Consider the following 52,998-nt stretch of genomic DNA (forward strand, 5'->3'; position numbering starts at 1 on the left):
GACCTAACAGATTCTGAGCCACTCACCGCTGAATGACTCTCTGCACTGAATGCATCAGAGTGGTTCAGAAAAGCACGACAGGTCGGAATTGTGTTCACCTTCTCGGTGCAGTCCGGTCCAGACGGGGAAGTCCTGCTCATCGACAGCTGAGTCCACGTCGTTGTTGTGTGGGAGAGATGCCAGATCAGTGAACCGACTCTGGCAGTACTGCCGGGCTTCAGTCCACGTCTTCGACTGAGGCAGGAACTTGAATTCATCAACGCCGCTCCCGGACGTTTGACAAAAGAAGAAGGCATGTTCCTCACAATCAGCGCTATAAAACCTTTCAAGAGAAATATTAAACACAATTACAAAGAGGAAGAATGTGATGCAGAAATACAATTAAAAGTAAAATATTTCAGTGTTACCAGTTGACTGCATTTGTCATTTTAGGACCATTCTATTGTTTTTGATTATTTAACTACAAATCAGAACATTGAGAGGAATATAAAATTGTAAAGCATTGGTATTGTTGTCTCCTTAAAACGGGCAGGTCACTCTAACATCTAAGATAAGTTCCTCTTACCTGTAGTGTATTTATAAGAGCAGGTTGTTCTGGTGTGTTGGAGATATTGGCTGTTAAAGAGGTCTTCCTTCTCTCCACAATGGGACTATACGTCTACACCTACATTTAGAAAAGCTCAACAGAAATGTCTCTTATTATATTGGAGAGAAGGCCGACGTCTCTGCGGCCGATACGTCCAACACTCTGCAACTCACAGCTAAACTATTTAGATGGATAAATAGTACTACAGGTCAAACATCTCCATGTCAATCTAACCGCTTCAACGTTATCCTGACCCGTCGCTGGTAATCAGGTGGTGGTTGAGAAACGCTCGAGGCGTAATCTACGCTCTCTCCACAGACTCTGCTGCATCTACTGTAACACACCGACGATGGACAACTGTAAAACATCCACACTATCCCTTTACGTGTCACTGAGCTCTCATTCACTGTATGCATTCACTTCTGCACCTCCTCCGCTGCCACACATCAAAAACAGCAGATCAAAATGTTTTAACTTTAAAGAATTGAGTTAGGCGGCTGCTTGAGAAAATTGATGAATATAAAACACAATATACGAGATATAAGAACGGTCTCTCATTACTTTCTCTTGCTGTAAGAGATGTCAGCTCTGCTGCTGTAAGAGATGGCAACACATTCTTTGCTTTTGTCTCGCTGGGTGTTTGCCCAGTGTCCGCTTTCGATGCGTCCATTAGTCCACTTCCAGTGGTTCGGCATTGTTCTGCGCAGACCGATCCAAGCGTCATAATCGTCCAGTTTTATTTGGTCTTCATCGGACGTCTTAAAGATGGTGGCCAAGTCAGTGTAGTTGTGAGGCGAGCTATTCGGATAAAAGATAATAATAATTCAAACAGCTTTATATGCAAAGTGATCCGTCAGAATACAAGTGATAGAAGCTGGAGTGCAGATATTCTGCCCCCCCCCCCCCCCCGCTGGCAGTGAGCTTCTTTCAGTTATTGTATTCTACCAGGACGGACAACGAGAGGTGCAGGAAAGTCACCTCAGACACCTCAACTCTGTCATGTATACAGCATATTAAATACTACTGAGCGCTTTCCCCGACAGCGACGGCCTCAATCTGCACTGCGAGAACCCGTTTGGCTCGAATGTAACAGACATTCATTTATATGATAAAAACTAAATCATACAAACAGTCGAGGACGTCTCCGTGTCTCAAACAAAGTATTGGACAAATTTAAACTCTGACCTGATGATGGCGCTGAATTAAAAGTTATGAGAATGTTGAAGAGTTCATTCTGTTGCCGTCATTACGCCTCATGTGCGATCAGATTAGTTTCTTAAATCTCATTTGAGCTCATTTCTCTGATCCACATCTTAAACTGTTACGTATGAACTTATTTCTTTTATGAGCACTTTAACCCTGCTGTTAATGTGCAGGCTCAGTGCTGCTCGATAGATCTGCTCACATGTGTTGTAGTTTACATGAGATTCTTTTTATTCTGTAAAGCACTTTGTGCTTAAACGTAAAAAGTGCTAAATAAATACAATTATTAAAAAGACCTTATTACGAGACGCGTGATGTTTCTGTTCATCTACGCACCGCTGTCATTCTCTATAATTACTTCTTATGATCCCGTCAACACATTCTGATGAAGAGAGAAGCCCACCTCCTGCAGAAGCTCTGAGCGTTGTGCCAGTTGTAGTGACCGTGTTTGTGAAAGTATTCTTTAACCACCACTGATCCCAGTCCACACACAGCACCGCAGAGGAGGAGGAAGCAGCTCTTCATCGTCATCGTCACAAATCTGTTGAACAAAGAGTATAAAACCTCAGGCAGATTAAACACTGAAGCAGATTTGTGAGTATTTGTGCTCATTTTTCACAAAAACATGATTCAGGAAGAGCTTAAACGACAGTAAACTTTGTGTCGCCGTGTTGTTACCGGTCCCGATGCTCGTCTCCTCGTGCTCAGTGAGAATGAGCCGGTGCTGCAGCTGAACATCTCACCGCTCTGAGTTCCACGTATCAGAGCAGTCATTTGACTATTTGACTAGCAGACACACTTAAAACAACTTTCTCCACAAACCATTTGACTGTTGGCAAATGAAGCAGAGATTTACCGACAGACCTGCAAATATATGGATATGGTTAGTGCAAGAGACGCAGAGACGCTGGAGAAAAAAGAAAGACAACTAAACTGCTGCGTCACGGTGTTTGGAGTCACATGACGTCTTTAATGTGAGGACGTCCTCAACAATCAGGATATCCTCAACCAAGACGTCGGGAAGTCTTAACGATAGTTAAAACAGTTCAAGCACTGTAAATAAAATGAAATAAAAACACTGAATATGTTTTTATGAACACAAAACACTAAATGAGACGATAACATAACATCCACCGGAGTGGTTAAAAGCACAAGAAGACGGAGTTTTACTCTGGATCGTCATCACGTTGAAACTTTTTATTTATTTATGTTTTAATCGTGCGTCTTCACAATCACCAGGTGAGGCCGGATAGATCTCAGCCAATATGAGCTCATTGCAGATGCATTGATATCGACGAATACGTCAGCCGGCAAATGACAACAAATTAAAGCACAAAAATGAATGTGTGTGTGTGTGTGGGGGGGGTATTGTAAACCGTGTGGCCATAGTTCTGTAGTTTCAAGACGCGTCATTAGAATCCATTGTTCTTTGGTACGATGTGCGTTTTAGACGCGTTTAGACGAAATATCCTCAACTTTTCAGCATCAGATAATGTCAAATGTCACACTTGACCAAGGCAGCCAATCAAATCAGGTAAGAGGCGGGCTTAACTACTTAACTACTTCCTTCCTGTTTTGATGCCAGTAGCTGCGGTAGGAACGGACAATAGCAGATAAAAAGGTTGACATCAGTTAATTCATTACGATGAACTTTATATCTATTGTTTGCCTCCTCAAACTTAGGACGTAGTTCTTGACATGTTTTAAGTGTTTATTTTTATAACCTTGGTTTTAAACAAAATATAAATGAATAAATAATATTCATCAATAACGGAGAACAAACTTTGGGCGCATAAAGTTTTATTACGCATTGATTTGAACTCTTTGATGCCTTTTTACACCTGCAATCACAGAGCGAATAAACTCTGAATTTCATCTGAAACAAGAAGAAAACAGTATTTAGTAAGAAATATCTTCACATGAAGCAACTCACTGAATACAGAGCACTGTAACTAAAACCTTCAGATTAAAACAGTTACTGAGGTTTACGTATTTTAAGCGTGTTGCTGGTGAAAATGTTTCATATTTACAAACGCAGCAGGAATCAACGCATCTGTAGTCTTTTGTTTACTTGAACTCATGAAGAATTACTAAATTAACTCCCTCAAATCAGGCTGAGAGCTCTTATTGACACATTACGTGTATGCTGACGGTGCAGGTTGTTGTGGTTCGTCTGGTTCATTTAAGAATAAATGTACTCGTGTTCACCTGGGCGGGACATGCTCCTCTCCAGCTGCGTGAAGGATTCCCCCGTCAGCGTGCCGATCTCGTCCTTCAGCCGGCGGTGGCCGTCCAGCGTCAGGTGCCAGAAACACGACTTCCTCTTGCCGTCTCTGCACAGCTGGTTGCAGGTCTTGCGGAAGCTGCTGTTGAAGCACAGGTTGTGTCGGATGGTGTTCTTCCAGCCATCTGGAGCCGTCTGGAAGAAGGGGAAGTGCTCTCTGGGGGATTGGATATATTCCCGATTATTACCCAGAGATTGGAGCTTTAATCTTCACAGAAACCTGTTGACTGTGTGTTTGACCAGACTGTCAACACTCTGACCTGGTGAAGTTGTAAATCTGCTGGACTTTGAGGCTCCCAGTGTGGCTGCTCTTGAGCGCCAAGGCGATGAGGATGCAGTAGTTCACAGGTGGACGAGGCCAGCATCCCGGCTTCAGGGTCTTACTGTCCTGGAAGCAGACAGAAATGAATTAAAAACCCATTTCACAGAGCACCCTGAGAAAGCATGCAAACTGCACACTTTAGCTTAAATTAACAGAAAAAAATATTCACTTCAAAGGATATTTAAGGATCTTTAAATATCCTTTAGATCTTATTTATAACATGGACTAAATAAGCAACAATCAAAGTTAAAGTTACTACAAAGAACTGTCATTTAGTGTTGATTTTGTCGTCCGGTGGACCGGTCTGCTAGAGGATCTGGGTCCGTCCACGGTGGACCGGTCTCTGTTAGAGGATCTGGGTCCGTCCACGGTGGACCGGTCTCTGCTTGAGGATCTGGGTCTGTCCACGGTGGACCGGTCTCTGCTGGAGGATCTGGGTCTGTCCACAGTGGACCGGTCTCTGCTGGAGGATCTGGGTCTGTCCACGGTGGACCGGTCTCTGCTGGAGGATCTGAGTCTGTCCACAGTGGACCGGTCTCTGCTGGAGGATCTGGGTCTGTCCACGGTGGACCGGTCTCTGCTGGAGGATCTGGGTCTGTCCACGGTGGACCAGTCTCTGCTGGAGGATCTGGGTCTGTCCACGGTGGACCGGTCTCTGCTGGAGTCTGAGCTGAAGGAGTTTCTGGTGAACCTGCATGATTTCATCTGGTTTCACCAGAATCCGACCCGGTGGCTCCGATGACGAGCATCAAGAATAACTCTATAGAAACAGACCATCTTCTCTCTGATGGTCTCTCTACTGATGGAGGTCTGATAGAGGATCAGGACTACACTGAGACTGGTTCAGGACTAGGTAAAGGTTCCTCACAGTAACTTTAAAGTTAAAGTTTAGTTTTAAGTGTAACTCTCAAAAAGATGAACTTCTTCATCAGATTTCATTGACAGAGTTGAAAACATCAAACCAGGAAGAAGAGAACAGATAAACAGGAAGATAACTTTGTGATATAATTTGGAAAATAGGTTTTTATAGCCTTTCAAAAACAGGTTCCCGACACCAAATAGAGTTCCCGACACCACACCGAAGTTCTCACCCGGAAATTCGGGGTTCTTCCCTTTCGTCTGTTCTTCGCTGGTCGACGACAGACATCTTCATTCTTGATCCCAGTCAAAGACATTCATAACACACAAAACACAAACTGTGAGTGCAATGCATCCTGGGTTAATATTAGTGGTATAATCCTGGAGTTTGTAAAAGCATGTTGTTACTTTACATTTTGAAAATGGAGATTAAATCCAGCTAAACTTTTTGAACTAGTATTAGACCCGGTATCATTATATGTGCTCTGTATTAGGAGCTTACATCTGAAGAAGAAACAACATAATGCATTACTATGGGAAGGCTTGCTTTGTGATTGGATGTCAGGCAGGTGACCTACTTCACCTCAACCAATGAGCCCAAAAAGCATCGCTGAGATCGCCCGCAAGAGGTCTCGGACCGAAGGTCTCGAAGTGAACCCCGAGCGCGATTTGATTGCAGTGACCGACCCAGTTGCAGGGAGAGAACCAAAACACAAGTAAACGACAGGTTAACACGAGTGGGAGAGGAATTAACTCGGGACTTCTGCTAGACGTGCAGAATATGTCTAAATAAACAAGACATTGATAAAGTCATCCGGGATAAACTAGAGGAGAAGGGACTGGTGTGCTCAGAAGATCGAGGCATCTTCTTACACAAATAGATCAGTGGAATAGTCTTCCACATAAACCAAACGGAGACCCATCCATAGAAAAATTACGGAAAGCCGAAAGGGACAATAAATGCGTCGATTTTCAAACATGCTTTTTTTCAGTGAATGAAGACAATTACAAAGCCCAAGTGTCCACCTCTTGCACTGACAGAGCCCAATAGCTATATCTACACTACGATGATTTAAAAGAGGTCGTTTTAAAAAGACAATGAAGGCAAGCAAGGGGATTAAATTATCAGGCAAAATACTCTTTTAATTCTCTGAACATCACAGATCACATCTTAACACTTGCAGACACTTCCATTGCTTTGGTCTGGCTTAACTCTTGACCGATTGGTTTCAGAACATTTGAGCTTACTGGCTTTATAAAAACAGAACAGTAAAAAAAACTGCTTTTAAAACGGCATAGAAAGCGTTGTTAAAGTCCCCAAGTAGAGCGGTAGAAAAGCAGAACTTTCTTGGTTGACAATGCAACTAAATGCTAAAACAATGCAATTAAAATGTCCATAAAAACATTTTTTTTAAAAAATATAAAATAGCTCTATAACGCTACAAGAGGTCTAACATTAAGGGGACCTTCAAGACAGGTTGCAATACTGTGAACGTGGCCCTGATGTCTGCAGAGAAGACTATACCATGTAGTCAGTGGAGCAGAGTGATTCTGATGTCTCCAGAGAAGACTGTACCATGTCGTCAGAAAACTGTACCATGTCGTCAGAAAACTGTACCATGTCGTCAGAAAACTGTACCATGTCGTCAGAAGACTGTACCATGTCGTCAGAAAACTGTACCATGTCGTCAGAAAACTGTACCATGTCGTCAGAAAACTGTACCATGTCGTCAGTAGAGCAGAGTGATGCTGATGTTTGCAGAAAAGACTGTACCATGTAGTCAGTGGAGGGTCTCTGGGTCTCTGCAGGGTTCAGCTGAGCCGTCTGGATTTCCTCATCAGGTTTGCTGACTTCCTGCTGATCTGGTGTGTTTTTTCTGGACGGGATCGGGCAGACGATGTTGGGATCCACCAGCAGCCACAGGCTTGGCGTCACAAAGGTGTCTGAAGGACGGGAGTGTATCCAAAGCAGACATTCAAGGTGCTGCAACAAGTAGATCCATGTAATTTGTTTGGCAATAAAAGACGGGGAAAGTGCCGTGACATTTGGGTTAAAAGCTCAGGAAAAAGCAAAAAAAAAGTGCACCTCGATTCGTCAAAATGAAAAATTTGATCGACCCAACTAGAACTACTACGTCATGGTTGTATGTCTCCACCAACCAGTACAGTTGCAGTTTATATCCATGTCTGTCCAAAATGTCATCACTTCAGCATTTTATCTTGTTAGACATTTGTATAAAATTGTCAACAAACAAAGAAATCGACAGTTTGATTTTGTGTGATTTCCCAAAATGTCAAACTATTAAGTAAAGTAAGCTAACTAGTAAATGAGACGACTAAACGTCCTCACTAGAACACTAGTCCTTTAGCTTAGTGGTGGCGACATGAAGTCATGTGACCGTGGTGGAGTTCCTTTATAGACTACAGTGTTTCCCCTACCATTATATTGGGAGCACCCCGCCCCCCCCTGCCCCCCCTTGAAGGTCGAGTTAATTTTGTTTAATTTTATTTTCTATATAGCGCCAGATCACAACAGAAGTCATTTAAGGTTTGCTTTTTATGCTACACTACGCTAACATAAAAGTAGAGTTCATTAGTTAAGATTATCTTGATGAACAAAACGTGTAAGAACCATAAACGTTTGTTTGTCAGAGAATATTTTCTGTAATAATCACAAAATCCACTGGTAGAATCCTATTGGCTGTTTGTGGAGGGAACCAGTGACGATAACTTCCTGTTGGACTACAAAAACACGCAATTCCTGCAGCATGAAAACAAGGTAAATCCTGGATCAGCTCACCTGAGGTTTCATCATAAAAAGTGGTTTCCTCTTTTCCTCTTGAGGCTCCGTCAGAAGGCCTCTGGACCAAGTATTGTTCGTCATCTGTCATCAGTGATAGATTGAAACACACACAACATTGTTCACTTTTAAATCAGTTGATTCCATCGGTAATCTGTGTTTTAACTTTAACATCAACTACATCCACAGTGGTTTTAATGGGAGTGAATAACAATCATCTTTTGACCTCCAGTGAAGCCAGAACAAAGAGCAACCAGTCACCGTGGTAGAACTGGTCGGTGGAAGTGGCCAGTTTCAGCTCCTTGTCCATGTCCCAGTCCGTCAGGCCCACAGTGCCGTGCAGGTGGGACAGTAGGCCTTTGGTTTTCAGATGGAAGGTCATCGTTGGATTCTCTCCGGTTGACTGAAAAGCAGCCTGATTGAACTCAATCACACCTAAAGAGTGTCATCCTGCAGCTGTGTTTGAATCAAATAAATCCGACTGAGTTTAAAACACTTAATGTGACAATTACTCTGAATTTGAACCAACTGGAGCAAAATTGCACCCGATTGATTAAATTAATTCACCTGCTGTGAACAATGTTTCCTCTTTTATTTAAAAACGCTATTAACAAGCTTTTAATCGCGATCACGATTTTGGCTGCCACGATTAAATGAGCATGATCGTCAGCGATATTGACGTTTAAAATACGTGCTCTGCTACATATCAAATCAAGCGCTTCCTCAACGAACAGTCAGCCGACCACCAGGGGGCGAACGAGTTGGGAGGTGTCATGCGCGCACCCTGCAGCGGCAGCCTCAAAGAAAGTTCTGTCTGCAGTCGAGTAGAAGAATAGAGACAGACAACAGAGCAGACGGTCACGGGTGTCGTGTGAAAGGTAAATCTAATGTCAGGAGCAGAAGGGGAGGAGCTAGCCCCTCAAAGGATCATCATCCATTGTCTGGAAGTTTTTTGGATTTAGGCCAAGTGATGTTAACCAAGAACAAATCATATGACAGAGTGCGTTAGAGTTGTGTCTGCGCCGCATAGCAATACAACTAACTTGTTCAACCACCTGAAAAATCACCACAAACCACAGTACGATGAATGCATTAAGGCCAAAACTAACGTTACCTCACTGAATCTCCGTCCATGTCCAACGTTAACCCAGAAACCCATAACAGCGACCCTGCACAGCGGGACAGCGTATCCATCCACCTCCCAAAGACACGCTGAAATAACGGATGCAATCGCATTTCATTTGGCCAAAGACATGTCCAATAAATACTGTGAGCAACAGACATATTTATTTTTAGTTAGCCCTTTATTTTGGGTAAACATTTTATTTATATTTTGCTTCAGGTGATCAGTACCATATACGTTGTATTTTGATGCAGAGGCGTGTACATTAGCTGGAATGTAGCACAACAATGGAAGTGGAAGCAGTGCTCTTGTTCATTTAAACGTGAAAGTGCAATAAAAAGATGTTGTCCCTAAAATTAATGAATAATCGTGATAAATAATCGTGATCTCAATATTGATCAAAATAATCGCGATTACGATTTTGGCCATAATCGTGCAGCCTACTGAGATGTAGTATAGTAAAATGTACTATATTTACCTCTGAGATATAGTACAGTAAAAGTACAATATTTACCTCTGAGATGTAGTGGAGTATAACCACCTCTATACCGCCCCTAGCGTCTGTGTCAGAGTGATATCTGGCCAATCCAAAGACGAAGATTATAACCGCCCATTTACTGTCAAAATTTAAAAAAAACTACTAGCAAGGAGCAGGTGAAAGACTCGCGAGCAGAATAGCAGTCCCTCACTAAGGGAGGAACCCTCGCGCTCAAAGCATGGTTTTCTGCTCACAGGCTGCAATTTAGCCTGCGCAAGCTGAGATATTCTGATTTTTAACTGGCTTGCTAAAGTAATATACATGCGCTGCTGTTTGATTTACACCGCTGGACCTCTACACAAGCGTGCTTCATATTCCCGCTTTTAATAACCGTCACGGTCTCTGAACATATGAGACATATACTGGTTTTAAACTGCCCGTGTGAAGAATTAACATATAAGAGTCGGTTCATACTTAGTTAAACGACATGTGTGAAATAACTTCTAACTCACGTAATTCTCCTACTCTTCCTTGTCTTTCTCTCAGGTGAATAAAAACTGTTCGGAATACACAAATGTGATTGGTTGAGCCGCATCACGTGAGGGAATTACAATGCATGCAATTGATCGGCGTTTTTCCGGGACCGCGAAACGAGTACCGTAAAGGCTGGAAAAGCTGTGCAGGTTAAAACAGAAACGCTCCGTCAAAAGATGAAAACATGGACGCCGGTTTCAGAATATTGAAGAAACAAAAAAAAAGGTTGTGAGGGAGGAAATAAATAAAACATATTTGTTAAAGGGATAGTTTAAGATTTGGGAAATACATCAACACTTGTTCACTTTCTTGAGTTAGATGAGAAGATAAATAATAAATAAATATAGTAATAATTCAGCTAACATGCGTCTCAGAATAACTCGTTATATCTGGTTTGGTTCTGGTACAGAAACAAGAAAAAAATAATTAAAAACCTTTTTGCCTCAGGATGAATTATATTTAATTTAGGGCCATCGGGGTCAAAATTTAAATTTGTCCAAAACTAATGACCTCACCTTTATTTTATGTTTAGTGCAAATGGAAACTTTTAGTATGCTAACATGCTAAACTAAGATGGTGAACAATAAACCTGCTAAACATCAGCATTGTCGCTGTTAGCATTCTGACATTAGCATTAGCTAAGAGCCCCACTGAACACAGCCTCATTTAACATTCACAACACACAGTTTCTGAAACACCATCAGAGACATGTCGTCATATTTGTTTGTACTTTTTGCAATATGTTTTACCCGATATAAGTGTTCCGCTCACTCTTTCCTATCAACAATCAATTAATAAACCTCACTCTGACGTCTTACTCGTGTGGTGTATGTAGCAAGGCGGATAAAACATGAGTATTGACTTCAGTATTTGTTGTTATTTGATAACTGACACTAATAAATAAAACTATTTGTTTAGAGGAAAGTGAAAGTAGACATCTGACCCACTTGGCCGGTCAGAAGAATCCACGTTGAACTCTTTCCTCCTGAAGCATCTTTGACTTTCATCGGTCACAAACACATCAAACTTTTTAAATTCTTCCAGACCTGCATTAGTGCAGTTTAGTCTTATTTATTTTTTTCATCACATTTACAGAACACATTCCACAAGTAAGAAACAGATCAAAACAGAAACAGATCAATTCTTCTTTTTTTTTTTTACAGCATGAGTAAAACAAAATCATAGAGTCATATCTTTAAATATCTATATATCTTTGTATAGTTTAAACATTAAGTCGGTCGTATACTCATTCCAGCACGTTCATTTACACAAACTCAGGGACGGGGAGCTGCTGCTTTTATTAATATCCAACAACGATCTAGTTAAGACAGCAAATCAGGTGGGGGCTCACTTCACTCGCTAGTTTTTTGTCTATTTATTTTGGGGACCACAGTAATGACCAGACATGCTGACAAAAAGGAGCACTAAAACAGAAATAAATACAGGTTATACAGAAGCTGGTGGAGACTGAAGATGAGCAGCGGAATGTTGTCATGCGGTCGTGTTAAGTTTCTGATTTGGGGCGTTTCTTTTTACTGATTTTGGTCCAAAAAAAAACATAAGAGCACGCTGCAGCTTTACGTGTTGCAGAAAGATGGTAGTTTGTTTGCTGCGCTGGGAGTAAATTGCAAATTCTTCTTCTTGTGTTTTGTCAGCCAACGTGTCGAGTAAACACGGCGAGCGTCAGAGTTTAGACAATCACAGGTGAGCGTTTGGAAGTCAAATGAGTCGCCTTCTGATTAAAACAAGCAGCAACCACCTCTGTGTTGGACTGAACTCATCTCGACTCTTTTTCCAGCTTAAAAACTCCGTATTTAAGTTGATTATATGTTTTGCTTTGTAAACAATAACGAGCCTGAATGGAACTCACGTCGCAGCAGGAAATTCGGGGGCTAACAAAAAACCCTAATTTACACCTGCGAGTGAAGAATGCTGATGATTTAGCATGAAACCGTCACAATGTTTAACATCGAGGCGAGACTGGAGACACAGCTCAAGACATGAATGAAATGTCGGGAGGAAGAAGAGGAGGAGGAAGAGGAGGCTCAAAAGATGGGGATGTAGTTGTCGATCTTGGCGCGGTGCCGCTGGGCGATGCACTCGGCGATCCACACGATGTTCCTGCACTCCTGCTCCTTCAGCTTGACGTAGGCGTAGAAGACGCTGAAGTGGAACTGGTTGAGGAAGGCCAGCTTGTTCAGCTTCACCTGTGAGGAGGAAGAGGAGGGAGGAGGAGGATGAGTGTGCAAACACGACAAAGCTGCACTCCTAACGTCAGACTACATTAACTTATTGCAGATTATGGACTCTCTAAATACAAAGCAACAATATCACAAACAAACAAGTTAAATACTGTTGAAACCTGAAGTGAGACTGTGATCATTACAAGAGAAACAACAGTGTGCATCGGATATATGAATGCCTTCCCTGGAGCTCCTTAAATCTATCTTTCAATGATGAATTGAACTCTGACTTTGTCTCCTTCATGTCTCTAGCTTTGTGTAGAGAGCAAAGGAAAGAGAGCAAAGTTTAACCCTCCGTTCATTCTCCTCATCACGAGGAGAAACAAACACTGCTGTGAGATCAGTTATATCGACATTTTAAGCCTGAAGTACCAGGATGTTCTACTGCATCCGGTCCCATTTTACAGCACACTTTTCTGGCTATTCTGACCCACAATCCTTTGCACAGCAGATATATCTATATATATATATATCTATATATATATATAGATATATATATATATATATATATATATATATATCTATATATATATATATATATATATCTATATATATATATAGATATATATATATAGATATATATATATATAGATATATATATAGAGATATATATATATATATATATATATATAGAGATATATATATATAGAGATATATATATATAGAGATATATATATATATATATATATCTCTATATATATATATATCTCTATATATATATATAGAGATATATATATATATATATATATATATATATATATATATCTATATATCTATATATATATATATATATATATATATATATCTATATATATCTATATATATCTATATATATCTATATATATATATATATATATATATATATATATATATATATATATATATATATATATATATATATATATATATATATATATATATATATATATATATATATATATATATATATCTAGATAGATCTATAGATCTATAGATCGATAGATAGAGAGAACATCCTGGTACTTCAGGCATGCTGCGTTTGACGTACTATGTATGAGGACATCCTAAGTCTTTTTGTGGCTAGGATGTGTGTTGATACGCACAGCTACAGTGGGCGAGGACAGAGAAGGTTACAAAGCAACACAAACGTTGCATATTCAAGGACAGTCCGTTAACACAAACAGCTGCTAACGTGGAATTAAACTTGATCACACAACACACTAAGTGATGCTTTTGGAAACGTTTCCAGAGGAAACTGAAGCTATGAAGCAGCCGTGTTCATCAGGTGTAAGAGTGTGTGTCACCTCGTGCTCAAAGAAACGGTCCTCCAGTGTTTTGTCGCCCGGGTTGCTGCCGGCTCCTTCAAACAGCAGCTTGTACTCCTGAAGAACACGAGACAAGGTTCAGACACATTGACAGTGATGGTGATGGTGATCAGTACCGAGACAGACTTTAAAAACTCCACATAAACATCTGAGAACTTACTGGATAGAAATCAGCGACGATCTTGACCTGATCGTAGTCATCCGCCCGGGCCAGCTGAGCAAGGCCTTCTGGGTAAAGCTTGCCGCAGTGGGGGAAGAGCTTGGCTCGGTCCTCCTTGGACAGCTCGGTGCCAAACGAGTTGATGGTGATGATGAAGGCTCTCCTGTCGGCCTCGAACTGCAGCGGAGACGGCAAGGTGAGCGGAGGAAGTACAAGAGACCGACTTCCACCCGCAGACAGGAACACTGAGCGTGTTCATACGATGTTAATTATTTACTGTTTAACCCACCGTAAGAGTTCTGACGGATTTATGCCCAGTTAAAAGAAATTCTGTAAAAAACATTAAGTTGTGAGCGCCTCAGTGAAACTATGAAGTCATGATTGATTCATCTGAGACCAACAGTCATGTGACAACAAACCAGAGAAACTTTGACTGAACTACAGGAAGTGAACACAGAGCAGAGAGGAGAGGAGAGGAGAGGAGAGAAGAGTTTGTTGTTTGTTTCTATGATTGATGTCATCATAACTGTGTTATTCTGCACTGAAGACATGTTCTCGTTCTCTCTACTTCTAGTCATGATGGTTCTGTAGAGGAGCAGGACTTTATGTTACAGTGAAGATCAAGACCACGGAGAGGAACATGTGACGGGAAACTGCTTGGGGTTCCCGTTTAGAGCTTTGAGGGGTGTACCTACAGATCTGCTCCGTAGCTTCTATGAATTTCACAGATTGTGAATCGTCCACCAGCTGAGTGCGTTTACCTGCATTGTGTTTTAAACAGAGACTCACCTCCAGAATAGGACACATGGTGTCAGCCGTGGTTCCTCCGAGGTTGGAGCAGAACTTGTAGAAACCCTCCAGGTAAGCCTGAGAGGAGACGGTTCAAATGTTCATTTAGTCAAACAATAAATACACAAATTCACTGCAGCTCTTTAAAATGTATTATCAAAGTAGAACATAAAATGTATTTCAATGTATGTTGTCTCACAATTTATATAACTGTCAATGAATGAATCTTGTATTATGTATAGATGTCTTATAATCTTAATCTTCTGCCTATCGTCTTAGTTTCTCTTCATTAAATGTATCCTGTTTCTTCTCTTGCCCATTAATCATTAATATGATCATAACTATAAAATGCTTTACCTTGTAAAGTGTGTTACGAATTATTTCAATGTTCATCTCGTCCAAGTCCTGTTCAGATATGCAGTCCTGGAAGAACGCAGCTGAGAAGAAAAGAAAGTCAAAACTTAAAGCTTTGGCGCCAGCTGCTGTTCTGCAGGAGATATTACCAGATATCAATATTTCAGTGTTCACACACACCAGACTCCATTCACATAAACAGCAATTCTACCTGGCAACACACCGGAGTACACATACGATACAAACCCACTTCAAAAAATCTGTTATTTCCAAACTCAGCACAGCTAACGCTGACTCAGCAAGCGCTAACCGTCACATTATTCATAACCGTATTATCATAACCATATGCTTTTTGCTAACGACAGAGTACACACCCAGGGGCGTGTCCACCAGGATGGCGTTGTAGAGCTCGGCGGGGGTCTGGGCGATGTTGACCGCCTCCATCTGCTCGAAGCTGCCCAGTGGATGACACTTGGGCACCAGCTCGGAGATGGCCCGCTGGTGGAGGGTGCCGGTGATCAGCAGGATGACGTTATCGATCATATAGCTGTACCTGAACACACAACGTGGGAGGAGAAAAAAAAAAGAGAAGCCACGTTCATCTCGGTGGTATTTATCTGGTAGCAGATTCTCCATAAACGGCTGTCAAGTCTGGAACTTTACCAACAGAAATACAGATATAAAGTCCTTCACACAGAGGTTTGGTGCTGGATGAAAGCAAAGCAGAGCTGAACCCATTCGTCCACAAGTTGTACTGTAAACCAAGGAGTATTGGTGTATATGTATTTCTGTATTGTGGTATGTTTGTTGTGTATTTTTATTGTATTTCAACATTTGTAGTGTATTGTTGTTTTATGATACAGAAGGCTGTATATCTGATTTACACTTTACATGGACACAAGTTAGAAATCAGCAACAGCTATAAACTCTGTTTATAATGTCCATTAAATTCAATATTTAAAATGATCAGATAGGGTTATAAATAGCTCATACAATATAGTGTACTTTACTACCAACTGTTTAAGCTTAAATAAACATTTGGCATTTACAGCCAGTCCATTTTAGTACAGAAATAAAACAGACAACCCACCAAGACATCTAAAGCCTTCAAATATGAAAGATGTACGAACCCTAAAACCTTAGTGTGTGAAAAATATGACTAAATGTGCTAAAATGATTTTAATACAGCCCATTTATTCATAGTTCAGTCAGTGAAGGGCCCCGAGTTTATCATAACTTAATTCACAATAAGGAATACTTAAAGTAACGTTGTCTTGAGTCCTTATTTTAACCTTAAATGAATTATAACAACCCTCAACCCTTCTATCAAATCTGTACCCTGAACAGTTAGCTGACATTTATATTACAATGTGAGGTTTTAACCTACTAAGAACATTTAGTCACCTTTATTTCAGCGTCATTGTAACGGATTTAGAGACAGGGACCACTTTGTCCCTGCTGGTGCATTCAAGGACAACAGCATTTGAATGGTGTTTGTTTGCTTTATTTCCCCCCCCCAACGTCAGAACTCATCAACGGATTGCTTTACAGCATCAGTACACAGATGTCAGAGCACACTTGAATGCACCATTGAGTTTCTAAAGCAGCAGGTGTAGTACCACAAGACAACACAAAGATGAGAACAGTGACTGAATAATCATTCTTATGAAAACCAACTGGGAAATGAATGTGTTTTATAAAATAACATAATAGTCAGTAATGATTTGCACTTTATTGACGCTTTATTCAAAGACAGTCAAAGGTTGTTGTGTGGAAAACTCTCAGGATGAATTTTAGGGAAATGTATTTAAAGTGTAAGACATTAGTTTTATGATGTAATGGTGCGGTCTTAAAGATGATAACACCTACACATGCAAACATCACTGACAAGCAGCTTACAACCCAACCGAATATTTTAAAATCTATTTACTGCAACTTAGCTACGTAAGAGAATGTTAACTTGTAATGTTATAGTTCAATAAGTTGTTTTAACACGACGGCTTTTTGCTTACGTGATGAAGTCCATGAAGCTGGCCAGCGGCTCGTACGACTGGTTCCTCATGTGGCGAAACTCCACCACCATCTTCTCCTTCAGCTTGTCGTCGATGACGGACACGGTGAGAGGAGACGCCTCGTTGGCCAGGAAGCTGCCATAGTCTGTGCTCTGCAGGTGGAGCTTCAGATCTGCATGAGAGACGCACGCCGATCAGAACAGTGCGGGAGGAACCTAAAACCAAGCTGCAAGACGAGCAGTGAATCCTGGAACGTTCCTAATCATCAACAAACTCTGGTGTCTCACAACATGACTCAGCAGAACCATGCCACTATATCGACAGCTGATTTCATACAAATGATGCACACTTTATATTGCTGCTGACATTCTCCAAAGCATTGCAATCTTTTGAAGGATGATTTTAATCTCTTTCCACCGGATTTTTGACGTCCACTTCTATGCACAGCAGTCCATTTCACTGCTAACACCACGGTTAGCCTGGTGAGGACATGACAGACACGCGCTAGCTCCAAGTCTACTTCATTCTCATTTTAAAACGCTAACTTCTTTGCTACCGTTTACCGTCTAGAAACCACACTGGGGCCGAGCCAGCGTTTTAGAGGCGCTATAACAGAGACAGTTCAAACTAAAACGGCTTCAGCAGCTCTATTCAAAACTCCAGGGTTATGTTTTAGTCCAAGCAGAAACAGAGACCGCTGAAAACGCTTCTTGATTGTTTATATCGGTTTTGCAGCGTCCAACATCATCAGCCTCAACTACAAGTCGTTCATTTCAACATCGATAACAAATTATGAGTATTGATGACTTTGTTGTCTATGCGAGCAGCTGTTAAAATAAGACAAAGATCAGAGACCTCGTCAGCTTTCCTCATGAGTTTGAGTTGTTTTCCTCTAACCTCCAGGCAGCCAATGCTTTTAAATTCACCACGATATGAGATGCAATGTGTAGACTTGTCAGTGCATGAAATGCACAAACTGTCACAGTGAACATTATTGTTTTGTGGTACAGCATAATGTTTGTATGAATCTGCACGATAACCGTAACAATACTATAAATACCTGCAGAACATATGACTGCTGAACTCTTGAGCTCATCACATGGCTCTTTACTGGCACCACTCTGGTCCACTTTACCTTTATACTTCCTCTACTTCCTGTTTACACCGGCACACACTGCTGTTCACAGATCTACTTTATCCAGTCTGTAGTACAGTTTATTCATTATCACTACTGTACACCACTTTACCACAGTATTACAGTTGACATTTCATGTTTTTTAAAAGTGCTTTAACAACGAAGCAGCAAAAACAAGACAGTAATAACAATAACAGAAAGCTCAGTGAGACAGTCAATACAAATAAACTAATATATATATATATATATATATATATTAATGACCATAATAAACTGCGCTGGGTGTCAGTGCTATACAGCTAGCTGAAGCTAATGTTACATACTATTTGGTAACAAACTGCAGTATTTAACGTAATTGTGAAAATCTCTTCCTACGTTGATTTCACTTCCTCTGAAAAAAGCCCACGAATGCATTTAGCTTATGTTAGCATTACGTTAGCTACCTAGCTAGCTGGGATTTAGAGGATATCAAGCTTTAAAAAACAGATCTCGTGTACTATTTAACATTTAGTCACTTACTGTCGATGTGAAGCTTAATGACTAGCACTTAGTGACAATAATACCAAGTAGAATGTTGATTAATGTGTGATTATAAGCAGCTAACTAGCTCTCAGACTGACAGCTAACGGTTAGCTTGAATTAGCCCTGAGCAGGCTAGCTGTTAGCCGTTAGCTAACATCTGTTTTTAACTCACCTTCCAGAGTCTCACACTGAACGAGGTTTAAATAATCCGCCTGGGACAATATTCCCGCTTTGAACCCTCTGACCAGCCCCTCCAGGTAGCCGTTATCAACGTTGAAGTATAGCTCGGAGAAAGGCATCCTGGCTGACCTCAGATCCGTCTCTGCTACTAGAACCGTCCGTCCGGCTGTTTAGCGTTAGCATCAGCTGACTGTTAGTATCAGCTGACTGAACCACGTGACCACCATCTGACCTGTCATTTGCTCGTGTGCGCGCGCGTGCACGTGTATGTACGTGTCTGGGCGTTTGAGCACAGTTATTAGCTTTTTAGCCACTTCTGTTTCTTATTACTAGGACACACACGTGTATATATATATATATATATATATATATATATATATATATATATATATATATAACATATAACATGTTTATATAACATATATATAAACATGTTTATTACTGTAGGTACACCTAGCTTGATTTAATGTAGTCTAATACAACAGTCCTGCAATAAATCCTTCCTTCATGAAGGTTTTAATGTGCAGATTTTGCTGTTGAATTGTTTTTTATTAAACTAAAAGATGTCTAGTATGTTTTCTTCCCCATTTCTATCAATGACTAATATAGACAATGTGTTCTGCGTCTACAAAGTTCATTGTTTAGCCAATTTAAGGCTACGACTTGGTTAAGGTTGAGTCAGGGCTAAAACTTTATACAGATAACTGTAACTTTATAAGCAACAATCAAAGTTAAAGTTTTGGGGAAAAGAAACACCTTTAGTTACCTGAGGATTGTGTGGGTGTGGTTTAACTAGATTTACAGAAACGTTGCATCACCTTTTTTCAACGAAGCCCCATCTTCATTCCAGTAAGAATTAAAAAAAGATAAATGACCAAATCTGTTGTAACTTTTGAAATTGCGTCTTCTTGAAGGACTCCATTGCGTATATGTTTTCAGAGCCTTTGAGACAAAGTCAAAGGTTGGGGTTTGGTAAGTAACAGTTAATAACCATTTGATTACCATCATCTACGTCAGCGACACATTTAGCCTGCAAACAGGTTGGACTGGTTAGAGAATGTTATGAATGAAGTAAGGAGGCTGTGACAGTAAATCAGACACACACTCTCAGGAACAGACGGAGAGAATGAAGAGTGTTTTCTATTTGTTTACTTTTCTTCAGTGTTTTGAAAAATATGATATGGATGTGAGTGAAGCAGGTAAGAATCTTTACCCACAAATTAAATGTAATTATTGTGACATACTGCACTGTAAAAAGGTAAAATACTGGCAGCTGTGGTTGCCAGTACTTCAATGTGAAAAATTAACAATGTATAAAGCATCACGGTATGGTGGTTTCTTTGCAACCGTAGATTTCACAGTTGAGAACTGTTTTTTGACAGTGACAAACAGTTTTTGTTGTTTTTTACAAATTTTGAATGAAAAAAATACAGGGCTGGCTCTTAAATGTATAATAAGTTATATTTCCGTTGCCAGCACAATGGTCCGTATATTTAACAGTAACCAAATGTATTTTTCTTAAATTATAAATGCAAAAATGATGGTATTGATTGTTGTTCATATTACAGTGTATTTCTGTAATCAGTACAATGTTTAGTACAATTAACAATGACTAAATGTATTTTTTTCCAAGAAATAAATGCAGAAATTATTGTTTGGGCTGATACACATTTACGGTGTTTCACTGTCATAGAAACTGAATTTAACCTGTTTAGAATTAACGATCTCTTACTGTAGTGATTTGCAGACATTTGTTACAGTGTGGTTGGAGTTCTCACCGGGCTTGTGTTTGTAAAGGTTTACCCTAAAACATGAATGTGTCTGAGGAGAAAGAGCACGGCGTCTCTGCCTCTGAGCAACATGACAGCCGGACTAGAGACAGGAGGTGAGATGCACTTTTCTCTCTGTTTATGACTGTTTGTCTTCTCAGGGCTGTAAAATGTAACTTGTACTCTCTATGTTGTGTTGAAGCCCAGTGAAGCAGGAGAGACCAGAGTCATATGGACCCAGCTGTTTGTCCATGAAGAGTGGCCGGTCTATTAGTGAACCTCCAGAATTCAAGAATGGAGGGCCGATTGTTGAGCCAAGGTAAGAATTTAAAGTTTGTTATCGCAGTTGACCTGTATTATAGCTGATTTAAAGTGAGCACAGAGAAACTTTCTGCTTCTGCAGATTCATGTGAACAGCCTCTTAGTGTTAAACTGTGCTCATTTATCATTCTGCACAGTGAAGCTTTTTGTAAATTTTGGTCTATTTTGTTTCCATAACTCGTCTTCTTTCAGACTAGTGGAAAGAAAACATCCATAATACACATTCAGTTAATTTTACCACATTCACCTGTAGTCCTAAATTTGACTGTATTAAATTCAAACCTGACTTTATCCAATGTTCACTTTTCTGTTCTGGAAATTAGCAAATTAGCACAAATTTGATGAGATAAATCCTCATTTGTACATTATAACATACATTTTCAGACAGCTTTAATACAAACAAATCTACTGGGGAAGCTTCATGGTGATCCATCTATTAGTTCAAATGTTTTAATAACTTATAATAAGCACTTCATCCTGCTGGTAACAACATACCTAATTGTTAAGTAGGCAGTGTGCAGTACATACAGTACGAGGATGTAACATGAAGTACGATTTCGAACACAACATCTGCATTCCTACCTGAGGTGACTTCAACAAAGCCGTATTATTTTAGTCGTCAGTTACTGGAAGGTACCTGCTGTCGGTCAACATTCTTCAGAAAAAACGAACGTTCATTTCCTCCAACAATTCAAAGTACGGGTTAATCGTCTTTTGCAAAGGTTGAGTGGGGGGAGATAATGGATGGATTTGTCAGGTGGACTGAAGATTGCAGACTTTAAAAAATTGAAATCAAATGTTTTTCACTCAAGACATCCACAAATACACAGCAGAATACAACACATCTGTGTGTGTGTGTGTGTGTGTGTGTGTGTGTGTGTGTGTGTGTGTGTGTGTATGTGTGTGCATGTGCGTGTGTATGTGTGTGAAATGACCTCATGTTTTCTGGGTCTGCAGACCTCACCGGAAGAGGTCAGAGGTTCTCAGTGAACGGCCTGACCTGAAGCACCATCAAAACCTGGTCTCTGTTTTCATGGTATGGAAAAGCACAAAAGCACTTTTTACTTTTACTTTTCAAACATTGAACCTTTGTGTTCGGAAATTGTACGCTCTGATTTTATATGAACATTTCTGTGTTTCTGTCGGATTTAAATACACACTTTCAACATTTTCAAGATCAACTAAAGAAGACTGAACTTCTTTTGTTCGTCTTTCTTTAGCACTGTCACTCAAAGGCATCCTCTGCCTGGAAAGCACCATGCAATCCAACCTGTTAAATCACATCGTGACAATCAGATACTGGTCACAAATTGGCTGAGCTGCAAGTTGATTATGTGCTAATGTGATACGGTTCATAGCGGTTGTGAAAAGCAGGTGTCACATGATGTGGCAGCTGTATTCATTCTCTATCAGCTGATAAACAACAGTAGGTATTTGGGCTGCAGTCAGTGCAGCAGTTGCAATAATAAAAACATTTATATTTATTTAATAATATTTTTTGCTCACTTGGGCCTGAGGAACAAGCTTTGAGAAGGTGATGATGGTGAACTTGTTCGCAAACATTTGCTTTTTTACGGAGCATCATGATCTTTCATTTTTGAGTTGAGTTTATTTCCACCTGGTGAATGTAAGTTCAATCATCACTCTCTTTTAGCTCTGTTTTTGGTCTCAACCTATCTTATACAGCTGCCTCCTACAGCCAGAAGACAAAGCTATAATAGCAGTGAAAGTGAACTAAAGCAGTTCATTTGTGTTGTAAAACCAAAACAATGAAATGAAGGACACTGTGAAAGTTCTGCATGGTACCAAAGAAATCCAGGGCTGAATTTAGATTTGCATTAATTGACCCTTTGCTAAATCCCGCCCCTAAAACAAATACTGGCCAATCATAGCGTAGCATCGTCCAGCTCTGACAACTATCCGTCTCTGCTCCATTAACTCTCATCAATGGTTTCAGATGTTCTTCATGTTCAGGCTGGTTTGGTGGATTTGGAGCTCTTCGTGGTTAAACGTTGTGTAATAGTGATACTCGTTACCTGGAGAGGTTGGGAGGAGATACACGTTTATAAAACGTTACGTTTCTACGTAAAAACCTGTGGAGCTAACATAGTATGGTAGCACATCAATAACTAGCATTAGCACTTCTAAGCTTATTTTCTGTGATCAGTGTAGCATTACAGCAGGCTAACTAGAGAGCTATCCGCTTTAGCTAGCTAGCAGGCTAGCTTGTTAATTCCAACATGCTTTAATGCTATATTGATGGTCTTCATGTTATAGTTTTTAGATGAGTCGGCTATCAGCAGAGCCAGGTGGATATGATGTTTATTTCCATCATTGTGAGAACATTTTAAATGGTACTTTTTACTCTTTCAGCTTCTTGAAGAAAACATTGTGACTTTTGTCAAGGACGAGCTCAAGAAGTTCAAGAAAGTTCTGGGTCCAGAAGAGGGGCTGAAAGAAGATGATGACGTTATGGGTGGTGAAGATGACGAGCAAAGAAACAGCAACAGACATGCAGTTCTGAAACTCGCACTGAACTTCCTGAGGAACATGAAGCAGAAGCAGCTGGCTGACTCTCTGCAGAGCAGTAAGATGCTTTTATAGAATTACATACCGCTTCTGGAAATATGTACTTTTTCTATTAGATCTATTGAACTCCAGATCTGAACCAACATTAGCCTAATGTCTGAATAATTTGTTCAAAATGTGAGGTTGGTGAGTAGTTTTCACTATGCATAATTATTGCAGATTAAGGTAATTTGTGTGTTGAGAAATGTATGCATTCGTCAAAAGGTGTAATTTTACATATGTACTGCAACATCCATTGACCATCTTTCCTGTTACTTCCTCAGAAACTCATGCTGCGATTTGCCAACGTAAACTAAAGTCTAAACTGAAGAACAAGTTTCAGTGTTTGTTTGAAGGAATTGCCAAAGCAGGAAACCCAACACTTCTAAATCAGATCTACACCAAACTCTACATCACAGAGGGAGGGAGTGGAGAGGTCAACGATCAACATGAGGTCAGACAGATAGAAGCAGCATCCCGAAAAACGGCAGGTTCAGAAAGAACAATCGGATGTGGGGATATATTTAAACCTTTACCCGGAAGAGATGAACCAGTCAGAACTCTGGTGACAAAGGGAGTGGCCGGCATTGGGAAAACAGTCCTAACGCAGAAGTACATCCTGGACTGGGCTGAAGACAAAGACAACAACAGTATACAGTTCATCTTTCCATTCTCTTTCCGAGAGCTAAACCTGCTGAAAGCAAAAGAATACAGTTTGGTGGAACTTCTTCATCAACTCTTTACTGAAACCAAAGAAGCAGGAATCTGCAGATTTGAAAAGTTCCAGGTTCTGTTCATCTTTGACGGTCTGGACGAGTGTCGACCTCCTCTGGACTTCCACAGCAACAAGATCCTAACTGACGTTACAGAGTCAACTTCAGTCGCAGTGCTGCTGACAAACCTCATTAGAGGTAAACTGCTTCCCTCTGCTCGCCTCTGGATAACCACAAGACCTGCAGCAGCCAATCAGATCCCTCCTGAATGCATTGATATGGTGACAGAGGTGAGAGGGTTCAGTGACCCACAGAAGGAGGAGTACTTCAGAAAGAGATTCAGAGACAATGAGCACGGCGGCAGAATCATCTCCCACATCGAGGAGTCACGAAGCCTCCACATCATGTGCCACATCCCGGTCTTCTGCTGGATCACTGCTACAGTCCTGGACCATGTGTTGAGAATCAGAGAGAGAGCGGAGCTGCCCAAGACCCTGACTGAGATGTACATCCACTTCCTGGTGGTTCAGACCAAACAAGGGAATGCAAAGTATCACAGCAGTGTGTCGACAGATCCAGTCTGGAACACAGAGACCAAGAAGACCATTCTCACTCTGGGAAAACTGGCTTTTGAGCAGCTAGAGAAAGGAAACCTCATCTTTTATGAAGCCGACCTGAAAGAGTGTGGCGTTGACATGGAAGCTGCCTGCATCCACTCTGGACTATTCTCAGAGATCTTCAAAGAGGAGCATGGGCTGAGCCAGGACAAGGTATTCTGCTTTGTCCATCTGAGCGTTCAGGAGTTTCTGGCTGCACTTTATGTCTTCGTGACGTTCATCAACACCGGCATCGATCTCCTGAGAAGAAGAAGCCGGTTCTCCTCAGTACAGCTTGTGCCATTACAACTCGATATCAAATTCAAACACCTCTACCAGATTGCAGTGGACAAGGCTTTCGAGAGTCCAAATGGACACTTGGACTTGTTTGTCCGCTTCCTCCTGGGCCTTTCACAGGAGACCAATCAGACTCTCCTACGAGGCCTGCTGAAAACCACAGGAAGTAAACAAGAAGTCAAAGAGATCTTAGTGCAGTATATCAAAAAGAAGATCAAGGCCAATCCGTCTCCAGAGAAGAGCATCAACCTGTTCCACTGTCTGAATGAGCTGGATGAATGAGCTGGATGACCATTCTTTAGTGGATGAGATCCAACAGTACCTGAGATCAGGACGTCTCCTTGGAAACAAACTCTCTCCCTCTCAGTGGTCAGCGCTCGTCTTCATCTTACTGTCATCACAAAAGGATCTAGACGTGTTTGATCTGAGGAAATTCTCAGCTTCAGAGGAAGGTTTTCTGAGGCTTCTGCCAGTGGTCAAAGCATCCAAAACAGCTCGGTAGGTGTTCATATACATGAAAGCATAAAATGTGTTGAAAATGCTCATTTCTGTGGCAGAGTTCAAACTACTTTTTCTTCTTCAGGCTGAGAGGCTGTAACCTCTCACGGGAAAGCTGTGAAGCTCTGGCCACAGTTTTCATCACCAAGAAATCTAGTCTGAGAGAGCTGGACCTGAGTAACAATGACCTGCAGGATTTAGGTGTAAAGATGCTGTCAGCTGGACTCAGGAGTCCGCACTGTAGACTGGAGATTCTCAGGTCAGTCTTTGTTAAATAGTTTATCATTTGAATGGATTAATAACCATTCAGATTCACGTTATTTTTGAAGATTACTGATCTCTTGGGGAGGCTCATGGTGCTAAATCCAAAAATATTACAAAAAGTTTCTGACCAGCTGACCCTTTGCTGAGTCCCGTCCTCAAATGCAGACTGGCCGACCATAGCGTAGCATCGTCCAGCAACTATCCGTCTCTGCTCCACAGACTCTCATCAATGGTTTAAGATGTTCTTCATGTTCAGGCTGGTTTAGTGGATTTGGAGCTCGTCATAGTTAAACGTTGTGTAGTAGTGATAATTGTTACCTGCAGAGGTTAGAAGGAGATATACACGTTTATGAAACGTTACGTTTCTACGTAAAAGCCTGTGGAGCTAACGTTAGCAGAGTACATTAACACATCATTAACTAGCATTAGCGCTTCTATGCTACACTAGCTACTGAAGGTATACTGAACGTTTACACACGCTGCTTTTGATTTTTATGTGAATAAAGACATACCCGGCTTTACAGGAATAGTATGGTTTCTTAATTTCATTGTCTTCTGTCTGGATCTCCAGGTGATGTGCTGGTTCACTTTTACACTCATCTGTAGCTTTAGCTTCTATCTTTATCTTTTTTACCTGTTTTCACTGCGGAATCATTTTGACATCCTGGAAATATCAATCAAAACCATATTTTAGACCCTTCTGTCTTGCTTCTCTCTGAAATTGCCTTTTCTGGTTTTACAAAAATGTGATATTTATTCTGGGGTTGCAGTTAGTGACAGTGTGGGCTCCACGGTAACGTAGCTCTAACTGCTCGGTGGAGTGGCGGGGCCTAATCAAGGGTCAGTTGAGCTGAGCACAGTTTGACAGAAAGTCATACATTTTGTTAAAATGAGGGTAAGAGGAAGCATGAAATTTCCAAGCAGATTGTTGCAGGGTCGGAATTAATAATTAATGAAGGTGTGAATCTATTATGAAGCTTTTGATGTGTTTACAGGCTTTCGGAGTGTCAGGTCACAGAGATAGGCTGCACTTTTCTGGCTTCAGCTCTCATGTCCAACACCTCCCATCTGAGAGAGCTGGACCTGAGCTTCAACCATCCTGGAGACTCAGGATTGACGCTGCTGCGTGCTGGACTGGTTGACCCCCGCTGGAAACTGGAAACTCTCAAGTAGCATAGATTATATACTTGTGCAAATACATTATGGTTGTTGTATATATGTGCATGTGTTAGAGTGCTTTCACACCTAAACTGCTTGGTAAGTACGGTTCATTTGGACTGTCAATTAAACCAAGATGCGGCACAAGTAGCCGAACCGAGGCCGCCTAAAAAGGTGGATCTCGATCCGCTTCTTAGCTGAATCTGCTGAGTTTGTGGTGAGAAAACCAACAAACCAACAACAAGACTTTATGATAGCAGATATGTGATTTTAGCACGATTTCAAAAGTGTCATAACCCGGCTCCTAGGCCATGACAAATACGGCAGAGACACAACAAATGATGTTAACGTAAAATGTTTATTTGACTAAATAAAGAAATAGTTAAGTTTATGAAGTGTGTCAATCAATAACATCAGTAGTGTCAACGTGAATGCGTGTGGAATGAAGTGTGGGTGTTGTCAGCGAAACCAAAGGAAACCAAAACCAAAATAACCGGCAGCAACTGGCTGGGATCACTCCACGTACGCCGGAGAGTAAACCTGCCCCGAGCAACGCTAGAGCAGGGTTTTTATGCCCTCCCTGTTCCCGGACCAGGTGCTCTGCATCAGGTAATCTGCTCTCTAGGGACAGAGGGACAAAAGCATACTTGCAGTGATTAGAGACAGGGGCCGTCACAAAAGCTTAACAACAAATAAATTATTCGCACTATGCGTTCGCACCAGTCATCTTGGAGCATGTAAAGGGGCTTTTGTACAGTTCTACCTGTTAGTCACTATTCATTTATAACATGCAGTTGATTTTCACTCTAAGGATATTGATAATGCTTATATCTATTTTTTGTGAGCTATTTGTGACACCAAAGAACATAAATATACAAATCAGAAGCATTAAAGTGCTGCATAAACTTCCGCCAGTCACCAGAATTTGATTTCCCGTTGTGGGTCCTGATGACGCAAGATGAAAATTGCCATAACTGTCCGATCCACGAGTTACCTGTCAACTTCATGTTTTTTCCCTTGGTCCAAACCAAATGAACCCAACTACAGGTGTGAAAGCAAACTTAGTGTCTGTTTTGATTCGTCTTTCTCTGCCATTCACAAGTCTCTACCTTTTCCCACAGGATTGATCATTGTGGAAAGTGTCGGCTGAACCCACCACCTCTTAGGTGTAAGTTAAACCTTTCTAGCGTCACTGATCTGGTTGACTAAAACCTCATGTGATAAAGATCACTTTCTTGCAGAGAATAAGATGAGGTTTAAATTGACCTCTAATGTGTGTACGGTAATTATAAAGCTACAACAAGAAGAATTAGCTTAGCATGAAGACTGGTTTCGTCCAAAGGTAATAAAGACGTTATATTTCTACCCATACTAATTAGAAGCGAATGACATATAATGTACATCTAACCAACGTCATTTTCAATCAACATGGAAGCTGCGTTGGTGATTTCAAAGGGCAGTCAACTTAACGCTGTGTTTTTGTGTCTTATGTCCTCCATCAGATTTCTGTGAGCTTTCACTGGACCCAACCACAGCAGACCGAAACCTCTCACTCTCCGACGACAACAGAGGAGTGATGGTGGTGAAAGAGAAGCAGCCGTATCCCGATCATCCGGAGAGATTTGACAGCTGGAGACAGCTGCTGTGTAGAGAAGGTCTGACTGGGCGTTGTTACTGGGAGGTCCAGTGGAGAGGAAGGGTTCATATCGGAGTGACATACAGAGGAATCAACAGGAGAGGAGACGGTGATGACTGCTGTATCGGATGGAACGATCAGTCCTGGAGTCTGTTCTGCTCGGCTCAGGGTTACACGGCCTGGCACGATAACAAACCAGAAGACATAGCTACTGGCCCGCCGTCTGACTCCAACAGAGTAGCAGTGTATCTGGACTGGCCTGCCGGCACCGTGTCCTTCTACTGTCTCCCCTCCGTTGTCTCTTCGATCAAACAGATCCACCTCCACACCTTCCGCTGCACTTTCACTGGAGCCCTCTACCCTGCGTTTGGGTTTGGACGAATGGACCTCGGCACTGACTCGAGATTGTCACCATCCTCAGTTTATCTGTCACAGATTGAAGACTAAATGTGTCTTCCTGTGAAGAACAGTGGTTCCCAAACTGGGGGGCCTTAAGACAGACTAAAGCCCTGATCAGACAGGAGTGCGTTTTAGCAGCCTAAAACTTTTTGTGATTGTTCTCAATGAGAGTGAAGCGTTTTGCGTATTACTTCTGCGTAGCTGAGCGCCTCACGTTTTTCCGCTCTCTGCTCCTTGTATTTTTGCAAGAGAGCCCCTAACAACACCTCTAACGGAAAAAAATTAACCGGGTTTTTATTTTTATCATTGTGGCGATGATACCCGGAGCTAAATGACTTTACCCGCCGTGGTTACTGTAACCAATGATTCACAGCAATTGGAAATAACTATGTTTTCATTCGAGTATAATCACCTGAACCTAAGAATCGTTGTACTATATATATTATGAGCTACATAAGGAGCAGGTCCGTTGCCGCTACGTTTCTACAGTAGCCCAGAACGGACAAACCAAACACTGAATCAAGAGAAAAGCTTTCACGCTTTTACGTTACCGTAAGGTCACTTTAGTTCTCCAACGTGCTTTGAAAGGCAGGAGTGAGCAGAGGAGTATTCAGATTCCACTAAATCTTACTAACAGCTCCTTTAAAATGTCATTGTGGTAATTACCTAACAACAACAACAACAACAACAACAAAAGACGCAGCAAATTGCAAAAACATTCTGTCTGATCGGGCAACTAAAAGGCAGTGCGGTGCGCCTCAAATCTTTCAACTGCAAAACGCTCTCTGTCTGATTATCACCATGGGGTGCAAATAAAGGTGCACCTCATTAAAACGTCAAAATCACTGTATGCATGTATATATATATATATATAGATATGTGTGTTATATGTATGTATATGGGTTTCCAGGGGCACAGTAGTTAGAAATTGTGACTGTAAGAACAAGTGATAGATCAAAGAAATGGGATACCAACAAAGAAGTCCGATACAACAGACCTGAGCACGTTAAAAGAACTAAAATCCGACTGTGTGAATCACCAAAATGCCACATCTGCAGGTGAAAACTGATGCACCAATAAGCTCAATAGACATCTCAGTATCACTCTTTAGCAGAGCTACTGAACACTACACAGAAGCAGTTGTCTGCTGTCTGTTGGGAGTGATTGATGCAGGCCTCAGACCAATGTTTTTCTAAGCCATTGGAGCATAATCAATGGCTGATTTTAGAAATGGATTGATAAAAAAATGCAATGGGAATTTGTGAAAGGACGTCACAGAGTGTCTTGTTGTAACTGCGTAGTCAACTGCTCCGCCCTGAGGTTGGATTGGGTGAGACAGTCAGAAACAACAACAGCTGGAGTTGTGTGCCGGCTGCAGGTTTTATATTACGTTGCATTATCGACTAAAATAGTAGCGACACATAATCTGATGTCTTCATTTAACAACTTGCAACAAAGAACGCCTTGAAAGACGTCTGGCATGTGTGGGAGCAGGGTTTACGCTGGACCTTTCTTTCACATCATGTCTAACGAAATGTTCTTTTTCAACCCAGATCTGTTGGCGTTTAGCCTTTCAAAAACAATGTTTGCACTGTCGTCACAAAAATGTCATAAACTATGCTTCATTCTGAAAAAACCCACATTCGGTAAAATCTAAAATGTAATCTCATTTTATATAAAAGCATTGAATCATTTAACCTTACATCATACTTTTTATTCATTGTTTAATATCCGTATTTATCTGCACAGCATTATAATCTGAAACTGCTGACTGAGTGATTATTTCTCCTTTTATTGATATTAGTTATACTGATACAAGAACTCTCAACTCTGTGAGGAAATGCTGACATGAGCACAAACAGTAACGGACGGATAGAAGGATTCATTTAAACTAACTATAGAAATGTGTTTATTTGCTACAACATGATTTAATGTCATGAATGTGTTGCTATTTCATTTGAAAAACTAACACGAATTAAAGATTCAACCAAACTGAAATATGTTGTTAGTGACGTTTAATTTGTACATTAAATTGAGTCTAACAAAGTGTGATAGTCTCAGTGTAGTTTAGTTTAAAACCATCCATCAGCTCTTTCCTACGCTCGGGGTTAATGATGTCCCAAACTAACATCATTATGAAATGTTATTGACTGATGTTCTCACTTCTAGCGTGGTGTATATACTATTGTATTGATCTAATGTATAATGATCAAGAGGGAGGAATGTAATGCTATTTTTACTTAGTATATGTTTCTACTTAGTATAGATATTTCTACATAGTATAGTATACGTAGTATAGTATATATACTTAGTTTACTCTGAACTCAGCTGAACTTCACAGTGTTAGCGTACAGGCCCAGATGTATCTTTCTTATTGTTGCAAAGAAGAGTTCCCTGTTGATAACAGAGATAACTGTAACTGTGTTGTACGGGAATGTTCCAGCCCCAAGGCCGTCGGGCCGCTTCTTCTGGTTGCTGGCCTTTTGTTTCTCATTGTTGTTTCCATCCGTCTGAGACCAAAATGTCTGCAACATCGGCCCCCACCGTCGCTCCTTCTGTATAAAGAAAGCGCGTTCACTCTACACCTGGTTCTTCCTCACTGAGACGTACGCACTCTGCTGTGATGACTGAACCTTCTCTGTGCAGAGAATAAATAAAAGACAACCTCTATAAAGGTAGGTAAAGTATTTACTTTATTTATTCATATAAAATAGTTATTATATTATATAATATTTGTATTATACATTATTGTTATTATCTGACCTCAGCATCCCTACCCCTCGTTATCCTACTTCAGGGTGGACTCTTCAAATTTTATGAATTATTGTTAAATTCTAATGAAGTCTCTCCTGATTGAAATATGGATCAAGCTCCGAAAATGCACTTCCTACGATGCAACGACAAAGAATTGTTCTCGAGACCCTCTGTGTCCGGCAAACATCGACATCTTTCAAACGCCCTGCCCCTTATAATGCAGGTTTCCATTCATATTCTGAGCCAATAGTCACGCAAGTCATTTTCTCAAGTCAGGCCACTTTGTTAAACAGCTATTATTCTGCTTTCTTGTAATCTTTTGTAGATCCCATTGTGTATGGTGTTATTTCGTGTTTTTGTACGGCTGCTACCTGAGGCAGGCTTCCTGGTAGGACAAAGGTCAAATAAAATAAATGATTATAAAAGCTTAGAAAAGGCAGTTTTTCCCTGGTACTACCAGGTTATCTGTATATTACCCAGCTGTTGGCTGCTGAGCTTGTCAGTGTCGTACAGCTCCTCACGCTGTTCAGACTTATCTTTAAGAGGTGGAACTGTAGAAAAACGTATTCAAACCACTGACTGCACCTCACGTTATGGGGCAGCGAGTCATCCGTGTCCTCCACACAGAGCTACTGTTTCATTTTGCTTCTTTACAGTTTAAAAAGGTTTTGATCACTTTTGGTTCTTTAGTTTGTTGTAGTTTTGGTATCTTAGTTCAAATGTGTCCATTCGGATGTCTGAGAGGATGACGTATGTTTGAACGGTCTTTCATGCTTGAGGTTGCAGAAAGTCCTCTTTACAAACAGATATAGTTTGTTTAAAGGGTTTGTTTAGAAGACGGAGAAGTTGGTGGTTTTAGGTGCACCGTCCTCATAATGAATCATAACACACATTGATGTTACACCTGATCAGAAATACTCCACATGTGTATTTAACTGTGCGGTAACAAGGGTCGCATGGACTCATTCATCATTTCATACACCCTCATTTAATGTGGCTGTTGGAACTTTGACGCAGTGTGACTGGAGGTGAGAGGCACATATGATTCCTGTCATTCATAAACACGTTGTGTTTTCAGTTACGCACGAGGCATGAATGACTAGTTTTAAAATTTCAAGTCACGCAAGTAAAAAATGGGAATCTAAGAAATTAAATAGTGCAAAGTTTAAATATCGGGATGATGTCTCAACACAATGTGGGTGGAATACATATAAAATGTATACAAATGTATATTCACAAGTTTGCTATTCTGCATGCCTCTGCCTCAGCCTTATCGAAATCATTACAATCTTACTCTTTGTTTTTAATTGGACTTCATAACCTTTCATGCAATGCGGCTACATTTGTGATATTTGACCAAGTAAAGTATTTTGATCACAGTTGTGATACATAAAGCATCCTGAATGGCAGCATCTCTTATGACTGATGATTGTGTTGAAATGAGTAATGAGTAAGCTTCAAACACACAATAACCGTAATGTCGTTACACTGTTACACAGCAGAATGAGATACATGTTGATGCTGTTAAAAGTATTTGGTTATTAGACTTAAAGCAATGTGAAATAGTGACGCTGCAGTTTGTTTCCCTACAGGACAAAATGAAGAAAGACTTTTCTCTGGAGAGGAGCGACAGTCGAGGAGTTTCTTTTGTAAGTTATGAACAAACACCAGCTCACTGCTGGCCTCTTCATGTGGCGTTCACTGCCTGAGATCTTTTCCTCTTCTACTGTTTCTCCTGCAGCCTGTGTTGATGCAAACTTGTTTGATCCACTTTTGGAGACTCTCTTTAGTTGGAATATTGACAAAAGGCGCTCTCTCTCTCTCTCTCTCTCTCTCTCTCTCTCGCTCTCGCTCTCTCTCTCTCTCTCTCTCTCGCTCTCTCTCTCTCTCTCTCTCTCTCTTCTCTCTCCTCTCTCTCTCTCTCTCTCTCTCTCTCTCTCTCTCTCTGTCTCTCTCTCTCTCTCTCTCTCTCTCTGTCTCTCTCTCTCTCTCTCTCTCTCTCTCTCTCTGTCTTTCTCTCTCTCTCTCTGTCTCTCTCTCTCTCTCTCTCTCTCTGTCTTTCTCTCTCTCTCTCTCTCTCTCTCTCTCTCTCTCTCTCTCTCTCTCTCTCTCTCTGTCTCTCTCTCTCTCTCTCTCTCTCTCTGTCTTTCCTCTCTCTCTCTCTCTCTCTCTCTCTCTCTCTGTCTCTCTCTCTCTCTCTCTCTCTCTCTCTCTCTTCTTTCTCTCTCTCTCTCTCTCTCTCTCTCTCTCTGTCTCTCTCTCTCTCTCTCTCTCTCTCTGTCTCTCTCTCTCTCTCTCTCTCTCTCTCTCTCTCTCTCTCTCTCTCTCTCTCTCTCTCTCTCTCTGTCTTTCTCTCTGTCTCTCTCTCTCTCTCTCTCTCTCTCTGTCTCTCTCTCTCTCTCTCTCTCTCTCTCTCTCTCTCTCTCTCTTTGTGTCTATGACTCTTCAGCAGGAAGATGTTTTCCGATGGAGAACTGGATCTGTGGCCTCCGTACCAGAACATACTGATTTGGACAGCAGAGTAGAATCCTACCCGACCCTGTTTGGAAAATACAGCCAGAGCCTTCAGACCCTCAAACCCTTCCGCCGGTCCTCATCTCAGTCAGTGTCATCGATGACATCATTTCTCTTGTTTTGATGCTCTTATATTCCACTTGATAAATACATGTAAGGTGACATGTTAGCAGACAGATACTGTACCAATGTCTCCATGTCCAGGTCCCACCCTATGGACAGTGCAGGTTTCCTGTCCTTTGCAACCTTTGCCTGGATGACCCCCATGATGTGGGCCTTCTTCAAGAATAAGCTGGATGTGAGCTCTCCCGAACTGTCTCCTTTGGATGTAGCCGACACCAGCGGAGAAAGGTTGGACACTCTTGTTGATTCATGCCCCCCCCCCCATGTCTCTACTGTCATTTGATGCAATGAAGTACAGGACAGTATATTTACAGATTTATAGATATTTAAGTATAGCTGCTGAAATTCTTATCTGGAAAATGACTCGTGAAATTGCGAGGAAGTTATGAATTAAGAGGTCATGTGTGTGTGTCACTGTTTTACTCGAGTAATAATTGAATAAGGCTCACATTGTGTGTTGTGCACAGACTCCACAGACTGTGGGAGGAAGAGGTGGCCAAGGTGGGCCTGCAGAAGGCCTCTCTGGTCCGAGTATTCCTTCGCTTTCAAAGAACCAGGCTGATTCTCTCCGTCACTGTTGGTGTCCTTGTCATGGTGACACTGTTTCTGGGCCCGGTAATTACATTAGAAGCTGCATATCAGTGCCAGTACCAGTGCTTCCTCTATTGGATACCAGATCCAGGAGCCTTTTCTGAGGTTGTCGCTAATGTCACATTCAATGTAAATGTGCACAAAGGTTTTATGACACAAATGTAAAGGTTGTTTAATATTGAATGCTCTTTTGTGTGTCACAAACGTCTCTGTCCTCTCAGGCTGTTCTGGTCTATGAGATCCTGAACTATACTGCGGACCCAGAGAAGTCCACAGTATCCTACGGTGTTGGTCTGTCCTTCGCTTTGTTCGCCTCTGAGTTCTCCAAAGCCTTCCTGGTATCCTTGATGTGGACGTTGAACCTGCGCACTGCAGTCAGACTGAAGGGAGCCTTCTCTTCAGTGGCCTTTCAGAAAGTCATCTCTCTGCGGGTGCACAGCGACATCTCAATGGGAGAGGTAGGGTGCCTGCATTTCTCTAGGAAACCGATCTCACACACCAAAATCGCTTTGTCCATCGTCAGAGAGATCTTCTTACTCTTGGTGAACTGTACAAAGTAGTCTAAAGAAAATATATTTTCAATATACCTCGTGTCTGTTAGATTTGTGGAGTTTAACATGTAGACTGGGGTCAGTCCAAGTCTTCAGCAGCTGAAGTGAAGGCAGGAATTAAATGTTGATGGTGTGGTTATTTGTAATGTGGACATACATCAAGTGCACATCTAGTTGGAGTGACAGGGGACGACTGCATAATGCCTTTCTTCAATATATAGATTTATTTTATCAAACATTTTGGTCGACAGTTTTGCATTTTTAGGGTTCTAGCTCCGAAGGGATAACCCGTGAGCTGGAAACAGCAAGAAATAGAAACTTGGCCCAATAACTGGACACGATGTGCTTACAAGAAATCTGACTTCAATCGGCCAAAGGATGGCGCTGGAACGTGCCAACACACAAAAACACATTTTGGGAGATTCAGTCAGATTGAATTGAAATTTGACAAATTTGAAAGTTCACCCACTACATTTATCTCCATTTGGATTTTTTAAAACATACATTTGTGTCATCTTCTCCTTAAATGTAGATCTAATTGTTACCAAACTTTCTGTGGATCATTATTGGACCAAAGTAAACAAACAGATCAAAACCTTCTTGATATCTTATAATGTTTTCAAGATATTGACGAATGAACTTCAAGGGGGCCTGCCTCAGCATAATAATAGACCTAACTCAACAATCATCCTGCAGGGTATGTCTACAAGAGCAGCTGAAACACCCTGAAAGTTCCAGTCGAATCGACCACTAGGTGGCGCTTCTACTACAATAGATGAGCGTGGCACAACCCAAATTGGACAATAGATCAGAAACCGTTGATCCAATCAATACAAAACTCCTCGGACATGTTTCATGACGATGTTAGAGCACGTGTGTGAAACTACTTCAAAATCACTCAATAGGGGTCGGGACTAGTTCATGTGTTCATAGTTCATGTGCATGGGGCAAATCTGTCCATAAATCAATGACAGTTTGTCCAAACATCACCAAACTTGCTGCATATTTTTGATGTCAAATGTAACAAAAAGTATGACTGGTGGACTTTGAGTGTGTATTTCTGAAAGGCTACTACGTGGTCATGAATGGTCTCACTTTGTCTTTAAACAAGATTAAACCAGTTGAATTGACTTTGCTCAACTTTGTTCAGCTAAATACTTTGTCCCCTGGAACCTGGAATGGCCCCTTGTGGCTATATGTGTTCTTGTTTCCTGCACAACTTTGTTTTTGATCCTGTTTTACAAGGCCGCACTTCTTTGTCATAAACATCCGGTGGAATTCACTTGTTCTCACCATTAGTTCAAGCAACTTGCCTTGGCAAAGCAATCTTGGCAAATGTATTTTACATCTCTCTCTCTCTCCTCTCTCCCATCCAGATGATTGGTGTTTTGACCAACGATGGCCACAAATTATTCGAGGCAGCATTGTCTGGCAGCGTCATGCTGTCCACCCCGGTGCTCTTTATTGTGTGTATTGTCTATGCCTGCTACATTCTGGGCTACACCGCACTGACTGGAGTCTGCACCTACCTCATCTTCATCCCAGTACAGGTCTGTATGTTAGAAACCGCACAAACAGTTATTAGATCTATTTTCATGAGCAGTGTAAAATTAATGGATTGAGATTTAATCGAGCCACATCACAATCAGAGCTAAAAGGAGGCACTGCAATAATCACAGGTTATAAACAAAAATGCATTTTAATTAGTTAGCAAATAATTAAAGCTTTCCAATTCATTCATTCTAACTAATTCAGCCATCAACGTGGAAAACACTAACATATCTGTATTTTCCTTTTTGCGGCATGTTTTCAATTGACACCGTTGTGTTTTTTTCCATCGATGATGATCCTCGGCTGTTAAAACTCAAAACCTACCGGCTGGCTCAGTCACCGTTCTCTGTCTGACTCGTGTTGAGACACCACAGCATCTCACTGTTAGGAGCTCAGTAACGAACACCCACAGAACACACCAGAGGATTTTCTTCAGTTCACGCAGATGCAGCAAACCGAGCTGTCCGGAGTCAACTCACTTCACAATAGCTTTGTACACACGTGGCCAAAAGTTTTGAGAGTGACTAAAATATGAATTTTCACAAAGTCTGCTGCCTCAGTTTTTATGATGGTAATTTGCATATACTCCAGAATGAGTGATCAGATGAATTGCTAGTAAGATTGCACCTAAATCAACCATTTATCGGATCATCAAGAACTTCAAGGACAAAGGTTCAAATGTTGTGAAGAAGGCTTCAGGGCACCCAACAAGTCCAGCAAGCGCCAGGACCGTCTCCTGAAGCTGATTCAGCTGCGGGATCGGGGCACCACCAGAGCAGAGCTTGCTCAGGAATGGCAGCAGGCAGATGTGAGTACATCTGCACGCACAGTGAGGCGAAGACTTTTGGAGGATGGCCTGGAGTCAGGAAGAGCAGCAAAGAAGCCACTTCTCTCCAGGAGAAACATCAGGGACAGACTGATGTTGTGCAGAAGGTACAGGGATTGGACTGCTGAGGGGTAAAGTCAATTTCTCTGATGAATCCCCTCTCCGATTGTTTGGGGGATTCAGAAAAAAGCTTGTCCGGAGAAGAAAAGGTGAGCGCTACCATCAGTCCTGTGTCATGCCAACAGTAAAGCATCCTGAGACCATTCATGTGTGGGTTGCTTCTCAGCCAAGGGAGTGGGCTCACTCACAATGTAGCCTCAGAACACAGAATAAAGAATGGTACCACAACATCCTCCGAGAGCAACTTATCGTCAACACTGCAAATATTGACTCTTTGCATAAACTTACTGTAATTGTCAATAAAAGCCTTTGACACTTATGAAATGCTTGTAATTATACTTCAGTAACCAAAGTAACATCGGACAAAAAGATCTAAAGACACTGAAGCAGAAAACTTTTGAATCAAATATATTTCAAGACACAAATACATTTTTCTCCCCAAACACAAAGATTAATATTGTTTTTTTCTGCTTTCAGTTTGGCTTGGCCAATCTCATGAACAAGTTCAGATGGAAAACCATGTTGATAACAGACAGCCGTGTTCGCACAATGAATGAGATTCTCAACAGTATCAAGCTCATCAAGATGTACGCCTGGGAAGACTCCTTTGAAGAGAAGATCACAGGTATGAAGTTCGACAGACTTCGTCGTCCAGTCAAACGTGGTTTTAATCTTTCTTGGTAGCAGGGGATGGACCCAAAGGCAGAGAGACACGGGGGACAGAGGGATGAATAACGGTGGCTTTAATTGTTACGAAAATGTTCAAAACTAAACTTGCAGAGCTGGGGAGTCAAAAAATGTGTCCAAGAAATCAAAACTACTTAACAGGGAACACAGCAGAGAAGAGCAGGGATCACCCCAGGAATCACTGCAGATCAGAACAGGGAGCAGAGCAGGGAGCACGACAGACCAACCGACGCTGAGACACTGTGGAGGTGCAGATGATTAGACACAGGAGGATCCAATCAGGGGCGGGACAGACAATCACACAGAACATACAAACGCAGGTAGTGAAGTGAACACAGGACACACGAGGCACGGACATTCTAAACAAAACAGGAAACCAACTAAACAGACATTTCTTGAATAACAAATATCATGTTTATCATTTATACAGTGGCTTTGTATGAACACAAACCCAATCTTGAAAGTCGGGTGTGCTACCTTCCATTGAGCAAAGCAGGAACCTAGGGTTGAGTTCCCATGTGCCCTTGCCTCCACCAGTCCATGCTCGTTTGGTGTCAGCTAATAGAAGTAGAGTAAAAAACCCTGAAACTGTTCTGTTGATGCCGTCTCTCTTATAGGCTTACGGAAAGATGAGAAGAAAGAACTGCGGAAGGTCAGTTACGTCCAGAACGCCAATACCAGCATCACCAGCATCATCCCCTCCTTTTCCATCATTCTCACCTTCCTCGTACACACTTCATTGAGCTTGAAGCTCAACACAACCGATGTGAGTACTGCAGTAGTGCAGCACATGCAGCACAACAACCCTTGCCATCATGCCCACTGTGGGATTTACATGGTTGAGGTGTACTGAATAACAAAGTGTTATATAGTGTGAGCGTCATTCTTCTTTATGAACAGGCCTTCACCACCATCGCCATCTTCAACTCCTTGAGGTTCTGCTTGGATATTATGCCCATGTCTGCCAAGGTCCTGGCTGAGGCTGCTGTGTCACTAAAACGACTGAAGGTAAACTCTCTCTCTGTCCCGCTCGGCTGCCAACGGTATTCATTATTACTCTGATCTTACATGAAGTCGTCTTGCTGTGATGTCATCCAGCCATACCAACTGTAAGGTTGTGCCTCCTCGTGATGATAGATAACGATCTGTAAAGATGGCCTCCCCCACCAACGCTTATAATCTGCAGACTAACATGATATGGTTCTTATTCCATCTTTATTCATTTCAAGCATAAATATTAGCTTGTATGGAGTTTTAACATGTACGCCAACCTGCCGTGCAAACGTGGCTTTATTGCTTCTGTTGTCATTATCTTAGTGTCACACTTTAAGCTATCTTCTTTACTACAACTTCATTGCCAGCTTTCATTGTGTTTGTTGCTGTTGTGGAACAAATTCACACTTAAAATCTAATGTTTACAGTTTACAGTTTATAAATGCAATGTTCGGCTATTTCAGAGAATATTGCTGATCCAGAATCCAGAGCCCTACCTGATCCAGAGAAAAGACAGTGATTCAGCCATAGTGATGAAAAATGCTTCACTTTCCTGGAACAAACCAGCCAACCAGCCAGACTCTCCAGCCATCATCTCAGTTAATGGGGAGAAGGGACACAAAGTGGAGGAGACGTGCCAGAATGGGAAGTCTGAAACCTTGCCAACCCTGAGAAACATCTCCTTCACACTGCTGAAGGTGTGTTATACGACTGGTGAGAATACATGAGGTGATCTAGAAAGGGTTAAAGGTTAAAGCCAAACTCTCTCTGTGTTCTCTCCTGAAGGGCAACCTGCTTGGAATCTGTGGGAATGTGGGGAGTGGAAAGACGTCACTGATCTCCAGCATTTTGGAACAGGTTGGCTCCTCCTTCTGTCTCTTTTTTAATGTATTCTCTTTTACAATCCCTGCAAGTTCCTGACATAATGTTTGACATTTCTATCGGCTGTTGATTTTCACTATTTTATTTCCACTCTGTTACACAGTTATGTAAAATGAAGCTCCTAATTTGATAAACCAGATCTAACCGATGCCGTGCAACGAGCAGGTAACCTCATGGTGGTCTGCTCACTTTTATATTTTAGATGCACCTTCTGCAGGGCTCCCTCACAGCTAACGGGACGTTTGCCTACGTTTCCCAGCAGGCCTGGATATTTCATGGGACCGTTCAAGAAAACATCCTGATGGGGGAACCTCTTGACCAGTCCAAGTATACAATCACTTAACCCACGCACATTATAAAGGACCGCAGACCTTTTGAATATGGAAACAAAAGGAGGAATCGTTAACTGGATACTGTTGTGATGTTAATATTTAACCGCTGTTCCTCATCGTTACACAGACCATGACAACGAGGCATGAACAGCTCTTTTCTTTTGAGCTTATCTCACGTGACAAATGTAATAAATGGAGAAAGTTCCTTTTATCGCTGTCAGTTTGCATCTGGCAGAGTAGTGAAACAATCATCTGTGTTATCTGACAGGATTGTTATTAGGAAACCAGTCAATGCAGCCACTGCTGCGTCACGTCATTCAGCTGCCTCTATGACTGTGGTTCGGCCCACAGTTGAGCTGTAATCGTGATCTTGTATGAAGTACATACTGCAGTGAAAGCCAACATGCAGCAGACCTGACTCACTAAAAAACGCCGTTTTCCAAAAGTTGTTTTTACTATTAAGTTAACTGAATTAAATATTCAAAGCTCTGTTGAAGACACTATACGTCGCTGTCCCTTCACTTTACCTCATTGTCCTCCTCCACAGATACAGCAGAGTTGTGGAGGTCTGCAGTCTCAGAGCTGACCTGGATGTCCTCCCACATGGTGATCAAACTGAGGTGGTCTGCTGTACTCAAAACCCCCCGAGCTGAATGTTTGTTCTGCTTTTGAATGATTTCTTACAAGCTGAGTGGAACTTTTACTACTAACACCCTCCGATGTGGGGTTGGAAACCCCTAGCGGACGTTAGCATTAAACGATAGATAAAGGTAAACATTAGTTGGAACAATCAATAATCAACTTCGCTTTTCTTTCTTTGAACTCTTTTAAAGCCCGTTTTAATCTTGTGTTTTCGTTAGTAACGACATCATTTTATTTTGAATATTTTGCATTGAAATATCAAAACAAAATACCTCAAACTCTGCCAACTATGTTATTTTTGACTGTCTCCTAGCAACTCATTCATGAAACTGACTGAACCCGAAAAATCATCTACTGTGTCATTTTACAACAAACAAAGTATTGCATGAGTCAGAACTAAATAATTGCAAGTTGAATACCAGTAAATTTATTCAGGCGGTTTGTTTGATTTGGGATCAGTTCCAAGTCTGACGGATGTTTCTGAGTTAATCTTAAACTCTGATTAGTTTTATTTCTTCTATATTGTTGTAAGTTAGTAAAAGGGAAGAGCAGATTGTGTGATGCACCTCACCATGCTGTCAGGGATCTTATCAGCTTTCTGCTGTTCTGTTGGCAGATCGGAGAGCGAGGGCTGAATCTGTCGGGGGGGCAGAAGCAGAGGATCAGTCTGGCCAGAGCTGTCTACTCCGATAAGGACATCTTCCTCCTTGACGATCCGCTAGCTGCTGTCGACGCCCATGTGGGGAAACACATCTTTGAGGAATGCATTAAGAAAGAGCTCCGGGGGAAATCCATCATACTGATTACACACCAGCTCCAGGTAGACACCGCTTCATTCTTCAGCAGATAGTGAATCCTAAATAGCTTAATATTAAGAATCACATTTCTCAATTAAATTCACATACTTGTTTAAAACACATCAAAAATGATTTGAAGATCCTATTGTGGTAAACCCCAAAGTACCAGAACATCGAGCACCAGTTGGTGGTTTCTGATTGCAGGCATCAGCTGTTTAGATGCCACGTGTCATACATGTGAACACGTGCTGTTTGGACTGCGTTCGGTAGAACTCGGGCCTCAGTGCTGAGATGGTTTGTTGACATGGTTGTCCTCACTTGTGTCTGTCAGTATCTGGAGTTCTGTGATGACATTATGCTTTTGGATGATGGCGAGGTGCAGGAGGCTGGGAACCACCAGGACCTGATGAAAGCCAATGCACGCTATGCTCAGCTCATCATCAACTCCCAGATGGAGCCCGAGGTAATAAAATCAATCTACAGTACAAAACTCTAGTGTACTTATTTATGTGTCTCTCCTCCATGTTTTACCAGCTGCAAAACCCTTTCACCGGTTCTTTATGAGGTTTTTAGCTTAAAAACAATAAACCGATACACGTGAGCTGTAAACCAGATGTGTCAGAGGTTCATAGGAGGCAGAAACAAGTCTTCTACTTGGCCACGAGTTAACGATTCATCATTTACTTCAGGGTGGAAGTGAGTTGTCGTCAACTTGTCCAGACTCAGCAGCATCACTGCGTTTTTGCTTTGTCAGAATGAGGAGGAGGAAGTGTCTCCCCAAGAAGCTGCCCAGCTGAGGGACATTGAGCGGAGACAAAGCACCGGCGGTGGGCTAGTGAACCCAGGTACGCAAACCAGGAAAACATCTTTGTTTGTGTAATGAACTAAAATAGATTCACAATTCATCACATAATAATTTATATTTAACGAAAACAAGGCTGGAGATTATTAGAGTTTAGTACAAAGACACACGGGGAGTGTCGCACATTATTTATTAACAGAAGCAGTCAGGGGGCGTTCTAGAAAATCCTGCTTTACTTTTGACACAATTCTCTGTGAACTCGTCAACAAAAGAAAAGACAATGAACTTTGTAAAAGCTTTGTAAAACAATAGAAGACAGGGCAACACATCTACAATCCTGACTGTTAATATACTCTTATCAGTGTTTCATACGGGCGTGTGTGTGTCTACAGGTCTAGATGACAGATATTTCTTCTGTCATTTTATTGATATCTCCCTTCCACATCCGTGCTCTCTTTCAGCATTTGACATGTCGGATGAAAAGGACGATGGAATGACAACTAACCAAAGATGTGAGTCTGGAAAACGTATTCAATTATAGCTCTGATGTCGGTGAAGTTCAGATCTAATCCAGCAAGGATGTCAGACTCATTTGGTTCCATTTCAATGTGTTAAAGACAAAGGGTGTGTGCGTTAAGTGGCCAGAAGTGCTGGCTGGATGGTCGAGCAGCTTCTCTCTCAAGATCTCTTTCTTCATTTTTCACTTGTGAAGCACTTTGAATTACCTTGTTGTTGAAATGTGCTATACAAATAAACTTGCCTTGCCTCTTCCTCTTCAGCACCTGTCGATGACCAGCTGGTCAGTCAGGAGTCCACCACAGAAGGTGCCGTCTCCTGGAGAGTCTACCAGCAATACTGCAAGGCAGCTGGAGGTTTGAACACCGACAGCACACACACACACATGCATGCATTGGCATGATCGTATGCAATAATACACAATTCACACATGGACAACCTGGTTGATGATGTTTGATGTGACTGTGCTGCAGGCTACATAGTGAGCTTCCTCACCTTCCTCAACTTGGTCCTGATGATTGGAACCACAGCCTTCAGCAACTGGTGGCTCAGCATCTGGCTGGGGCAGGGTGACGGGGTGAGAACCATATCTCTCTCTCTCTCTCGCTCTCTCGCTCTTTTCCTCTCTCTCTCTCTTCCTCTCTCCCTCTCCATCTCTCTCTCTCTCTTTCCTCCCTCTCCTCCTCTCTCTCTCTCTCTCTCTCTCTCCCTCTCTCTCTCTCTCTCTCTCTCTCTCTCATACACACACACACACCTACACACACACAAACACATACAGCCCTGGTTGCATTTGAATGTGTTTTCAGTAAGTGTGTGACTTCCCACAGCTGGAAAGACTATTTAATGCTCCAATGGGCATGTTTTATAAGAAGTCTGAGGGATGTGAATAGCTCTCTTCAAAGAATCAGAATCAGAATCAGAACCGTTTATTGCCATGTATGTTGAGCATACAAGGAATTTGGCGTGATGGGAGGTGCAAACATTTAACAATCAACAACAATCAGTGCAAGTAGAAACATATTCAAATTTACAAGAGATATAAAGTAAAGTAAGATATAAAATAAATGAAATATAAAATAAAGATGAAATATAAAATAAAGTGAAATATAAAATAAAGTGCACAAACGAACAGATAACAGGACTATAAACAACGAACAGATGACAGGACTATAAACAAGTGAGATGTAAGTGTAGTGTAAAGTGTCGAGTGTAATAGAAGGGATGCAGGGGAGTGACCGGTAGGAATTTGTCCTGGGGTGACAGAGTCAGTGGGGAGTCAGTGGGGCTCTGTTAATGAGCCCGACTGCGGACGCGAAGAAGCTGTTCGTGTGGCGTGAGGTCTTGGTCCTGATGGACCTCAGCCTCCTACCAGATGGAAGGGGCACAAACAGTTTGTGTCCAGGGTGAGAGGGGTTGGCTACAATCTTCCTTGCTCGCTTCAGGGTCCTTGAAGCGAACAAGTCCTGGAGGGACGGCAGATTGCAGCCAATCACCCTCTCGGCAGAGCGGATGATGCGTTGCAGTCTGCCCTTGTCCTTGGCTGTGGCTGCAGCGTACCAGACTGTGATGGAGGAGCAGAGGATGGACTCAATGATGGCAGTGTAGAGAGTGTCTGTTTAACCTTTTCCAAACCGACAAACCAACAGCCACACACTCTTTTCACATGGTCGGTCAGATGTGCACAGATGTTGGTATTGCTGCATGTGCACTGCAAATTCTTTTACTTCACATAACTTCGCTGTGTTTACGGCTGAACCAAACTGGTTTTGTCTACACTGGCAGCGATAGAGGAGGTGTGCTGTAGAGAACAGATAGAACTTAACTGCATAACTGTATAACTGTAGTACGTTGTGTTGATGAACTGTCTCTCTGGACCTGGTTTGTAACATGATATATTTTCTATTTTTTTAAGTCATCCAATAACACAACCTCAAACCAAGGAGACATCTCACAAAACCCACACCTGCACTTCTACCAAAGTATTTATGGCCTGCTGGTGGTGGTCATGGTGACACTTGCCGTCACCAAATGCTTCTTCTACACTTGGGTGACTTTGAATGCGGCCACCAAACTCCACGACACCATGTTCAAGAAGGTACTGATGGATGGCCATACCATCAAACACAACCATGTTTACTGAATTGAAGATACGATCTGTTAGGATTTTTCCATATAGTTTACTGTTACGACTGATGGAACCGCAGAGAAAGACACAGGACTCAAATGCACGTCAGGTAATCAGACAAAACACACAGGGGCAGGAAGTGAAGCATCTGAAACGAGAGGAGAGGTGAGTAACACAAAATAAAACAAGAAATAATGAAATGTCAAAACAAAGGAAAACATAACCAACGGACAAAGTATTACAGACAGAAGGGAGGGACCAGGAGAAAAAGTCACAAATATAAATCCGTCTACGTCTTCAAAGACAGATTTATATTTCATAGCCATGGTCGGAGCCACGGATTCTTTCCCCGACTTCAAAACCTCAGTGAGATCAATTAGTGAGACGGACTAGACTAAGATATTCAACTGAGCAGCCCCTCTGGCCCCGCCCTCTCTCTGCTACGGGGGGATGGAGAGGAGGGATGGGAGGTAACAAGGGGCATGCTTTATGTTCATATAATGAACAAGTACAATGCCTTTATGTTTTCCTTCCTCAGATCTTCTCCAGTCCCATGAGTTTCTTTGACACGACGCCAACAGGACGCATTCTCAACCGCTTCTCCAAAGATCAAGAGGAGGTGGACGCGGTGCTTCCCCTCACCATAGACCCTTTCTTGCAGTTTGCTCTGCTGTTCACCTTCACCGTTATCACCATCTCGGCAGTCTTTCCCCCGATACTGGCAGCTGTGGTGTTCATTGGAGCGTTGTTCACCCTCATTCTCTTGTGAGTTGATACCAGTTTAAACATGAAATAAACGCCTTGTATGGCTACCTGCTGATCACACGTTGAGTTCATTTTATGACATTTATTTAGATGCAGATTTTCATTTAAATGGTTGCACGTCTTAAAAGCAGGTACAGTACAAGAGTTCTTTAAAGCTTTACTAAATATATCAGTTGTGATTGATCTGCAGTATCTTCCAGAGGAGTATCCGTCAGATGAAGAGGAATGAGAACATCAGTCGTTCTCCCTGCATCTCTCTCACCACCTCCACCCTGCAGGGCCTCAGCACCATCCACGCCTACAACATCAGAGACAGACACATCGAACTGTAAGATAGCAAAGTTCCTCCACATGACTCTCCACTGCGTCGCTCCTCATATTGTTGTTTGCAGCGTTGTCTGGGTGACAATTTGGACACAATTTAAAATGGCAGAAAATTGATCTTGATGCAATATTTCTTGTTTTTGACGCACATTTTTTAAATCATAGTGTACTATAATTCCCATAGTTCTAATACATTAGAGAGTTAGAGTAACGCATTGTAATAGCTGCTATAATGCATAATAACCTGATTTTAAGTTACACTAAGAGGTCATTGTTTGCTTTCAGTAAAGTGAAAAAATATGATTAAATCTATGACAGAACAACAAACAAAACGTTGGGACTTTGTCACTTACAGCTCCAAAGTTTAGGGCCAAAACGCAAAGTTTGTTGTTATAGTGCCACCAACATTTGACACCGCATTCCCTTGGGTCCCCAGCAATACACAAGTAGATCAAATGAACAGTTCTCGAGATAAGCAAAGCACACTCACTCATAGAGTTTCCTGCAAAGTCAGAGTCTCTGAACCTGGTCTGCCTTTTAAATGCTGTGTACGGATCATTGGGGTGAGGCGGTACAGTATGTTCACAAACCTGCATGTCCTTTATCACGTTGTAGGTTCAAGTCACTGAGTGACATCAACTCCAACCACTATTTATTGTTTCTCTCCGGAACACGTTGGCTCTCCTTCTGCCTGGACTCCATGGCGCTGACCATGACGTTGTTGGTGTCTCTGTTCGTAGTGCTCAGCAGCAATGACGTCATCAGTCCGTCTTTGAAAGGCTTGGCCTTGTGCAGCACCATACAGGTGAATTTGGAACAGAACATGAATGAACCTTTGGTTTCTTTTTGTAAAGATACGTTGAAAGCAACTGCAACGTGTGTGTTTAAAGATGTTGATGTGTTGTCCAGCTGACTGGCCTGCTTCAGTATGCAGTGAGGCTGGCGACGGAGGTGGAGGCTAGATTCAACTCGGTGGAGCGGCTGCAGGAATACATCACGGTCAGACTCTAAACTTCTCTGCCTCTTTATAAAGCTAATCATTTCTCTTCTATAAAGTACATTTTTCTCTGACGCACCTCCTTTCCTCTCCTTCACAGTAGTTGTTGTTTATTGTGTACAGGGTTGTACGTCTGAGGCCCCCGGGCCAATAAAGGAGGCCCGAGTCCCAGAGGATTGGCCGAAGAGCGGAACCATCACCTTCCAGGACTATAAGATGAGGTACCGAGAAAACACACCCATTGTCCTGAACGGACTCGATTTCTTCATCCGAGCTGGAGAGAAGCTGGGCATTGTGGGAAGGACAGGCTCTGGTAAGACCTTGACTCCAGCAGCTTTTACTCATAACTTTTTTTTTTTACATGCAGGTTGATTTTAGTGTAAATGTCAAGATGATTCAGACATATTGACATGATTGATTGATTGAGGAAAACTATCACTAATTATCAGAGTTGAATCTTGAACCTAAATACGCACACAATTTTATCTATTTCAACAAAACCTATCGTCGATATTGATCATAATGTAGCTTCTACAATGCACATGTAGAAAGTCCAGTGTTACAAGAGCACCTTTGGATTTAAATGTGTAAATGAAAGAACTGACTTGGATTAGAGTGTTAACTTGTAGAGGCATGGTAGGGAACCCTGCCTCTGTACACCATTAGAGTTACTGTTGTGCTTTGTTTCTGCAGGGAAGTCCTCTCTAGGCGTGGCTCTGTTCAGGCTGGTGGAGCCGGCATCAGGGACCATCCTGATAGATGGCGTGGACATTACGGCCATTGGTCTGCAGGATCTGCGCAGCAAATTGTCTATCATCCCCCAGGATCCTGTGCTATTCATTGGAACAGTCAGGTAACCTAAGCTAACGCCTAACTCCATGGAGCTTTATGTTTCCACACGGGTACACACTGCTCTCACTGTGGTGGGTTAGTCACTGGCTGCATGTCCTTCCCTCCAGGTACAACCTAGACCCCTTCAATAACTTCAATGATGAGGAGATCTGGGCGGCGCTGGAGAAGACCTACATGAAGGACTCGGTATGTTGGCTGGACAATATGAAGCACATTCACAGCTTCATTAGAGCGTGTGCTCAGTCATCTTGAATTGAAATGTTATCTGACCAGATAGTAGCTGTCTTAGTGGTGCATTGGTGTTATTGAACCCTTATTTTCAAATATATTATGAACCGTAGCATTGGTGGAAGAAGTATTCAATCCTTTACTTCAGTAAAAGTAGCAATACCACGCTGTGAAAGTACTCCATCACAAGTAAAGTCACTGCATGTAAGATCTTACTTGAGTTAAAGTACTGAAGTATTATGAGCTTTGTGTACTTAATGTATCAAAGTAAAAGTACACAAAGTAGAAAAATGCACCCTGTGAGTGTTACGCAATGATATCATTAGATTATTATTGCCGATACATTAATGTGAAAGTAGCAATTTTATGTTTTAGTTGGTAGCTTTGACTATTCTACAAACCGTTGGGTTTTATATCCTGATTGTATCGTAGTCAGTATCAGTGTAGGTTACTCTTAGAGGTGAGGTAGCAGCAGACATGAAGGTGGTTCTATGAGGATTGTTTTGTTTCCTTAGATCTCCAGACTGGAGGGGAAACTACAGGCAACCGTGCTGGAGAACGGAGAGAACTTCTCTGTAGGAGAGAGACAACTCGTATGTATGGCGAGAGCACTACTACGCAACTCCAAGGTTTGTACATGAATTTCTGTCTTCTGACTTCTTGTTATTTACACACTTGCCAGTTTTTCAGCTGCTCTACTGCCACATCTGTGGTGGTTCTGTTCTGATCAGCTGTCAGTGGGCTTTAACAGCTGCAGAGACTTCTGATGGAGTTTGTGTCTGCACACAGGATCACTGTACTAATACTAACTAAGACACGCAGTTACCATCACTGCCAGAGCAGCAGTGCTTCCTGCTGACATTTCCTGAGACATGGTGTCTCTTGAACACTGGAAAGACTTTATTAGGCTAAATGTTTTGGGGAAATTTAAAAATATGTAACTTATTAAACCTGACCAGTAATTATCAGCCTCACGTGACTGAATGAATTGAAAACAAAAGATGTAAAAGGTTCTTCTTGCTGACAGACAGACAGTCTCTCAGCTCTCTCTGACTTTAAGTGTTTCCATCATAAAGGTTATTGAGGGAAACAACAGATCATAAAAGGCAAATCTTTCTAAAAAATGAAGAAAGTTGTTTGTGGTCCTTTTGTTGTTCAGACCTACAATTAACATATATTTTAACCAGATGGTGAAAAAGTAACCAAATCAAATATACAACTTGAGTTTATTCTGTGATTTCACTCTGGTATGAAATCTCAGTAACGTTAAGAAATATCAGATCAGTCCGATCGGCTGAAGCGTCCAATCAAATAACTGATAAACAATAAGGGGGCGTGTCGTTCCGTGAAGGCTGCTCTTCCTCGCCCATGGCTCCTCAGATAACCATCTTCGCTCAGATAACAGAGCAGACAGAAGAGCTTTGGGACGGCCGTCAAGATGGCGGCGCAGAACAACAAGTGAGGAGTGAGGAAATGACAAATAAGAGACTGAAGATGTACCAATAGTCCTGTCTTCTCACTGTTGGTTGTCGTCTCGTCTTTCATTCCTTCCTTGTTGCATGGAGTTCTGTTTGTGTACCTGCCTAACAGACCACCTGCTTTATTTGGACTCTGAAAGCCATTTAAATACAGTCACTGAATTGTTCCTGCTGCCTCCTCATCTGGGACTGTGTTTGGGTCCTTCCCCTGCTCCCTGCATCTGCATGTGTTGCAAAACCAACCAAACTAACTGCCTGTGATATTGATATTATTCACAATTGCATCAATTAACCCACCACGACCAGTATTCCTCTCTTCGTCTGGACTAACTGTCCCTCCTGTTGTCCAACAGATCATTCTTTTGGATGAGGCAACAGCATCCATCGATGCAGAGACCGACGCCTTGATCCAGACCACCATCAGTGAAGCCTTCCAGGACTGCACCATGCTCACCATCGCCCATCGCATCAACACTGTGATGCACGCCGACCGTATTCTGGTCATGGACAACGGAGAGGTAACAGATTAAAGATAAGATAAAGATGACGTTTACGTGCTTCTAAACCTAGACTAACAGTCAGTGATTTGTCCGACAGGTGGCCGAGTTTGACCATCCAGATGTGCTGAAGCAAAGACCGGACTCTCTGTTCTCCTCACTCCTCGCTGCGGCCAACACTGTGAACACCTGAACCACACAGGCCCTGCTACACACTAAACACTGTAACATAATAATATTATAATATAATAAATATATTTTCACAAACATATCTTAATCAGTCCTGTCATATTGTAATCTTGAGCAGCAGAGAAGGGGTCCAACATTCATGGAGAAAAAGACACGGTTTCTGTATTTCACCTCACAACCTGTAAAGATGGATTTATCTCCACCGTCTGCTGAAACCAATGCACGGACAACGTATAAGAAGAACGGGCAAGAATCTGTATAGGAGCGGATTTGAATGTATATTTAAAACACATTATTTATTGATTTTCTTTGACTTTGTTTGCTGCCACTTTGCAAAGCTTCTCTGTGTGAAGCTTCAGTCTGCTGGGTGAATATGCACTACATGCAACAGCACAGCGGCACTGAGGGACGACACAACAGCAATCTCACAAAACAGCAAACGACTAAAACCGAAAGATGTAGGTTGGTTGTGGCCGATGATTCCTCGTCAGTGAACGCGACAAACAGTACAACTTCTCTCCCAAAGGTTTCGTGAAATGTTTTAGTGTTTAGTGAAATGTTGGTTTGACTCTAATGGCCACCGTACAATATATTGTGAAACATCCATCGCACTTCATAATATCAAAATATAATATATAGTTTTTCATGTAAAATATATAAACAATGTTGCTGCAGGCACAAAGTGGTAATCATGAAAATGTGTCAGCTTCAGTCACACTGTGTGCTGTTTGCCGACACATGTTTCTTCTTCCTGTCCAGAATGTGCATTTCAAAGGTGTTCAAACACATTAGCTTTGTATGTAATGATACTCATTACTGTGTCTACAGGCTACAGGGCGGCTTGTTTTGATCCGACACCAACGATCCTCTTCAGTGAAGCCATAAGGAAATATGGATTGAATAGCTGGTGGTGGCTAAATGCTCTTATAGTTTTGCAAAGTCTGTGAATTTGTTTAAAGATCAGGTCATAGAGAGAGTTTGCCACGACAGGTCTTTTAAAAGAGAATTCCACACACACGGGCGTCATAATCTCAGCAGTGTGTTATGAGGAAGAGGGTTGTCTTCTCTGTGAAATGCTGTTAAGGACTTTCCCTTCATCTGCGGTTACTATGTTTTACTGGCGAGGCCCGTCCTCAGCCTGCTCTTACAATCCCTCCTATTCTCCATCCTCACGATATAAACGATGAGGATGCACAATATACAGATGAAGATGTATAATCTTTACACATGAACATTTAAAGGGATGCCTCACTTAAAATCATTTCACATGTAAGCCTGTTTCTTGTTGTATAGAATGTTGAAGATTCTGTGAAAATGGCATTTTGTGTTGAATTAGGAGAAACCACTTGTAACATTAGTTGTGTTGAGCTATTTAAATTGTCCTTGTTTGAGTTGTTTATTGAAAACAGCTGAAAGGTTTTAAATTTTGCCAATGAACCTAATTTGCAATGTGGGTTAAATACCTTTGAGTGCAACTGTATGCACACACGAACTATAAGGTTGCCCAAAAGAGCTACATGAAACTAAGTCAACTGTAGAACTGTTGTGAGCTTGTGATTGTGCAACTCTTTGCCCTTTGTGTTCGTGTTCTCCTGAAGATACGCCTTCTCCTCCAGCAACGGGCAGCCAACCATCGTCTCGAAGAGCGACCCAGACCTTGAGTTTGGACGCGCCACAGAGATGAGCGACAACGACATCGCTCGCGTCAACAACCTTTACAAATGCAGTGAGTTGAAAATGAACACGATACTGTAAA

The 52,998-nt window shown here is 41.7% G+C and overlaps 4 protein-coding genes across 4 annotated transcripts; 2 read left to right on the forward strand and 2 right to left on the reverse strand.

Moving 5' to 3' along the window:
* Positions 1-3,636: 3,636 nt before the first annotated feature.
* foxr1 (forkhead box R1) lies at positions 3,637-8,592 on the reverse strand. Its single transcript, XM_076078517.1, has 7 exons — positions 8,315-8,592; positions 8,054-8,137; positions 7,071-7,197; positions 5,487-5,559; positions 4,334-4,461; positions 3,998-4,230; positions 3,637-3,665 (listed from the first exon to the last, which is right to left on the reverse strand). The coding sequence occupies exons 1-7, from the start codon at positions 8,433-8,435 to the stop codon at positions 3,637-3,639; spliced, it is 795 nt and encodes a 264-aa protein (XP_075934632.1). The 5' UTR covers positions 8,436-8,592.
* A 2,623-nt stretch (positions 8,593-11,215) lies between these two features.
* On the reverse strand, positions 11,216-19,077 carry LOC142934109 (V-type proton ATPase subunit d 1). The gene is made up of 8 exons (XM_076078513.1): positions 18,880-19,077; positions 17,051-17,222; positions 15,413-15,591; positions 15,042-15,121; positions 14,685-14,762; positions 13,896-14,072; positions 13,715-13,792; positions 11,216-12,395 (listed from the first exon to the last, which is right to left on the reverse strand). The coding sequence occupies exons 1-8, from the start codon at positions 19,004-19,006 to the stop codon at positions 12,234-12,236; spliced, it is 1,053 nt and encodes a 350-aa protein (XP_075934628.1). The 5' UTR covers positions 19,007-19,077; the 3' UTR covers positions 11,216-12,233.
* Positions 19,078-20,865: 1,788 nt separating this feature from the next.
* Positions 20,866-29,154, forward strand: LOC142934108 (protein NLRC3-like). Its single transcript, XM_076078512.1, is given in 9 exon segments — positions 20,866-20,975; positions 21,935-22,013; positions 23,351-23,564; positions 23,830-25,415; positions 25,417-25,649; positions 25,735-25,908; positions 26,909-27,082; positions 28,193-28,239; positions 28,574-29,154. Coding segments are annotated over 9 exon segments (3,156 nt in total). The 5' UTR covers positions 20,866-20,907.
* Positions 29,155-33,458: 4,304 nt separating this feature from the next.
* Positions 33,459-51,246, forward strand: LOC142934107 (ATP-binding cassette sub-family C member 12-like). The gene is made up of 30 exons (XM_076078511.1): positions 33,459-33,509; positions 34,313-34,461; positions 34,579-34,725; positions 34,965-35,112; positions 35,310-35,546; positions 37,016-37,189; positions 38,614-38,761; positions 39,441-39,589; positions 39,724-39,831; positions 40,281-40,514; positions 40,603-40,674; positions 40,901-41,025; positions 41,578-41,650; positions 42,289-42,492; positions 42,801-42,932; positions 43,224-43,314; positions 43,733-43,783; positions 44,051-44,143; positions 44,261-44,459; positions 45,708-45,882; positions 46,451-46,677; positions 46,868-47,005; positions 47,617-47,806; positions 47,911-48,000; positions 48,122-48,311; positions 48,692-48,851; positions 48,958-49,036; positions 49,594-49,707; positions 50,910-51,074; positions 51,154-51,246. The coding sequence occupies exons 1-30, from the start codon at positions 33,459-33,461 to the stop codon at positions 51,244-51,246; spliced, it is 4,206 nt and encodes a 1,401-aa protein (XP_075934626.1).
* Positions 51,247-52,998: the final 1,752 nt, after the last annotated feature.

This window comes from Anarhichas minor, unplaced genomic scaffold, assembly GCF_050575085.1.
Source record: "Anarhichas minor isolate MPS153535 unplaced genomic scaffold, ASM5057508v1 ptg000067l, whole genome shotgun sequence".
In the NCBI taxonomy this organism is placed as follows: Eukaryota; Metazoa; Chordata; class Actinopteri; order Perciformes; family Anarhichadidae; genus Anarhichas; species Anarhichas minor.

Excerpts from the sequence above, each read along its gene's own strand:
- LOC142934109 (XM_076078513.1), bottom strand. The coding sequence starts at position 19,006 with ATGCCTTTCTCCGAGCTATACTTCAACGTTGATAACGGCTACCTGGAG. Across the intron at positions 14,073-14,684 it reads CCATGTGTCCTATTCTGGAG|TTCGAGGCCGACAGGAGAGC; the intron begins GTGAGTCTCTGT and ends TCTCCGCTGCAG. Across the intron at positions 12,396-13,714 it reads ACCGTTTCTTTGAGCACGAG|GTGAAGCTGAACAAGCTGGC; the intron begins GTGACACACACT and ends TCCTCCTCACAG.
- foxr1 (XM_076078517.1), bottom strand. The coding sequence starts at position 8,435 with ATGACCTTCCATCTGAAAACCAAAGGCCTACTGTCCCACCTGCACGGC. Across the intron at positions 7,198-8,053 it reads TTTTTATGATGAAACCTCAG|ACACCTTTGTGACGCCAAGC; the intron begins GTGAGCTGATCC and ends CCCGTCCTTCAG. Across the intron at positions 4,462-5,486 it reads GAAGAACCCCGAATTTCCGG|GACAGTAAGACCCTGAAGCC; the intron begins GTGAGAACTTCG and ends GTCTGCTTCCAG.
- LOC142934107 (XM_076078511.1), top strand. The coding sequence starts at position 33,459 with ATGAAGAAAGACTTTTCTCTGGAGAGGAGCGACAGTCGAGGAGTTTCT. Across the intron at positions 48,001-48,121 it reads GGCTGCAGGAATACATCACG|GGTTGTACGTCTGAGGCCCC; the intron begins GTCAGACTCTAA and ends TATTGTGTACAG. Across the intron at positions 48,852-48,957 it reads CTATTCATTGGAACAGTCAG|GTACAACCTAGACCCCTTCA; the intron begins GTAACCTAAGCT and ends CCTTCCCTCCAG.